The sequence below is a fragment of the Nuphar pumila genome, chromosome 15, assembly GCF_984573655.1.
Source record: "Nuphar pumila chromosome 15, dmNupPumi1.hap1.1, whole genome shotgun sequence".
Lineage (NCBI taxonomy): Eukaryota > Viridiplantae > Streptophyta > Magnoliopsida > Nymphaeales > Nymphaeaceae > Nuphar > Nuphar pumila.
This window is the reverse complement of record NC_143263.1, coordinates 67,845,649-67,917,737: the sequence shown is the minus strand read 5'-3', so window position 1 is coordinate 67,917,737 and position 72,089 is coordinate 67,845,649.

Here is a 72,089-nt window from a genome sequence, read left to right as displayed (position 1 = left end):
GAATAAACGTTCCGTACTTGGAGAATCGATCCACGATCACCAAAATAGAGGTTTTGCCATCCACCTTCGACAAACCAGTAATGAAGTCCATCAACACACTTTTCTAGGGCCGCTCAGGAATCGGCAAAGGATCAAGCAAACCCTATCAACTTTGTCTTGTTGACATACAAGACAAGTCTGAACATAATGTCGAATATCCCCCTCCATCTTTGGCCAATAAAACCCATGTTCCATAAAGGCCAACGTTGGCTAGGATGCCCAACCCATTGAGCATCATGATATTCTTTCAACAATTTCTTCCTCAAGCCACTAGTCATAGGTGCATATACTAAGTTGCTTTTGTCATAAATCACCTCGTCTTGTGTCCAAAAGCGTTGACAGATGCCCTCGTGAATAAGCTACATCAACCACACTGTCGTAGGATCCTTCCCTGTGGCTTCCTTGATTTCCTGCAGTAAGTTTCCCTACACTTGCATTGCAGCAAAGATCTGAGGCATTCAACTCAATGCATCGGCGGCCGTATTGGTCTTACCAGACCGTTGTATGATCTGAAAGTCAAATTCGGCAAGAAAGTCTTGCCACCATGCCTACTTTGGGGAAATCCTTTTCTGTGTCAAGAAATAACTGTTGGCCACGTTATCGGTGCATACAACAAAGGGTTTTCCTAACAAATAATGCCGCCAAAGCCGAAGGCAATGTACCACAATGGTCATTTCTTTCTCGTGCATTGTATACCTCCTTTTAGTGTCATTGAGTTTCTGACTTTCGTAAGCAACTAGATGTCCCTCCTGCAGTAGGACTTCTCCCAAGGCGACAACAGAAGCATCCGTTTCTACCTCAAACAGTTTTGAAAAATCATGCAATCTTAAGACAGGTTCTTCTGACAACACTCTCTTAAGTTTGCAGAATGATTGCTTACAACGTTCTGTCCACCTCCAAGGCTGATCCTTCTTCAGCAGGTCGGTTAAAGGTGCCATGGTTTGCAAGTATCCCTTCACGAACCTTATGTAATAGTTAGCTAGGCCCCCAAATGACCATAGCTTTGTGCCTTTGGCAGGGACTGACCATTCTTTAATGGCTTGTATCTTTCGAGAATTCATCTCCACGTTCCCATTCCCTACACAGTGCCCCCAAAAAGGCACTCTTGTTTGGGCAAAGACATATTTCTCAGGTTTCAAGTACAACCTGTTCTCCCTCAACTTCTCCATAACTAGTCGTAAGTGTTGGATGTGATCGTCCAAACTTTGGCTAAAGATCACTATGTCATCCAAGTATACTACAACGAAGTCATCAAGATACGGGCGAAACACGTTGGACATTAAATTGCAGAAGGTTGCCGAGGCATTGGTTAACCCAAACGACATAACACAAAACTCGTACAAGCCATACCGAGTTATACAAGCAGTCTTGTGCTCATCACCTGCAGCAATGCACACTTGGTAGTATCCCGAACACAGGTCCAGTTTGGTGAAAAACTTAGCAACTCCAAGCCGATCAAAAAGGTCCTCAATACGGGGTAATGGGTACCTATTTTTTATGGTAAGTTTATTCAATGCCCGATAGTTGACGCACAGGCGTAGCGACCCGTCTTTCTTCTTTTGAAATAACACAGGGGCTCCATACGGGGCTTTGGATGACTGAATATACCCTGCCTGCATCAACTCATCCAATTATCTCCGCAACTCAGTGAGTTCTGGAGGTGACATGCGGTAAGGAACTTGGGCCGGTGGTTGAGCACCAGGCACCAACTCAATCGCGTGGTCCACATCTCTTCGAGGCGGCAACTCCTTCGACATCTTGTGGGGAAGAATGTCAGCATATTCTTCCAATACAGTATGCAAGCTAGAAGGCAAGGAACTAGAGGAATCGTCCTCTCCAAGTTCCTTCAAAGTGGCCAAGTACGTAAGTTTGCCCCCCCTTAATCCATCCTTCAGTTGAAGTGCCGACATGAGACTCACCTTACTTTGAGTTCCTAACTCCAAGGGGACCATACTTGGGGCCAACTCATCCATGATCATGAGGGATCTAAGGTGCAGGGAAACTGCCACCTTCGCCTACGTAAGAAACTCAACCCTCAGCATGACGTCAAAGTCTTCCAACGTGCAAGCCATGAAGTTACATAGTCCGTGCCAAGATCCAACCTGAACCGACACCATGCGCGCTTCACCACTAACGCTAGACGGTGAAGCGTTAATGCCCTTCACTTGACAGTTGCTTGTGCTTAGCCTCAATCCAAGTTCACTTACGAGTCTAGATGCCACAAAATTATGAGAGGCGCCCGTGTCTACTAACGCATGGACAAAGCACTCATTGATGCTTACAACAACATACAACAACATGGGACTCAATAGGGCTTCCGTTACAGTTTTCTGTTGGAAAGTACCTATAACTCTCAAGGGGTTCAGTCGAGCCGTCTCTACAACCGACGCATCTTTCGCTCCGACAGTGTCCACCATGACAGCCGCATTCATAGATTTCTTTTGAGACTGTCTCTGGCTCTATGAGGGCCCTTGCAAATAAAACACCCAGAATAAGTAGAAGACTTAGTCATATCTACCTTTGTTTTTTCCTTCGTTCGGGCCTTTCCTAGAGCCACCCTCTTGCCAGGATTCCCCATCCTCACCCTAGACTTCGTTGATTCGCTTCCAGCGTGGGCTTTATAGTCCACCAACCTATCGGCCACAACCAATGCCGACGGTAAATCCTTCACCTCGAGACGACGCAACTCCACCTGCGAACAAGAGGCCAATCCGCTCATGAAGTTGAAAAGCTTGTCTTCCTCTGACATATTCTTCATGTCAAACAACAGAGCAGAGAAAGACTTGACGTACTCACGAACAATCCCTGTCTGCCGAAGACGCCGGAGACGCCGGAGTGCATCTCGGGCTAGCCACACTATATTTGAAGGAAGGAACTGCGCCTTGAGTTCCTTCTTCATATCTTCCCAAGTAGCAATGGTTGGCCTTTGAGCATTGGCGTCATCCTCCAACTTGGTGCACCACCACAGTTTTGCATCTCCATTGAGATACATGCTCGCCACAGTGACTTGCTCACTCTCGTTGGTGTGGGCAGCCTTAAAGAACTGCTCCATATCCCAAAGGAAGTTCTTCAAATCTTTAGAGCTTCTTGTGCCATTAAATCCTTTTGGTTCCAGCACCTTAACCCGCAACTTGTCAGTCTGCGACTGGTTTCCCATGGCCCTTCTCAAGACAGCTATCTCAGCCTACAAATCAAATGTTGCAGCGCCAAGTTCTCTTTGCAAATTTACCAAGCCTTGGTCTATATTGTCGCAAAGATCGGTAAACATTCTTTCTAAGCTGGCCAAGCATCCTTCCATCGCCTCCAACCGCAATGCTCACTCGTTCAACTGAGTGGTCTGAGTTCCCACTGTTTCCTCTAAATGGATCAGCCTTTCTCGGTTCTTTGCAGCAACCATGTCCAACCTAGCTTTGATACCAACTGTCACATGGAAAAAATTTTGTCCTCAAAAGAGACTCCCGCGAGCAGCCTAAGTGGTAGATTTGTTTGCCACTTAGCAGCCTAACATCAATCCACAAAGGGCAAGAACCTGAAGGTTTCACTCTGGGAACACTCAAGAAAGGGACATACAAGGGACTTAGCCAATTTTCCCCACTTGACCTTCTTTCATTAACTTAGAAGAATATACAAGTACATAAACAAGCACTTGCTTTCTTTCACTTTCGCAAGTCCTTTATTTATAACCATTACAAGAAAACCGAACAACCCAGGTGGCACCTATGCAGGCTGCCACCACACTCGACAGTTTGCAAAACTGTCAACTTCCTCAAACAGTGGCTGCCTTCCTAGGCTGCCACCACATTTAACAATTCACCAAACTGTTAACTCCCTTGGGCAGATGGCTATCTTCCCAGGCTGCCACCATATTGCCAGCAACTGTCTGCCATCCAACTGCAGCCGAATAGGTGGCAAGCAACACAACTGCCACACACATCCATCTTCGGTCTGCACAACCATCCTTTTGCAACCCTTATGCAAATAACTGCTTACCTTGACTTCCCGTCAATTACCCGCTCTTATGCAAGCTTTGTGCCCACTTTCATTTTTTGCACCGATGGTCTCCGCATCGTTCACCCACATGTTTGCTCTCAATGGCCACCCCGCCATTGGCTTGTCATGACCAAGCCCATCTGCATGGTCCCCAAAATTTCGGTGTTACGTCTAGCTACATTAGGAGAGCGAAGCAATCTCACCCAGCGTTTACAACCACAAACCTTACCCCTCTGTGGGTCTCACTTGTACCGAGCTACAATAAAGAGGTACTACAACCAACTAAAAACTTTATTGATGATCTAAATATGGAATACAATTGACTCAAATATGATGTTTTATACTTTTTGAAACCACCTTTATTTTCAAGAATTGTGAGTCGTTGACTTGTATCATCTCAAAAATGAAATCTTATGGTGCACTAGTGATATAGGAGTGGAGCAGAGTGACTCAAGATCCATTGAATCATTTTAGATTCATCTTTGTTTCATTTGAATTTATATAATTGTCATTGGATATTGGATCATTGTGTTTGTTTCATATAATGGATAAGTTTGTTTTGATTTAAAAAGTTATCAAAATAAGATAGTTACTTAGATGGTAAGTAAGAAACTTATCTTATTTAGAGTTTTTTCAGAATGGTAAATTTCTCATAGATAAGAAATTTAGAAATTTGATAATTTAAATTGACAGAAGAGAATTTTTTATTATTTTAAAATTTTCCTGCTTTCTTAAATAAAAATAGATAAGTTTAGATAATTATAATTTTTGCTAGCCATAGCTGGTGGTAGTTTGGTAGGTCTTCATTGATATTGGAGCAAGATTATCATTTCAATTCCATACGAGAGATGATACTATCTGTTTTGTTCATTACAAGCCATTCAACTCTGAGAGCAACTTCAGATGATAAAAACCTACTACTATCCAGAGATTTTTTTGTTGGAGTCACCCACGTAATATGGGTGTTACCCACATTAAGGACTCCCATAAAGGTGTCCCTATCGGATAAACCCCACGATTTTGGAAAGGAATAGTTAAGTAACTGTTACCTAATAAGGAGTAATGTTATAAAAGGGGGTGTTGATGAAAGACTTTTGCGCAGAAAACTAAAGGGAAATCATACGTGATTTTCATTGTTGGGATTGGATCCTGCTCACCGTCGCTGGAGGGCCTGCGCTCATCAAGGGCTGCGACTAGCTAAGGAGACGAACATCTCAGAGTCATCAATTCAGGTTCACTTATTGGCTGTTTTCAGATCGACATGGCCGCTCCAGGTATGCCATCACCATTCTCTTGCACATGCCCCAACATTGGGTTATGGGCCCATGATTATCTGTTGTATGCTGCATTTATGCCTTTTTATTGCATTTTTTCGACGGAACTGCCGTTTGAATGACGATGCCCCCCTTACCGACCTCAATTGGGTCGATATCTTAAAGAAGGGAGATACAAACACTGTATTTAGATCAGACGGGCGATCCCCTACCATTTTTTGGGAAAGCCAACCTCTTGAGCCGGTTGTTTCCCAAAAATGCCCAAATAAAAAAAATTTACCTCCTATCTTGGGCATTGATCGGGGGTGTCATCTGCCAGACCTTCCCTATTTTTTTCTTCCTTGCGGGCGTTGCAGATTTGCCGCATCGTCTTACCGACGGTGTCGCTGGCCATGGCAGTCGTCAGCACCTCTGTAGTGTGTCGAGCTGTTGAAGATGACGCCTCCTCCTTGTCGATAGTCATGGCCATCGGTTATAGTCAAGGTGGTGGAGGCTGCCACATCGTTTGCCGACAGAGTTGCCGGTGACCTTTCAGTTGCTGGACCGTCGAAGACGGTGGCGACACTCTTTGAGAAAGGGGAGAGAGAAAGTTGAAAGGGGGATTTGGGGTTTTCTGAAACCCTAACTCAAAAAAGGTTTTTTATACTCTCGAGTTGGGTCCATGTTTGGACCTGAACCGGCCCATCCGTATCAACCCATTAGAAATGGCGGATAAGGTCTAAGCTTTGGGTGTAGGATTCAATAATTCCAGAACCCGATCTAATATGTTATGGATCCAGATCAGGTCCTTATCTGGATCCAAACCCGAATTATCCAATATCGATCCATAAATTTTTTAGATGGGATTCGAGTTTCGGATAGGAGTTCCAAGGTGCTTGTGACCCATTGTGATCATCGCAAAATTTTTCCTCTCATAATGTTCTCTCTCTTCCTTCTATTTTCCTTTCCAACCTCTTATTTTCCTCCTTTTTGAAGGGAGAAAAGATAAAAGAACAGAAAGAAAGAGAGAAGAGAAAAGAAAGAGAAAGGGGGAACTGTTTTGCGCGGTCTCACTTGACCTTAATTTGAAAACATTTAGAAATTTAACTCGCCTCCGTTTTTTGAAAATATTGCGGGAAAATGGAGAGACGGGATTCGCTCGTCGGTACGAGGTTCGACCATTCCTGGCGCCTTTACCAGGGGTAATCGAACCAAGGATCGAATCTATGCCTTTTTGCTTTGCCTAAATATAATCTAAGAATTTATCCTAAAAGATCTAAATGCACAAAGAATCATGCTTGTGCAATGTAATAATGTATGCTCTTTTGAAAGATATTTTGAAAATCTCCAAGTTATTCTGAGATGAACTTAATAAGGGAGTGAAGAAATGATTGAATCTAACTTAGAACTTGAGATAGATCAGAAAATTTCTAAATCTAAGTAAATCAGAGTCGAAAGAGTAAATCTTTGACTTAGAGAAAGAATGATTTAAAGTTTTGAAAATGAAAGGAGATGAAGTTTCAGAGTCAGAAGTGAACTTTGAATTTAATCATGGATTTAAGAAAAAGAAAGTAAGATTTTGAAAGTGGAATTGAATTTGAAATCTAGAATTGGGAATGGAGATTGGGTTTCGGATCCTAAAAATAGATTCGGATCTGAAGTCTAAGATCCAAAGTGAAATTGGAGTCTGGATCCTAAAGGAGAATTGGATCTGAAATCTGAGATCCAAAGTGTGATTGAATTCTGGATCCTAAGATGGATTTTTGGGTCTAAAAGCCTGAGATCCAATATAGGGTTGGATTTTGGATCCTAAGATGGATTGGGATCTTGAAGTCTGAGATCCAATATAGAGTTGGACTTTGGATCCTAAGATGGATTGGGATCTTGAAGTCTGAGATCCAATATAGAGTTGGACTCTGGATCCTAAGATGGATTTGGATCTGAAATCTAAGATCCAAAGTGAAATTGAAGCCTGGATCCTAAAGAGGAATTGGATTTGAAGTTTGAGATCCAAAAGTGGATTTGGACTTTGGATCCTAAAGGGGAATTGGGTCTGAAATCTAAGATCCAAAGTGAAACTGAAGTCTGGATCATAAAGAGGAATTAGATTTGAAGTTTGAGATCCAAAAGTGAAATTGGACTCTGGATCCTAAAGAGGAATTGGATCTGGAATCTAAGATCCAAAAAGTGGAATTGGACTCTGGATCCTAAAGAGGAATTGGATCCGAAGTCTGAGATCCAATATGAGTGTTGAATCCTGGATCCTAAAATGTATTTGGAGTTTGTTAAATCCAGAAGATGAATCAAGAACTTTCCAAGTTTGAATTGAACTTGAAAAAAAAAATGAGATTTAGAATTTGAATCTTGAATATACAAATGAATTTCAAAGTTAAATTGGACTTGAATTTGGAGCTTGAATTCGGAATTTAGAAAATGAATCAAGAATCTCAAAGTTAAATTGAACTTTGAGTTTGATTGGAGTTGGGATTTCAAAGTCAAATTTGAACTTTGAAATCTGATTTGAATTTGAATATAAAAATGATTTTGAAATCTCAAAGTTAAATTGAACTTTGAGATTGAAAAATGAAATAGAATTTGAAAATGTGAAAGGATGAATTGGATTTTACAGGAATTAAAGATTGATTGAAGAAGATATTTACATTACTTGGAGTTTCGAAAAGAAAGGAATTTTGAAAATATGATGCAATTCTATCCTAAATGATGAATGAATTTGAAGAATTTGAATTTTGGATTTTTGAAAAGCTATTCGATTCTTTAAATGAATTAAAACAAGATTGAAGATATAATACATCCTTGACTATGGTCATTGAATGTATTATATAATAATCTATTTTTAAATTCAAGAGAAGAATAAAATACATTTGGTGCTTTTATAGAATTTAAAATGAAATTAACTCTCAATATACCCTGACTATGGCCATTGGTATATATTTTGAGTCAATTTTAAGTTAAATTCTAATAAAAGGAGAAAATATTTGAGGAAATATGATGAATTTTGAAAATGGATCCAGTGTGGATCCAGTGTTATTTCATAAAAGATAAAAATCCTAAGTTTTGTCCATACCCTGACTATGGCCATTGATATGGATCATCAACTTAGGATCCATTACCTTTTATGAAAACGGTGCACATGCCATTCGTGTTGCCATTTGTGAGAATTTAAGAAATGAAGGAAAAAATGAATGAAAACAAGCAATTCATGATGGTTACAATGCTCATTCATTCTACCTAAGCTGGAAACATAAAGTTCTCATTAGTATCTAACTATTACAGATTTTGAATGAAATTGAAATTACAAAATTTCTTAATCTCAAGGGAAAGCCATACCCTTTACATATTCCCTGCAGAAATCAAGTGTTAATATTCAATAGGAGCCACACATAAAAAAAAGAAGAAGGAAGGATAGCATTTTATACATAAGGTGAAGATGCAATGAGTTATGGATGCTAGGTAAAATATGTATGATAATGTGATAAATGGCATGAAGATGTCTATGAAGGCTTAAGATTACTTTGATCTTCCTTAGAAATATCAGAGCAATAGGTTTGCTCACTGTCAACACTTTTGCTGTTATTCAGGGATCTGAATATAGTTTGCATAACTGATGGATTCTCTAAGGAACCCTCTAATGGCAGCATCACATTTCAGGACAAAAGAAGCTTATCCCCGAAAAACTCCTCTTCAAAGCACTGACTAATGTTTAGTCAGTTCAGCAGATTATGTAAAACTTTCAGGTAATTTAGCCGCAAGGTTTGAGAAGAGGGCTGGAAAAGAAAAACTCACTCAGCCGATCCTAATCCTAGCTTTTTATTCCGATGGGATAGTCATTTGATAGATCGAGCAAGATACTACTTTCTGCAAGCAATGGAGGTTTTCTGTAAATGACAGCTATTGACAGGCTGATGACTTGTTGAAGTGGGGAATGCCTATGGGTTTTCCTAAGGCAATGTATATACTTAATGGGGGAAAGTATGTGTATGAGAATATCTAATGTCTTGGAGATGCAGTGAGCCTATGGACTGTTGGGAGGTTACAGTAACTCATTAACTGCTATGAGGGTATATGGTAATGGGTCGGAAATGGGTAACTACAATGCTGGTGGAGATGGATGCTAGATGAGCCTAAACTGGACAGGGTGCAGAGGCTCTGTTGTAGGTGGTTTACAACAGTAGGGGTCGTGGGAAGAGTAGTCCTTGCACGAGGGAAAATATCATTCAAAGTGATGATAGTTGAGATCTGTTAATATGCAAAAGTCAAAATGCAAGCATCAAGTAGAAGTGATAAAACAGAACAAGGACATAATATATCAAAGAATTACTTAAAAAGAGCTAACTACCAATGCTACCATCAATTAGTGACTTGAAACCAATGTTAATCACTGACTCATATACTAAGCAAATTAAAAAGATACTATGACAACTGCTAAGTGCTAAATAACATCAAATTCTAACATAAGCAAAACAGGCTCAAGCAACAAAATGAGTATAAATAATGAGTATCTCCAGGTTTGCGAATTGCAGGTTGCAAGTTGAAAGTATGTAGCAGTTCTACGTGTGACCCTGTGCCTATATGTGCCTGACTTGGTGCAACACTCTTTCTGTTGAATCTTCAACTGGCATTCACAACCACGTTCATGGGTCCAGGTCACAGGTCATGCTATGTAAAAATACGTATATCTGACCAGAGTTTTTCTCTTTTCTTTTTTTTTTTTCCTCCTTTCTGATTTTGAAAGGACACTGAAGAGATGTGATGCCTAATGTTACACAGACACCAAAGTTAAAACTAGAGCAACACTAACTTTTGAAACCTCTATATAGTTATACACGTTGATATATCAGGGTCAAGGGTCTAAAAGATATTCAGACATGAAGAACTACTCTGCTAAAAAGTTGTGTTGCTGGTCATGAAACAACATAGAGAGCCCAGAAATAATCGCTCCAAGTCTGTAGTTGTCTAAAACTGTTAGATCGCCAACCAAGGTCCTGGGTTATCCTCCTGCTTTGAGGACACTGAAGCATAATATCAGCTAGAAGGAACAAATAGAATAAGATGTGAAATAACCAAGTGAAAATTAAATTGCACTCAAGGACATCCAGCATAATCACAGTTAGCAGATGTCATGCACACTGTGGATACCAAACAACAGATGGTCATTTGTCAAAGAATAGGCAAAAGATATTATATGAATCAGGGTGAGAAGAATCAATGGATCAAATGCAACTTTTATTTTTCCTTTTTTTTGAGTGAGGGGGTCAGTTCTAGTGTGTCAAAGCCAACATAGGCATAAGCACCAGTTAGACGATCATATACAGATGCAACTTTGAAAGAAACAGAAAACATGCAGTGTTTTGGGTGAATTCCTTACATTACAATCAGTATCTACTTTGAGATCAACAGTAGTACTTCGGTTTTTGTACACTGTGCTGATGTCACCAGTAAAGAGATCACCCTTCTTCACACCAGTTGTTGAAATCCCCTTCAGACCAGGCGATTGTGTCAACCCGTCGATGGACCCTTTAGATCTGATAATGCCTTTATCATGGAGGTTAAATTGTCAATAATTAGGGGATTCACCTGTGTTGGTTGCCTGTAATGGCAGCAGTATATATCATGATATTCTCAGTGACAGTTTAATATCAATTATCTATTTGGTGGAAAATTGTAAAACCCTGGAACAAAAACTACCAGTCTTTACAGAAAAATAAATTGGCGCACCACCCAACCAGATACTGGACTCCCCTGCAAAAGATATGATTTAGGATGATTCAAACATGAATGTGTGAGATACATTATAAGGAATCTGAGGATTACCGAGCATGAAAAATACATGGATGAAAGCGAGAAAATTTCTACATAACGAGCATAAGAACAAAAACGAAACCAGAGAGTCTAAGAGATGCAAAAAATTTCAATTATCTATTTGGCGACAAAGCTAATATACAGTAAAAAAAAAACTCAACAAGAACATGATATTGGAGGGTGAAAACCTGTTAAACTAGAGGCAGATATCAACTAAACCCACACAGCAATCATATTTATATTCCAACTAAACTGGCAAACAAATCATATAATCCCAGCTTGGTTCTTCATATAGACGACCTGTATAAAATCAACAAAGGTTATTGTCATTTCTTGCCACATATATTCCAAAAGCCATGACAATCTAACAAAGGTCTATATATATATATATATATTTTACAATGAGAGGATTATTTGCAGATCTTAAAGGAACCCATTTGATGATTTAATGGAGATCAGGGTTAAGGCTGCTCTGTACGCTTGATGTATTTATCAGCAGAATCAAAGTTTTTTTTTTTGTTTGTAAACCCATCAGATGATACCTTATATGCATATTCTCTAGATTTCCCAATCTATCATCAAGGATGACCAGAACCCCAGGACACCCTTTGGACACAGGGTTGAGAAATTAAGGGATCAAGGTCGATTTCCCTGTCCTAACCATTATCAAAATTCAAGCGGAGAAATCACAAAATCCAATTGGGAGATGCAGAAAAGAATAGATTAATGCGAAGCATACCATAGTAGTGAAGCAGATGCTTGTTTCAAACATTTCTAGGCTTAATCCGACAGCACCTGTATTAATGATGCAGTGATTCCCATTCATATGGGTATGGATTCATGACATAATGCACGATCTGATGAATAACATGAGTAAGATATGATCAGAGGATCTTAGAGATGAATCAACACAAAAAAAAATCCTCCGTGAAACTGGAAACTGAATCATGACATATAAATAAGCAGGACCAAAGGATAGGATGCTCTGACGAATACGCAGGAATGATGGTCATATGCCGATGGTGGAGACAACATTCTAGAAGTCGCAATATGTAAATAACACCTGGGAGCTAAAATAAGGATGATATTCTAAGCGGCAATACAACCAGAGGTGAAAGCGATGAATTCGACACCCTTAAAGTAAGACATCGAATGTATCCAAATAATTACGACTAACAGAAAAAAAAAAAGGGTAAAGCATAGAATTGGAAACCCAATCCCAAACTGATTCATAGCGAAGAGATCAAGATTTCATTGTAAACCAACAATAACAAATGAAAAACCGGAGATAAATCGATTATGGATTGGAATAAAACAGCAAGACTAACAAAAGAGAGGGAGGAAAGAAATTATGTTGGAATATGGACTTCCACTTGCTGTAGCAATGGAGGGTCGATCCTGCTATATGCAGGTCGATCCCTTCCATAATGCTGCGAAAGGAAAATTAAGAAAAAAAAAAAATAGAAAATCCAAAAAAATAATTTCCACGAAAAATCCCAAAAATAAAGGAAAGAGGAGGAAGATCGGATACTTACCTGCAGTTCAACAAAGGTCTTGGATGAAAGGGGAGTCTGGATGTTGATCGATCGATGTTTCGTGGATGAAGCCGATGAATGAGAAATTAGAAGATGATAAGGGTGAAAAACTGATGGTAGTGGAGAGGTGAAAGCCGATCGTGAAGAGGAGGATGGAAGGGTCGAAGATCGATCCTCAAGGAGAAGAGGGGTGCTGGGGGTGATAACCGATGATGGATCCTTTATAAGAAACCTCGATGTTGCTGGATGATCTCCCCTCCTCCCAGTGTAAGGGATGGTTCTCTTTTTAAAGCAAGAGGAGAAGCTCCAGAAGCCTCTTCCGTTAGAGATGAAGGGTGGATCAATCGCATGGTGGAAACTGGAGGGAAGATCCGGCAATCGGGTGCACATGGGGGGTTCGGACGAGAGCGGCTGAAGGAGAGAAACAAACTCGAGAAACTTGAGAAAAACCCTAACTCGACTATTTAGCTTTGCATTTTCCAAAAGAGGTGTTCTTATAAAAAAGATTTTCAAAAACGGGTTTCTAAAAACCATTTTGCAATTTTCTTCATTTATTTTTGATTTTTTTGTTCTTTTCTGAGTATCTTTATTTTTTTGTATTTTGGGAAATACAAAATCCTAAAACGTAAGGCAAAACAAGGATTTAAACTATTTTTTTTTGTATTTTTGAGAAATATTTACATAAAGAAGGTTTTCAAGGCTATTTTGAGGAAATTTCTTTAGAAAATGGGTTTGGACCCGAATTTTGAGAAAATACTCGAGTTTTAAACCTCGAATCGAGGAATACAACTCGATGGATCCAAATGGATACCGGACGAAGTGTCTGAGCTTTTCAAAAGATTATTTTGGTAATTTTGAGATTTTAATTTAAAATTTGGATAATGAAGCTCATATTTGGATTTTGATAATGGATCCGAATCCAAAATTGAGTCAGATATGGAAAATGAATCTAATTTCAACCAAATTTTGAGAAACAAAATGGAATTTAGATTTAAAACTGACTCAATTACCTAGAAAATGGGGGAAAAGGGCAGAAAGGGGATATTTACAACATTTTGAAAAATTTGGGGTGTTCACACCCATATCCATTTTGTTTTTGGATTTGGTTTAGGTTTGTGAAACCTGATCTGATTTCTGGATCCATACTCGATCCACTATGTTCCATTGGATCAAGTTATTGTTTCGGATCTGGATCTGTCGACCCACACCAACTCATAAGGCATACTGGGTTACGGGTCTCAGAACCCGAATCCAAATACCCCTGAGTCTCTGGATCAGATCTAGGTAGCTGGATCCGGTTCTGTCTGTGACAAATCCAAAATCTGGTTAAAACTGGGTTATATGGTTCTAGATCTGACAACATGACAAAACCAGATCCACTACACTGTAACAGTGTCAGAGAACCATTTCAGATTAATTCTGAACCGATTTGGGTTTCTCTGGAACTGGTTCTCAGTCATCTGAGACCGGTTCAGTGCTACACGGACCGGTTTAGACTGTTATAGACCCGATACAATGATTTTTTTAACCGATTCAGAGGTTTAACAACCGGTTCATATGGTTTTAGGACCGGTTCAGGGGTTTAATAACCAGTTCATATGGTTTTAGGACTGGTTCAAGGGGTTTTATCACCAGTTCATGAGTTTTTAGAACTGGTTTGGGGATTTTTATAACCACTTCATAAGGATTAAGAACCGATACAGTTAATTAATGACCGGTTCAAGCTTTTATTTCACCGATTCATTATATTTTTGATATGGATTATTGTTTTTCTTCGGTTCACGGGCATAAACATTAAGTTACAACATGTTAAAAACTTTATTTTATCATGTTCATACATTTTATTTGTAATTATGTATGCATAAATGAATGTCTGATATTGGAATCAAGGATAGTTAGATAACTTAGTGAATTCATGTTACCAAAGTAACTGAATACACGTATGTTGTCAATTTTTGTTCTATCATATAGTTTTATCCAATATTAATGTTGTACTTAAATTCATGAAATGATGAGCGACCTAAAGGGAGTTTCATCGTGTTCGGAATCTAAGTTGTGTAGAACAAGGCAAGTGTAATGAGATACATCGTGCATATGTATCCAAAGGTACCATGTGTTGATGATCTAGCTTCACATGAGCCTTAGTTTTACCAACTGTGGTCGGTAGGCGTAGTGGTTATGCGTGTTGGAGTTCTTACCAAAGTAAGACTTCAATGACCCCCTGCACTCGCCCAGAAATAAGCATATCAAGGGCCTTTCATTTATTGCTTTTTTTATCATGTTTGTCTCATATAAATACTCTTTTTGATATATGTCTTTTGCCATGCAGTTACTACTGTGATTCTAGATAGCTCAAGTTCTATTCCTTTCTTTGACGGATCTAACTTTAGTGATTGTAAAAAAACTATCCTTTTCACATTAGGATATATAGATCTAAATCTGCTTTAAGAAAGAATGAACCTGCTGCCCTGACAGATCAAAGCACTACTGAACAAAAAAGTGCTTTTGAGAAGTGGGAGTGCTTGAATAGACTTAGCCTATTGCTTTTGCAATCTAAGGTGGCTAAGAATATTCGCAGTGCTATCCCACAATGTAGGACAATGAAGGAATTCTTGAGTGCCATTGAGGCACAATTTGTCAGTTCAAATAAGGTCAAAGCCAATACCCTAATATTGAAACTTATAACTAAAAAATATTCTGGAGGGGGTATTATTCGCCAGCATATTTTGGAAATGAGAAACATAGCATCTTAGTTGAATGACATGAAGCTGACCATTTCTGACTCAATCCTAGTGCATTTGATTCTGGCATCCTTACCTTTGGAGTATGTACCTTTCAAAATCTTTTACAACACATATAATGATGAATGAACATTCAATGAACTTATGTCCAAGTGTGTTGAGGAAGAAGAGAGATTGAAAAGAGAGAAGGTGCAAAGTGCACATATGGCTTCTCATAGATAATGGTAGGACCAAAGAAGAATGCATTTAAGAAAACTGCTAGGAAGAAGTCAGTAGAAGAAAAGTCATCTCAGAGCAAGCAACCCGATTCTGCTTTCATAAAGTGCTTCTTTTGCAAGAAGAAGGGACACAGAAAGGTGAATTGCATAAAGTATAAGAAATGGTTAGAAAAAAAAAAGTAATTTGTTATTTGTTTCTCATGAATGTAATTTATAGGGGTGGCAATCGTGTTGGGTTGGCGAGTCAGCATACCTCAACCCAAATCCGACCCATTTATTAAACGGGTCGGCTGTGGCAAACATGAACCTGACCCGTTTAATAAACGGGTAACCCGACATGACCCGCCAACCCATTTAATAAATGGGTTGGGTCGGGTAAACGGGTTCTCAGGTTCGCGGGTTAGGTTGGCGGGTCGTCGGGTCAGGTTGGCGGGTTGACGTGTTGGCAGATGGGTTGGCGGGTTGGCAGGTTGACCCACCCGCCTAACCTGTTTATTAAACGGGTCAACCGGTTTGGCGGGTTGACATACCCCTAACATGAACCCGACCCGTTTAATAAATGGGTTAGGCGGGTCGACCCGTTTATTAAACGAGTTCATTTTTTCCAAACCCGAACCCACCTAAGAGGCGGGTTGGTGGGTCGTGTCAGGTTTTGCCACCCCTAGTAATTTATTACATATTCTTAAAAATAGCTGGTAGATTAATTCTGGTGCTACTGTTTATATTGCCAACTATTTGCAATCATTCCTGATCAGAAGGGAACCAACAATGCATGAGAAGAGCATCTATTTGAGAAACAAGATGTGTTCACATGTGAAGGGTGTTGGGACTTGTAGGATCATTTTAGATACTAGCATAGATTTGGATCTTCATGATGTTTTTTATATTTCATCATATAGTAGAAATCTAATTTCAATTTCAAGGATGGATAAATTTGGATATTATTTTAAATTTGAAAACTCTAAGTTATTCATATACAGAAATTCAATTAAAATTGGTTCTGCATTAGTTTATGATGGTTAGTACAAATTAAACGTGAAGATCCAAACTCAGGAGTCTTTAACTTCTGAATACACATTGGTTGGTAATAAACGTAGCATGATTAATGATAAATCCTACATGCTTTGGCATCGAAGGCTGGGTCATATCTCTGAAAAGAGAATAAAGAGACTCGTAAATGAAGGAATCTTGAAATCTCTAAGTTTTACCGACAATGACCTGTGTGTTGATCGCATAAAGGCTAAGCAAACAAACATATATAAAGAGGGTGCCAAGCGTAGTAGTGAGATATTGGAGATAGTCCATGCAGATGTATGCAGATCTTGTTACACAGTCAAAAGATATTTTATCACCTTTATTGATGACTATTCTCGGTAAACGTATCTCTGCTTGATTTATAAAAAAAATGATGTTTTTCAAATGTTTAAAGAATTTAAGAAAGAAGTAGAGAAACAAATCGATAAAGTTTTTAAAATAGTCAGGTCTGATAGAGGTGGTGAATATTATGGTAGGTTTACTGGGATGGGGCAAAAGGGAGAACCATTAGCATGATTTCTTAAAAAAGAAGGCATTGTGCCTCAGTAATCATGGCTGGTAATGCCTACTAGAACGGTGCAGCTGAAAGGAGAAATCATACGCTTACAAAAATGGTCAGGGCCACGTTGAATTATTCAACACTTTTCATCAAGTTGTGGGGTGAAGCTTTAAGGACAACTATGCATATTTTAAATAATGTGCCTACAAAATCTGTGCCTAAAGCTTCCTACAAGTTGTGGACAGGAAGGAAACCATCACTATCTTATAAGCACATATAAAAATATCCTGCAGAGGCTAAATTGTATAACCCTCACATTAAAGCCTTTAATCCAAGAACAACCAGTGGATATTTTATTGGTTATCTAGTGAGATCAAAAGGATACAAGTTTTATTGCCTATCTCATTCACCACAGATTGTTGAAACGGATAAGGAAAAATTCCTTGAGGATGGTTCAGTAGGATTAAGTGCACTTCAAAACCTTGGTTTTAAGGAAATACAGGATCTAGTCTCACCACTGTTAAGAAAAACATTGAGAAATACCATATTGTTATCTCTAATGATGATGTGGTTGATCACCCAGTTGTTGATGCACAAATCCAAAATGAACCTATTGTGAATACTGCAGAAGAGCATAAACAAGATGAACATGTTTAATCTAAACCTGTAGAATGACCTGTTTAGAGATCCACAAGAATTAAAAAATTAGCATACATCCTGACTATGTGGTGTACCTTCAAGAGCCTGATGATTTCATAGATATAGATGATGACCCGTTAACTTTTATGAAAGCTGTTGAAAGCAAACAATCTTCACACTGGATAAAAGCCATGAAAGAAGAGTTGAACTCTATGGCTAAGAATCAAGTCTGGGATCTTCTCGAGTTACCAAAAGGAGTAAAACTCATAGGGTGTAAATGGGTCTTTAAGACCAAAAAGGACTCCAAAGGTGACATAGAGAGACATAAGGCAAGTTTGGTTGCTAAAGGGTTCACCCAGATAGACGACATTGACTATAATGATACATTCTCTCCTTTCTCAACTAAGTCAATGAGAATAATTTTGGCCCTTGTAGATCATTATGACTTAGAGCTACATCAGATGGATGTGAAAACAACATTCCTCAATGGGGATTTGAATGAAGAGGTATACATGGATCAACCTCTTGGTTTCTCTGAAGATGATCGTTTGGTTTGCAAGCTTAACAAATCAATATATGGACTTAAATAGGCTTCCCGATAGTGGTATATCATTTTTTCCCAAGTTATTGTGACTTTCGGGTTTACATAAAACCCTATTGATCAATGTATATACCTTAAGGAAAGTGAGAGTAAGTTCATTATGTTGATATTGTATGTAGATGATATTTTGCTTGTAACCAACGATATAAAGTTACTTGAAGAGACAAAACAGTTTCCTTCGTCATATTTGATATGAAAGTTATGGGTGAGGCTACTTATGAACTTGGCATAGAGATCCGCTGAGACAGAGCAAAAGGTTTTCTACGCCTCTCCCAAAGATCCTACATAAATAAGGTATTAAAGCGATATAGGATGAAGAATTGTTCTCCTAGTATAACACTTATATCAAAAGGTGACAAATTGAGCCTAAAGAATCATCCACAGAAAAATATTGACAAAGCACAGATGAGTGCTTATCTATATGCATCAGTTGTTGGCAGCTTGCAATACGCGCATACTTGTTCACGTCCAGATATTTCTTTCGCAGTAGGAATGCTTGCTAGATTTCAGTCTAACCCAGACATATCTCATTGAAAGGGTGCTAAGAAAGTCTTGCGATATTTATAAGGGACAAAAGACTATATGTTGATGTATCATAAGGTTAATCACCTCGAGGTTATTGACTACTCAGATGCCAACTTAGAAGGATGCCTTGATAATAAAAACTCTACTACTGGTTATGTCTTCTTACTTGTTGGGGGAGCAATCTCTTGGAAAAGTGGGAATCAGACGACCAGCTCACACCATGGAGGTAAAGTTTATAGCATTGTATGAGACTACTTCGTAGGTCATATGGTTGAAGAATTTTAAATCACAGTTAAAAGTGATTGATTCCATTGAGAAGGCACAAAAGGTCTACTGTGATAATGAAGCAGCGGTGTCCTTTTCGAATAACAATAAAAGTACTATGTCATGTAAGCATATGAAATTAAAGTACTTTGTTGTTAAAGAAAAGATAGAGAATCATTGTCGTCGTCGCAAAATTTTTCCCGTCTTCCCTTCATTGCAGAAGAGAGAGGAAAATGCTTTCGTGATTCAAACTTGACCGGATTTTGGATTTTTTTTTGAAATACTCGCCTTCGTTTTGAAAATTGCGGGAAAATCCATGGGATGGGGGCTCGACTTGTCGGTACGAGGTTCGACCGTTCCTACCACCTTTAACAGGGGTAATTGAACCAAGGACCAAAATTGTGCTTGACTTAGTAAGATTATCGAAATCATGTTCTATCCTAAATACACAGAGAATTCAGGCATGTGCTATGAGATTTGGTAAAATATAAGTTGAAAAACTATGATGTATGCTTAGAAAATATCTGGAGTTGAAAAGCATTTCTCAGAAAAAAGATGGAAATCAATCTCTCAGGAAACTCAGACGAAGAAGATTTGAAATTTCGAGAAAGTTTATGAAGCTTTGGGAAAATCATGAATGGTTGAAATTCCTGGGAAAATAGAAGTAATTCTTAGGAAAAGGGTAAACATTTGAAGGGAAAAATGCTTGTCAAGGAAAATTCCAACGTTGAAAACTTTCTTTAGAAAATGATTGAAATACATTGGAAAATCCTTAGGAGCAGGAAAAGCAAAACTCAGGAAACTGAAATCCTGAGAGTATTAGACTTGAAATATTTGAAAATTGATGTTGATTCTTGAGAAAGATGAAAAATTCCTTTTGAAAATGAATCTTAAGAAAATAACATTTTCCAGGGAGAATCACGAGAAAACTTGACTTGGAAAATCCAACTTTGAAAATTTTCAGAGTTTCTTGAGGAATCGATTTTTCAAAGAATGAAATTTTCTTGAGAAAATCATGAGAAAAGTAGATGATGCCATGATGCAGATGATTTGAATGAATGAATGCACTTTGAGAAGATTTTCTGAGAAATTTGTTGGAAAAATATGTATTAAGTCAAAGTAAATCTTTCACATATTCTGACTGTGGCCATGAATATGTTCAGAATTTATTTGGGTTAATTCACAATATTTTGAAAAATTGGAAACATGATGTGCATTTTTAAGATAGCCTAAGAGTGTCGGCTCAGTGTGACTAGTAGAAAGATGATGGATCTGGGTCTCGTCCATATTCCGACTAGAGCCGTAAATATGGACTCCACCGAGTTCATCAACTCCCTAAGAGTTGGTGTACATGCCATTCGTGTTCATCCACAGTGATTTTGAAATAAAATGCATGATTCATAAGATCAGGATATTACAAAATCAAACTACATGATATGCATCCTAATCTAAGCAGTAAAAGTAAGTATTATTCCAAATTGAATTGTTACATTTCTGACATAAAGCAACATAAATGAAATAAACAAAATATGTAATGTAAAGAATCAGCATCCTCCAGATTTTCCTGCAAATGGGAGTTGGCACAAGAAATTCCAAATACAATAGAGGAATTGAAAATTTCACATTAACCCCAATGCCCCACTACTTATGCTTAAATTACATTGAAAGGACACCTATTAATGAAATATAATGTCTGCAGCATGAACAAAATGCATAGGAAAATATCTAGATGCTATGCCCAAACGAAATGAGAAATGTACTAATGGATGCCTAAATGCTTTAAACTCCTATTAAATGAAATACATCTACTTGAATATACATGGAAGGATTTATACCTAAATGTTCATGCAAAAAAAAAAAATGTACATAAAAATATATATACATATATATATATATATAGATCTATATATTCACATAATGGAGAATATGTATAATAATCAAATCTTCACCCGTAATATGTGAATATAAGCTATGGCAATATCCGGGAACACATATAACAAGAAGCATACAACTGTGCTGTAGGATATGTGGGTGACCATATAAATGCTGGAATAAATATATCTAAGCTATGGAGAAAGGTGGAATGAACAGTTAAGGCACAAGTGTATCTACATGATTGATATTTTCATGAGTCGGCTAAATGGGAAACAAGGGCAGGTGCAAAAGGCCGCCCTACCATACAAAAAAACCGATGTTAAAACAGGTAAATATGTCAATAGACAGGTTATAGACAGAATGCACAAAAGGAAATGCCTATGGCTGGGTATTGAGATATGATGCTGACACAACTATAACCAACTTTGCAGCTTTTATGACTGCACCTAAATGCTGAGCTTTTGGAGGAGCCTCAACTCCCTTCCTCTCAAAATTGCTGGAGGGACAAAATTTTCCAAAAAAAAAATTTACTAATTCTGGAAGTGACAATTTCAGAGCCACCGATAACCATCTTCTCCTTTGTCAGCCGGCGGTTTTGCTTGCAGCACCCCATTAGATGCAACCTTAGCAGCTGCTGCAGTATCTTCTACCCAGGATTTTACTCCTTCAATTCGGCTACATGCTCATCTTAACCAAATGGCCGGCATGCACATGATAATCGGTAACCAAAATTTCAAGAAATACTACAGGACCATGATATTCTTACAACACAGCCCCTACTTGTTAGCATGCCATAATCATTGCTCAACTCAAGCTTTCATTCCTGCGTTACTCTGTTCATGACACATGAACTTTGTGAAGCTAATTTATAGGTACCCTGCTAACATACAGAATGCATAGAAGAACAAGGACTGCTAAATACAGAATACATAGAAGAACAAAGACTATATCAAAGAAATGAGATCTATACACTGCTAAATACATATATACATGCTGCGTAATGAAATGAGATATGTACACTGCTAAATACAGAATGCATAAAAAGAACTTAAAAGAACGAATATATATGCATAGATCAACGGCTGGGATGAGCAAAACTGTCATTTTAGTGGGATGACCAATTAGTCTCAGCTAATTAAGTTTAATCAATGCTTGAAATAATAGCTGAACAGAATTTAATGGAATATCAAATAGATTTAATCCAACGTGTACAGCCAACTAAGATCGTGGATTAGAATTGCTCCCAAAATCAATGCTGTGGATCGAGTATTTGAATCTGATGGTAGATAGATCTCACATGTTTCATTAGGACAAGACACCCGATTCATTTGGTCATGGCAGATTGATTCTGCTAATTGATCATACATAGCACAGTAAAAAAATTAGCAAATTTTACTAAAAAAAAAAAACTTATGACTATTCAGCACATTTTGGTTTCACAAGATCTCTCCAAGGGAATTTCACCATAACTCAGGATAACCTCCTCTTATAGCAATAGAGTAATAATATATTAACAATGGATTCCCCAACACAGAATGCCAACAGCTGGGATACAGGGGTAAGCTATCAACTTGTGATAGTGAGGAATAGCATAAAGATGATTCTCTTGCTGTAACGCAGGAGAGGATAGAATGCCGTAAAGAAAAGAAATGAGAGTAAGAAAAAAATTTTGCCAGATTTAGTGCCTGTGTCAAGGGCACACTTCGCTGTACGATGAACCCCTTTGGGTCTCGTTGGATGCCATGATATGCAAAAATTCTTTGTTCTGCATCAAAAAAAAAAAAAAAACTGTTCCAGGCCAAAACATTTTCCAGTGAAATGAGAATGAACCCACTAAAGGGATTAATATGCAGAGTAAGGTCTTGAGGTTGTGCCAATTACAGAGTTTAGGAGGAATAGTCCCTGAAGGCGATTCATTGAAATATCAAGAGACCTCAGCTCACTGCCATTTCTGTGAGTCGATGGCAGCACCCATGTGGACTACTCTAAGAAACATCTACCACTTCTGATTTGGGGCAAATCCCCAATGAAACCAGGAAAATCACCATGAAAATCTGATTTAAAAAAACACTTTTTGATGGAAAAACAAGCATCGTTTCGTAGGGGCTTAAAATCTTTTAAAATAAATCAGACCCTAAACACAGCTAGCCTACTTTTGGAGAGGTCGATGGTGCCATTGAGAGGCATCCTCGATCCTCAATGCATGACCCACCGTGAAGGTAAACCACTTCCACTCAAAGAAAATGGATTTACCACATATATCACCTGAATACCAGGCCTAATTAGCAGAGTGTAGATATAAGATGGCTTCTCACCTGCTATCTTGAACTGTTTGCCTTCCGGATGCCGCCCTTTTGAGACTGGTTTTTTGGATGGAGGAGGCGCAACGCTCGGGTCTGACTGCAGGAAAAGGGGACTTCTTATGTATACTTTGCCGATCCACTGAAGTCCTCTGGTTCTTCGTGAAAGGGGAAACCAATGAGAGAAGGGGAGCTCCTCTTGGTCTATTCGGTTGAAGGTGAATGAAGGCAAGCCTTGTGAAAAGGGGAGAGCTGGGGTTAAGGGAAATCGCCGATGGCGTCGACCTCCTGCTGATGGAGAGGGAAAGAGATGAAAGGGGGAGTGAGGGGAGAGTTGGAATCGCCGATGCCTTTTGGTGGACCCTCCTCCTCTTTTTAATAGCCACCCCTCAAATCCCCTTTTTTTTCTCTCTTTAGCCGACCTTGATAACCCTTAAAACAAACTTTTAAATTTTTTTGAAATCTTTTTGAAAAAGAGAACTCGCCGTTTTGAGGGGGGACGACTCCTCTTTTCCGGAGACATTTTGAAACTTAGGTAAAGTAAAAGTTTTGGGTTTGAAAAGTGATAAAAAAAAAACAAAACAAAAATGATAAAACGAATTTGTTTTTTTTTCTTTTTTTTAAGGTGGTGCCACCTCAACTGAATTTGAAAACCTTTTGAAAAAATTGTTTTTTTCTTGGCAAAGAGTCTTAGTGGGGTGCCACCTACGTGGGCCCACTAATTATTTTATTAAAATTGAGTTTAAAAAGTTTTATAAATCGGTGCCACTTTCGAATGGGCCCTATTTTGAAAATAAGATAAATTTTTGAGAATTTGAGTGTGACACCACCTCGGGGTGGGTCCCATGTCACTTATTTGAAATAAAAGCCAAGTGAAATTTTTGGAATTTTCATAATCGTAGGCTAGTTTTAAAAAACACGAAGCAAAATTTGGCTTTATTTCAAAACTTAGAAGAAACTGGTCCTTCAGGGCAAAATTTTGAAAGATGTAGAGAAATTCGGAGCCCTTTTGTAAAAGTTTGAAATAATGTCTTATGAATTTGAAATTGTGTCCCCCTCTTTTCAACTGACGAAATCTTGAAAATCAATGTCCAAAACTATCCAAATCGTTTTCTTGAGAAAACTTTTGTAATTTGGAGCCCTAAGGGGTAAAATAGGAAGAATTTGGCAATTTTAAAAACCCAGGAGTTTGAAATCAATTTTGAAATATTTAAAACTCGAATCTGGATTGACATTTTTGAAAATCAAGAGTTCTGGATCTCAAAATGACATGCTGTGCAGTGAAATGATATGAAATGCTCATGCGATGTTATGCAAAGACATGTTTCCTGAAATGCCATTCTGAATGCAAAATTGGAATTCTAGCTTCTTGTTGAGAATAAGATTTTGAAATTTTGCAGTTTGAAGCTATTTCTGAGTCCAAATGGAGAAATTTTGAGACTTAGGAATAAAATTTTGGACTTTCTACCAGGTTCAATCTTAGAAAATAACCATTTTGCCCTTGATTGATTTCAGAGAACTAGAATGTAATGATTGGTGGAAATGTCAAGAAGGTCATTGAAAATTTGGGGTGTTTACAGATGCCTCTCTTTGCTACTAAGCCGGCTCGTGGCCGAGCTTAGTGGCAAAGAAAAACACACCAAATTTGGGCTATATAACAATGCCCCAGTTAGAAGGATCTGACTGGGTTTGAAGAAATTGGCCCTGATGAAGATGATAGATATGAAATGGAAAATACAGAGAAAATAGATTTGCTCTGGTGAGAGTGAAGTTCAAGTTTTTGCCCTTAACCTGGATGGGACAGAAAATGCTTCGTATGGAACGAAGTTCAGGTTTTAGCCCTTGGCCTGATTGGGGAATGAAAATATCTCATGGAAATGAGACTCAGGTTTATACCCTTAACCTGATTGGGGAATGAAGATGAAATACCTCATCAAATGAGGCTCAGGTTTATATCCTTAACCTGATTGGGCGGAAAATGGAATACCTCTCTGAATAAGGCTCAGGTTTATACCCTTAACCTGATCGGGCGAAAAATGGAATACCTCATCAAAGGAAGCTCAGGTTTGTACCCTTATCCTGATCGGGCGGAAAATGGATGGAATCCTTGAAAGAAGAGACCATGATGGAACCTTTGGATTTTGCACAATAAATCCAACAGGGGTTTTGCAAAAGGAAGGAAAATGGGGTCCCTAAAGCTTGAAAATGGGTTGATCTTGGGCGTCTCATTTCTGAGACTAAATAGCTTTTGAAATTGCCTTTTTCGAGAAAATGATTGGTGGTTCGACCTCGAACCAAAATAGGACTGTCTATGGTGGGACAGTGGGAACACAGGGAAGTGTGCAAATCTGAGAGCTCACACTCTCAAAGAAGGGAAGGAATCAAGTCCTTAAGAGGGATTTAAAAATTGGTGTCAGGATGTATCATAAACGGACATCAAGCTCTCACCTCACGCCGGGATAGCTAGAAGATATTGTCAAAATGTTGAGAATTCTGTTGTTGATTCAAAGTATTTGAAAATGATGCATATTGTTACAAAATTATCCCTCCTTTTCTACCTGAAGCATTACCTCCAAACGAGCTTCACTTCGTAGAATCAAGATTGGGAATCTAAATTGCTTGCAATTGACCTTTTTCAAGGAAGCTATCAATTTCCTTGATATGAACAAGAAAGAGAGAATTTAATATTATGAAAGCAATTGATGAAAGAATATTGATAATAGAATTTCACAAAATTAAAGAAGATTCTTGATAAATGGGGCAGTCTGATATCCTGGGAGCTTCTCTCATGATAATCTTGCTGCACTCTTTTGGCTCTCTTGGGCTTCGGGAGAGTTTATTACATCGTCCTTTATTTTGGAGATGTTCTGACTTTTTCTCTCTTTCTTTTTCCTCTCTTGCTCTCTTTTGGGAAGGGTACGTCACAAACTCCTCCAACTTGGAGATGTTTCGATCCTTCTTGGACAATGTTGGCTCATGGGTTTGGAGATCTTTGGATGATAGCTGAAATTAAATATCTTTTAGGGATTGTCGGGAGGTTCATCGCATCTACCTTCATCTCGACAGTGCTTTGGACTTTCCCTGGAAGGATCCGTCACAAACTCTATCATCTTGAAGATGTTTCAAATCTTCTTTGGCCCCGGAGGTCTACTCGCTTAATTTGCCTTCATCTTGACGACAATTGAGAGATCCTTTTTGAGGATATTTAATTGCAGCTTAGGTGATTTTGAGGAGACAGGGCTTGGATGAAGTCTCTCTTTTTCTAGCGCTCAGGATATTTCCACTGCCTCGTCTTTACAAGAATGGTTTTTAAAAGTGTGCCATTGACAGCGATCCATATCAATCATCTATGGCTTTTCAATAACATTGAATCTTCTTTTCTGGCCATATCGAGGATTTATGCTTCATCCTTTTGGTTGGCCAATAAAAAAGAATTTGAGTTTTGAATCTCTTTTCTCAAAAGCTTCACTCTTTTGGAAGTAATGCTGAAGATAAACTGAGATAGAGATTTGTGCAATAAAGATTCTGAAATCAACAAATAATTTGATTTGACAAATTGACAAAGTTTTCTTGAAATCCTGGGTGAAAGAGAGCATTTGAGGTCCAGCTCAACACATCCGTGACGAAAATTCTCCTCTCTTTTTCCCCAAAAAGAGAGACTCAGGCTTAGCCCTTACCTGAATGAGAAATGAAAAATACTCCTCTCTTCCCTGAAGAGGAGGTGTTTGCAAAACGAACTTTCGAAGAGAAATTAAGCTTTCGTCAAAGTTCCCTAATATTAGGCTTCTCTTATGGAAAGGGGCTGATAATAGTAAGGTCAGAAAATTGGGTCATGAAAGGAACGACTCCATCATACTCTCCCTAAAAAGAGGGTCCTCCATGACGAAAATGGCCTAGTATGAAATTGGGGGGTCACAAGAAAAGCGAGTCTCCGTCGAGCCTCTCCCTTTAAAAGGGTTCCTTGTGTGAAATTGGAAATTGTTTCGCAAACGGTTCACGAAGACGCAAGTCCCTTCAAACTCTCCCTAAAAGGGGCTAAGTGAACGAATTGGATAGCATGCGAAAAGAACGAGCTCCCTCGAACTCTCCCTAAAAAGGGTCTCTCGCAAGAGAAAATGATTGAAATTGAATATTGAGATTGATTGACCCAAAGGTCGAAATTGTAAATTGGAAAATTGATTGTTTGGAAATTGGATGACCCGGAGGTCGAAATGGGATGACCTAACGGTCAAAATTGGGAATTGGTTGACCAAAAGGTCGAAATTGTGTGACCCGAAAGTCGAAATTGAGAATTGAGTGACCTGAAGGTTGAAAATTGGAAATTGAGTGACCCGAAGGTTGAAAATTGGAAATTGAGTGACCTAGAGGTCAAAATTGGAAATTGGGTGACCCAGAGGTCAAAATTGGAAGTTGAATGATCTGGAGGTCAAAATTGAGAATTTGGTAATTGGAATTGAGAATTGGAATTTGAATTTGGAAATTGGGTGACCCGGGGGTCAAGATTGGAGAATTGAATAATCCAAAGATTTGAATTGAAAATTGGTAGGCAAAATATCAAATTTGAGAAATCGCCTGACTCTGAGGATTGACATAACTTGGATCAATGCAGGAGAATAAATGGCTCGAGTCAGAACTCGAATAAAGTAGAGAGATCATGAGTCGGGATCCGGATCAACAAAGGATGATGAGTTAGGATCAGAGCTCGAATAAATAAAGAGATCTCGAGTCGGAACCCGGATCAACAAAAGAAAATGAAGTGCTCGAATTAGAGCTTGAATAAATAAAGAGATCTCGAGTCGGAACTCGAATAAACAAAATAAAGAGCTCGAGTCAGGGCTCGAATAAATAAAGAGATCTCGAGTCGGAACCCGGATCAACAAAGAAAAATGGAGAGCTCGAGTGAATAAAGAGATCTCGAGTCGGGACCCGGATCAACAAAAGAAAATGAAGACTCGAATCATAGCTCGAATAAGGTAAAGAGATCACGAGTCGGGACTCGGATCAACAAAGAAAATGAAGAGATCGAGTCAGGGCTCGAGTGAGGTAGAGAGATCATGAGTCGGAACTCGGATCAACAAAAGAAAATGATTTAAGGGAACACTCGAGTCGGAACCCGGATCAACAAAAGAAAAAGTAATTTTAAAGGAAAACCTGGGTCGGAACTCAGTTTTTCAAAGGAAAAATAATTTTGAGAGAAACACCCGAGTCGGGACCCGATTTTTCAAAGGAAGATAATTTGAATAAAAACCCGAGTCGGAACTCGGGTTTCAAAGACCGACTTAAAAGTTGGATTTTGAAAATGTACCAGTTTGAGCGCTAGGTTTTGGTTCAGTACTGGTGATTATCTTTCAGTTTTGAATCATTAAGAATTGTGATGGGACTGTTTGTTGAAATCCCAATACTGACCAGATTGTTATTAATGCAGTTGAATGCAAATTGATGCACATGAATGCACAAGTGCGTGAAATGAGGAATTTTGTTTATCCTGCCTGCATACAGAACAAAAAATTAAAAAATGCCCCAGTGTAGCTGGGAAAAGAAAGTTTGATCATTATTTGAAGAAAATAGAAAGATTACAAAGAAAGAATAAAGGCTTCAAGTATAGAACTTTTTCAAGTGTCGAGCATTAATGGGATCTGGTAATTCCAACCCATCGGCGTTGATGAGACGATATGAGTTGCGGGGTAATGCTTCTTTGACGACATATGGACCTTCCCAATTTGGCGACCATTTACCGCCAGGATGATGCTTGAGATAAGCTGTGGATCGAAGTACTAAATCATTGACTTTGAATCTTCTTTCGATGACAGACTTTGCGTACTGCCTGGCTACTCTCTGTCGATAGGATTGAGCATGCATGCTCTGCTGCTTTTAGCCTTCTCTCATTGAGTAAGTCTAGCTGTACCAGTCGCTGCTGCTGGTATTGGTCAAGAGGTAGTTCTAGAAGTGATGCAAATTTCAAAGCAGGCTTCTGAACATGTAGCGTCAATACTACTTCTGTTCCATAGACCAGTTCTGATGGCGTGGCATTCGTTGGAGTGCGAATGGTGGTCCGATAGGCCCATAGTGCATCATGGATCTTCTCATGCCAGTCACGGCTTGTTTCCACAGTTCGCTCCAAGATACGAATTAAAATTTTGTTGGTGGCCTCTGCCTGGCCATTTTCTTGAGGGTAATATGGAGCAGAGAAATGATGATAGATTTTGAACTTTGAGCAGAATGTCTTCATCTTTTCATTCTTGAAATGACTGCCATTATCTGACACGATGTCATGCGGGATGCCAAAACAGCAAAGGATGCTCTTGTGAATGAAAGAGACCACGTGTTGGCCTTCTACTGTGCGAAGAGTTATAGCTTCTACCTATTTGGTGAAATATTCTGTTGCGGCAAGGAAGTATTTGTGGCCATTTGAAGCAGAAGGAGTGATGGGACCTACGACATCGAAGGCCCACATAGAGAACGGCCATGGAGAAACAACAAATTGCAAATAAGTTGCCGGAGCATGAATAGAAGGTGCGTGTATCTGACATTGAACACACTTCTTCACAAAATGATAGCAGTCTTGCTGCATAGTTTTCCAATAGTAACCTGCTCTGATGATCTGCTTGACAAGGGTTTGGTAACCGACATGCCCACCACAAATGCCTTCGTGTGCTTCTCGCACGACTTCTTTGGCTTCGTCTTCATCTAAACATCTAGAATATTCTGAACTGAATCCACGACGATAGAGGACATTGGCTAGAATGAAGTATCGAGTAGACATACATTGGATTGCTCACTACTCTTTCTTCGAGAGTTCTGGGGGAAATTCTCCGGTTTCTATGAAGTTCTTGATATTGTAATACCAAGGCTTCTTCTTCTGCTCAGCTTGGTTTACTTGTTCTGTTGGAAGGAAGGCAGGTTAGTCAAGTCTGCCAATTTCGAAGGAGCGACAAGATTCTCCATTCTTGAATGTTATAATGGAGCTCAGGCTGGCTAGGCTATCAGCCACTTGATTGAAATCTCTCTTGATATGAAAGAGCTGAAATTCTTCAAACTTGCTGACAAGAGCTAAACAATTTTCTGATAGGGAAATAGCTTCTGATCTTTGACAACGAGTAATCAGTCGCCGTAGGCATGCACTCTCTTAACATTGAAGTCTAGTAGAATTTTTAGTCGTTGAATTAGAGCTTCGTACTCGGCCATATTGTGGGTACATTGAAAATCTAACTTGAGAGAAAATGGAATCATCTCTTTCTCAAGAGTGATTAATAAGATTCCAATGCCTATTCTAGCCATATTCTTGGAACCATCGAAAAATAAATTCCAGACTGGAGATTGCTAGATGTTGCAAATTTGTTCATCAAGAAAATCATCTTCGGCTTTCACTTCTTCTGCCAAAGGAAAGTCAGCCAACTGATCTGCGATTGCTTGGCCTTTAATTGATTGCTGCGAGACATATTCTAGGTCATACTGCATCAGTAAGACTTGCCATTTGGCAACCCGTCCGCTGAGGAAATGTTGCTCCAAAATATATTTGAGAGGATTGAGTTTAGACAAGATTTTGACTTCAGATGCCAACAGGTAGTGTCTTAGCTTCTGACACATCCATACCAGAGCTAGGCAAGTCTTCTCTATGTGAGAGTATTTCTTTTCATAGTCTATGAAAGTCTTACTCACATAATAAATGACATGCTCTATCAAGCTGCCTTCTTTATACTGCGCCAAGAATCCGCCGCATGCGACTTGATTGACTGAGATATATAATAAAAGGGGTTTCCCCAATTCTGGCGGCTTTAAGAATGGAGGATTAAGGAAATACTTCTTGATCCGATCGAACGATTGTTGACACTCTGGTCCCCATTCGAACTTCACTCCTTTTCTGAGTAAGTGATTGAAAGGTTCGCATCTCATTGCCAAATCGGAGATAAATCGCCAGATTGATTGCATGCGTCCCTGAAGGCTACACAGTTTTTTGAGATTTTTTGAGGGCGGCATATCAATGATAGCCTTTGCTTTGGCTGGGTCAACTTCAATTCCCTTTTTGCTGACCAGAAAACCCAACAGTTTGCCTGATTCGACTCCAAAGACACACTTTTGCGGGTTAAGCCTTAACTTGTAAAGAATGAGTCGCTTGAAAACTTGGTCAAGAGCTTCGAGGTGAGCTTCTTCCTCTTTAGATTTCACGAGGATATCATCAACATACGCATCCATGATTTTGCGCATCTGATCGTGAAAGATGATGGCCATTGTCTGTTGATATGTTGCTCCACCATTTTTGAGCCCAAAAGGCATAACTGTATAGCAGAAAGTGCCCCAAGGCGTAGTGAAAGAAGTCTTTGATTGGTCGCGGGCGGCCAACTTAATCTGATTGTAGCCAGAATATCCATCCATGAAAGAGAACATGGCGTGTCCTGCCGTGCTGTCGACTAGAAGATCGATGCTTGGAAGCGGATAATCATCTTTCAGAGTCGCTTTATTGAGGTCCCTGAAGTCTATGCAGATCCTTACTTTGCCACTTTTCTTTGGAACAACGATGATATTGACTAACCAATCTGGGTAGTCAATAGTTCGAATGAATCCTGCTTTGAGCAAATCTTCAAGTCCTTCTTTGACTTGTTCTATTTTGGGATCCATTTTTCTCAATTTCTGCTTGACTGGCTTAGCATCTGGCTTCAAAACAAGACGATGTTCGACTAGTTTTGGGTCTAAGCCCGACATATCTTCATATGTCCATGCGAACACTTCTTCATGTTGTTTGAGGAAATTCGTAAGCCTTTTCTTTTCTTCCGAACTCAGACTGGTTCCGATCTGGAGAATTTTGGGATCTTCCTCTGAACCGATATTGACATCTTCAGTCGGATCTTGTACTAGAGGAGATGGTTCGTTTTGCTTCTGAACTGAGGCAAACTCTGGTAATTCGTGAAGAGACTGATCATATTCTGCACAATCATCTGACTGCTTTGCAATCTTGCCATCTTTAGTGCTTGCTTTGACTCTGTGAATTGCTGCCGACTTCTGAAAAGCCTTGGGTTTGAGAACAAGCTTCTTGATTGTCCGAGAAGTCATTCTGAAATTTTGGATAAGAAATTTGGTTCAGATAAAATTGCCCATCGTAAGACAAGCAATCATTTGAAGAGAACTATGCATAAAATGGCATTAAAATTATAAAATGAAGAGATAAACGGAAAGAGACAGATGACATCCAGATAGACAAAGAAACTTGAAATTTTATTGATTTTGAATTGATCAAAGACATTGATAAAATGAGACATTTATTTTGGAAAGAATAGAAAGAAAACAACAAATGGTCTTCAATGTGCCCCTTTGACAAAAACAGTCTTCTTTGGTGAGCTTCCACCGGAAAACCCTAGTCCTGCTCTGTGGGGACGATGCTTCTGGATCACTGGCTCGATGCGGCTATCTTCATTTTTGCTGAGTCCTTTGAAGGGTTGATAACCGTGCTTCAGGAGTAAATCAAACCCCTTTCTTGCCTTCATAAATTGTGGGAACAACAGGTGATCTTTAATGGCACTGTAGTTGATCCGACCTCCAACCTTGAAGAATTGAGGACCTCTCTATCGGGTCATGGCTACAGTGTGCGGAGATAGTTCTGAGGATGCCTGGAGTATTTCTCAATTTTCTCTGAGATTGATTTCTTCACTCTCCCTGATGCTGGGAATATCCGCAGTGAATGACGGTCGGGGGATCATGGGCTGCAGGAGCCTTTCTTCTGGGTCTTCTCCCAGTATTGTTGTAATCATTCCACCTTTTGACCATTTCACGCATTGATGAAGGGTGGAAGACACTGCATTTGCATTGTGGATCCATATTCTTCTGAGCAGCAGGTTGTAGGTGGGTGGTACATTGACCACATGGAAAAGGACGGAGTGCACCGAATAGTTGATGAACACCTCTAGAAATATCTTGCCCTTGGCCGTTTGACCATGGTTGTCAAATCCGTAGATAGTGATAGGATCCGGAATGTATTCTTCATCCTTGATCCCTAATGTTTTTGCTGTCATCTCGGGACATATGTTGAGGCTGCTGCCTCCATCAACTAGCACATGTGGTACCGTCATTCCTCTGACTCGGACGACAATGTACAGAGCATTATTGTGAAATGAATGAGGCTTTGGAAGGTCCTCATATGAGAAAGTGATCAGCGCATTGGTCATGGCGGAGTTCACGATTTGCGCCATGTCTTCAGGTGTGGTACTGGGCTTAACTTTGTTTTTTCTGAGCAAATCATCCAGTACTTGTTGGTGCTTGCAGGAATTTTTGGCTAAGTCCAAAATTGAAACATTGGACAAAACAGTTAGATGCTTCTGAGTTGAAGTTTCTCCCTTTTTTGGGATGGATTTGAGAAAATGTTTTGGGAACCCTGGAATTTTACTGGCTGCTGTAGGAAATACTTCGGCTGGTTCCGCTGATACTTTTAGCTTATCAAAAGCTGAAATTATGTCCACCTTCTTGGTGGGTGGTGCTGCTTGTCGTAGTACTGAAATTTGGTGCTGAACTCGGAGATCTTGTGCAGAACATGGCTTGATGTGTTCGTGAGGCAGGAATGACTGTGCAGACACTACTGCTGTGGTGTGTGAAGGAAAGGGCTGCTTTAGAATATCCATTTTCTCTTCTTCATCTCCTTCTACCAAAAGATTTTTATCAATAAGATCTTGCACAATGTTTTTGAGAACAAAGCAGTTCTCAGTGTTGTGTCCCACTGTCCTGTGGAACTTGCAAAACTGATCTTTCCATTTCCCCATGGGCACAGGGGGATCGACCAATCTAGGCAACTTAACCATCTCTTTTGACAGCATATACTCGAGTACATCTTCGAGTGATTGGTCTAAAGGTGTGAACTTTCGGTCATAGCTCCACCCTTCATGTTTGGTCTTCTCACGCAGTTTCGGCCCTTGATCCTGCTGAGGAGGCTTGCTGTATTGAGGAGCAGACTTTCCTTTCTGATCTTTGTTGTTTGCATTGCCTGCACCGTAGCAATAATCTCTCTTCTGACCTTTATACTGGCTTCAACTGTTGTTGTTGTTATTGTTGGCAAAATAGGTGAAGTGAGCTTTCTTCTTCTGCTCACCTTGAGGGTTGTTTTTGGAAAAAGTGAAGCCTTCGTAGACTCCATTCTCCACGCTCAGCTCGAGCCATTCGGCTCTCTCAGTCAGCTCAATAAAGGTACGGGATGGTGCAGTAGAGATTAACCCTCTTAATGGTTGTGAGAAATTGTTGAGGATCAATGATAGGGCATGCCTTTCTGAAATAGGATCTCTCATTTTGTTGCAGGCTGACCTCCATCTGTGAATAAAATCTTGTGCCTTCTCATTCTCATTCTGCCTTAGATTGCAGAGATGGCTCAATGTAGGAAGCGCCTCTGTGTTGAACAAGAAGCGTTCAATAAACAGGTTTACTACTTTGTCGAACTCCTTGAGCTCAATGGGGTTGATATGCTCATCATACCACTTAGATGCAACTCCTTCCAAGCTGCGGGGGAAACATAGAAATAGTGCCCGGTTGTCCCTCTTGAACCTCGAACACTCAACAAAGAAAGTGGCAAGATGAGCTTTTGGGTCGCCAGAACCGTCGAACTTGATGAATTTACGGGGAAGATTCTCCAGATCATCATCCCCTTCTAAGCCGTCATAGAAGTCTCCGTTGGTGAAGATTTTCCTGCCCTTGTCGCGGGCTTGCAAATCCTTGACAACTCTAGCCATTTCTCTAAATTGTGTTTGCAGAGGCACTTCTGTGACCTGACTCTTCGATTTGCGTCTTTTTCTTTGTTCTTGGCCCCGCTTCTGAAATGCCGGAGGCACTTCATATTCTTCATCTGTATCTTCAATTGAGTCTGTTCCGTCTGAGATCTCTTCCGGCTGAACTTGCTTTTTGGAAGCCTTCTTATCCTTGTGACTATGAAACTTCTCTCTGAATGGATTTCTTTCTGAGCTGGTCCCGGGCTGCTTATTGATCATCTTATTCATCATTTTTCGGAACATGGCATACATTTGCGGGTCTATGCCATCATCGTCTTGTTGCTGCTCTTGACTCCTCTCAGATCGCGAAGAGCCCATCTCTTCTTCTGAGGCCGACGAGTACTGAGATGCCGTTGTTTTTTTGTCTGATCTTGTCCAAACCATCAAATGTTATAGATGCTCTCTGCAGGGCAAAGACCTGATTAGATTCTGAAGGAATTGGATTTTTTGGAAGAAATATTTGCTGAAAATATGGTAGACAATTTGAAAAAGATATCCCATTACTAGGGATTGAGTCGTCGCAGGAATCACGACAATTGTGTTGTCATTCTTTTTGCAAGAGAAAAAAATAACGAAAATATGCCTTGTTACCTAGGCGAGGTCGTCAAACCATAATAAAAAGAGAAAATTTTATTGGAATGAGAAAATTGAACTTTTATTGATCTTGACAAAGAGGTGGAGGACAAACAATTTGCCACCATTCATGATAGTCGGCAGACACTCTAGGACCAGGAAAGATTTTAAGAGAAACAAAGGAATCTCAGCCGTAGCGGGCAGAATGATATGCTGCGGACCATTGTGCGGAAGTGAGATCGAATTCTGCCATAGCTTCTGATAGTAGTCTGGCTTCAATATACTGCTGCCTCTGGGAAAACTGCCGAACACATCGCTCCGGTTGGTAGTAAGCACAGAAGAATGGTCCCATCAATTTGAATCGCTTGCCATAAGCATACGTATATCTGGGGAGAGATAGTTGTCGATCAAAATAGTCCCAGACTACGTCATCTTCTTGGATGTTGTCAATCATGGATCGATATTGTGCCACTGGAAGAAGTTCTTGACCATTGTATCTAAAAGAGCTTGCTCGGGCTGGAATATGCTGGAAGAACCAGGATTAAAGTGCGTAGATGCAACCTTCGACAAGAATGGACTCTCCAAGTGAGAAACGAGTCAGACCATGATATAGGAAGACGAGCGCTGCCATGGCTATGAAAAGACAGTTGGTTTGTCGACTTCCCCATCTTCTCATAAGCTGAATTATTCAGATATCCATGTAGTTTTGTCCGTCTGGGAAGAGGGATAATCCTACAGTGCATAAAATCATTGTGTTCTGAATCCTTTCTCTAGCTGTCCTTGATATTGAGTTGACTTCAACGAAGGTCCCGTACTGGCGGTACAACTCGAGCAGGTTGACATATTCATTTCCGTCCAACTGGATCAGGGGCCAGGATTGGCGACCTGTCATACGAGCTAATGAGTCTCGGGGGTTCAAACCCTTGACATTGATAAGAAATTGATGTTCTAACGGATCTCTTGGTTGACCGGCGAGTTCTGGTAATCCCATGATTTCTGAAAATTCATCCATTAACACGGTCATCTCCTCCCATGGGAACCAAAAGGTACAAATTTGTGGATTCTATCATTCTGTCATTGCATGGATCAGGTTGCCGTTGATGGTCTGCTTTCCGACTGTTGACGCCAATTCTAATCCGCACTCGCTCAAATGGTCCGAGAATATTCGAGAAAAGCTTTTGAGCCAAGAATAGTACCACTAGGGAATGAAAGTTCCGCTGCTAAGGGCTCGATGTTCAGGATGACCTTGTCGCACCTCGTAGAAGATGTGACCTTCAGGAAAGATAGGATCGACTTGACTGGATGCCATCAGACTGAAACAGAGAAAGACTCAGAATGAGACTTGGGAAAATATAGGAAAATTTGAAAAGTTTGCAGGCAGGATATAAAATGCAGTTGAAAATTCGAGATCCAATAGAAAGGTAGAATGGAAAATCACCTGGAGTTTTGAAAGAAATGGGATATTTGAGAAAATCTTCTAGGGTTTGAGAAAATAAAGGAAAAGATGAGAAATATGGGTATTTTAAAAATAAATTTGGGAAAATGTAAGAAAATAGAGGTAACATACAAACAATCACATCCTGCACAAACATTCATGCACATACAACACTTCCTAAAAGGCTGACTCTAGATGCATTATTTTGAAAACAGCTGTAGGACCCTAATCCTAACTCTAAGTTCAGATCATCTTTGTCCAATCCAGTTATGCCGATATACCCGAATCGAAATCCGAGGTACGTGGCATATAATTTCAACTTCGGTTCTAAGGTAAGGTTTTCCAACATCCTTGAGCGCCTACCGATATACTTCGGACTGTGGTTCACGGTACGTGGTAGGGGGGTGTTAACCCAAATAATTGGCCCAGTTGTGAGGCTCTGTCCTGAAATAGGGTTCTGGAAGAGAGCCCAGCAACGTGAAGACCGGGTAATAGTAGGTAATTGAGGTTTGAAAAAATGATCACATGCAAAAAATAGAGGGCTCTAAGTCCTAGAGAGATAGATTTTGAAAACTTTGAAGAAGCATACATTGTTTGTATTCAGATCCTAAATTGAAGAGAGTTGTATTTAGACCTAAGTTTATGTGAGCATGAAAATATCTTCTCCATATGGTCCTACCAAACCATGCCTAGTCTATATGCAGTCCATGTCAGCTAGGTCAGAATCTAGGCTCCTAGGTTCGCATGATATCAAAAGTAAAAGAGCTGACATTTTGGAACATAGTTTCGATAATTAAACTAAGTCAATCACACTTTTGATCAGACAAGGACAGGTCCCATCACGGTCGCCAAACCTGTCATCGTCGCAAAAATTTTCCCGTCTTCCCTTCCTTGCGGAAGAGAGAGGAAAATGCTTTCGCGATTCAAACTTGACCGGATTTTGGAAATTGTTTTGAAATACTCGTCTCCATTTTGAAAATTGCGGGAAAATCCATGGGATGGGGGCTCGACCTGTCGGTACGAGGTTCGACCGTTCCTGCCGCCTTTAACAGGGGTAATCGAACCAAGGACCAAAATTGTGCTTGACTTAGTAAGATTATCGAAATCATGTTCTATCCTAAATGCACAGAGAATTCAGGCATGTGCTATGAGATTTGGTAAAATATAAGTTGGAAAACTATGATGTATGCTTAGAAAACATCTGGAGTTGAAAAGCATTTCTCAGAAAAAAAGATGGAAATCAATCTCTCAGGAAACTCAGACAAAGAAGATTTGAAATCTTGAGAAAGTTTATGAAGCTTTGGGAAAATCATGAATGGTTGAAAATCCTGGGAAAATAGAAGTAATTCTTAGGAAAAGGGTAAACATTTGAAGGGAAAAATGCTTGTCAGGGAAAATTCCAACTTTGAAAACTTTCTTTAGAAAATGATTGAAATACATTGGAAAATCCTTAGGAGCAGGAAAAGCAAAACTCAGAAAACTGAAATCCTGAGAGTATTAGACTTGAAATATTTGAAAATTGATGTTGATTCTTGAGAAAGATGAGAAATTCCTTTTGAAAATGAATCTTAAGAAAATAACATTTTCCAGGGAGAATCACGAGAAAACTTGACTTGGAAAATCCAACTTTGAAAATTTTCAGAGTTTCTTGAGGAATCAATTTTTCAAAGAATGAATTTTTCTTGAGAAAATCATGAGAAAAGTAGATGATACCATGATGCAGATGATTTGAATGAATGAATGCACTTTAAGAAGATTTTCTGAGAAATTTGTTGGAAAAATATGTATTAAGCCAAAGTAAATCTTTCACATATTCTGACTGTGGCCATGAATATGTTCAGAATTTATTTGGGTTAATTCACAATATTTTGAAAAATTGGAAACATGATGTGCATTTTTAAGATAGCCTAAGAGTGTAGGCTCAGTGTGACTAGTAGAAAGATGATGGATCTGGGTCTCGTCCATATTCCGATTAGGGCCGTAAATATGGACTCCACCGAATTCATCAACTCCCTAAGAGTTGGTGTACGTGCCATTCGTGTTCATCCACAGTGATTTTGAAATAAAATGCATGATTCATAAGATCAGGATATTACAAAGTCAAACTACATGATATGCATCCTAATCTAAGCAGTAAAAGTAAGTATTATTCCAAATTGAATTGTTACATTTCTGACATAAAGCAACATAAATGAAATAAACAAAATATGTAATGTAAAGAATCAACATCCTCCAGATTTTCCTGCAAATGGGAGTTGGCACAAGAAATTCCAATTACAATAGAGGAATTGAAGATTTCACATTAACCCCAATGCCCCACTACTTATGCTTAAATTACATTGAAAGGACACCTATTAATGAAATATAATGTCTGCAGCATGAACAAAATGCATAGGAAAATATCTAGATGCTATGCCCAAACGAAATGAGAAATGTACTAATGGATGCCTAAATGCTTTAAACTCCTATTAAATGAAATACATCTACTTGAATGTACATGGAAGGTTTTATACCTAAATGTTCATGCAAAAAAAAAATGTACATAAAGATATATATACATACATATATATAGATCTATATATTCACATAATGGAGAATATGTATAATAATCAAATCTTCACCCGTAATATGTGAATATAAGCTATGGCAATATCCGGGAACACATATAACAAGAAGCATACAACTGTGCTGTAGGATATGTGGGTGACCATATAAATGCTGGAATGAATATATCTAAGATATGGAGGAAGGTGCAATGAACAATTAAGGCACAAGTGTATCTACATGTTTGATATTTTCATGAGTCTGCTAAATGGGAAACAAGGGCAGGTGCAAAGGGCCGCCCTACCATACAAAAAAACCGATGTTAAAACAGGTAAATATGTCAATAGACAGGTTATAGACAGAATGCACAAAAGGAAATGCCAATGGTTGGGTATTGAGATATGATGCTGGCACAACTATAACCAACTTTGCAGCTTTTATGACTGCACCTAAATGCTGAGCTTTTGGAGGAGCCTCAACTCCCTTCCTCTCAAAATTGCTGGAGGGACAAAATTTTCCAAAAAAAAAAAATTTACTAATTCTGGAAGTGACAATTTCAGAGCCACCGATAACCATCTTCTCCTTTGTCAGCCGACGGTTTTGCTTGCAGCACCCCATTAGATGCGACCTTAGCAGCTGCTGCAGTATCTTCTACCCAGGATTTTACTCCTTCAATTCGGCTACAGGCTCATCTTAACCAAATGGCCGACATGCACATGATAATCGGTAACCAAAATTTCAAGAAATACTACAGGACCATGATATTCTTACAACACAACCCCTACTTGTTAGCATGCCATAATCATTGCTCAACTCAAGCTTTCATTCCTGCGTTACTCTGTTCATGACACATGAACTTTGTGAAGCTAATTTATAGGTACCCTGCTAACATACAGAATGCATAGAAGAACAAGGACTGCTAAATACAGAATACATAGAAGAACAAAGACTATATCAAAGAAATGAGATCTATACACTGCTAAATACATATATACATGCTGCGTAATGAAATGAGATATGTACACTGCTAAATACAGAATGCATAAAAAGAACTTAAAAGAACGAATATATATGCATAGATCAACGGCTGGGATGAGCAAAACTGTCATTTTAGTGGGATGACCAATTAGTCTCAGCTAATTAAGTTTAATCAATGCTTGAGATCATAGCTGAACAGAATTTAATGGAATATCAAATAGATTTAATCCAACCTGTACAACCAACTAAGATCGTGGATTAGAATTGCTCCCAAAATCAATGTTGTGGATCGAGTATTTGAATCTGATGGTAGATAGATCTCACATGTTTCATTAGGACAAGACACCCGATTCATTTGGTCATGGCAGATTGATTCTGCTAATTGATCATACATCACACAGTAAAAAAATTAGCAAATTTAACTAAAAAAAAAACTTATGACTATTCAGCACATTTCGGTTTCACAAGATCTCTCCAAGGGGGTTTCACCATAACTCAGGATAACCTCTTCCTATAGCAACAGAGTAATAATATATTAACAATGGATTCCCCAACACAGAATGCCAACAGCTGGGATACCGAGGTAAGCTATCAGCTTGTGATAGTGAGGAATAGCATAAAGATGATTCTCTTGCTGTAACGCAGAAGGGGATAGAATGCCGTAAGGAAAAGAAATGAGAGTAAGAAAAAAATTATGCCAGATGTAGTGCCTGTGTCAAGGGCACACTTCGCTGTACGATGAACCCCTTTGGGTCTCGTTGGATGCCATGATATGCAAAAATTCATTGTTCTGCATAAAAAAAAAAACTGTTCCAGGCCAAAACATTTTCCAGTGAAATGAGAATGAACCCCCTAAGGGGATTAATATGCAGGGTAAGGTCTTGAGGTTGTGCCAATTACAAAGTTTAGGAGGAATAGACCCTGAAGGCGATTCATTGAAATATCAAGAGACCTCAGCTCGCTGCCATTTCTGTGAGTCGATGGCAGCACCCATGTGGACTACTCTAAGAAACATCTACCACTTCTGATTTGGGGCAAATCCCCAATGAAACCAGAAAAATCACCATGAAAATCTGATTAAAAAAAAACCTTTTTTATGGAAAAACAAGCATCGTTTCGTAGGGGCTTAAAATCTTTTAAAATAAATCAGACCCCAAACACAGCTAGCCTACTTTTGGAGAGGTTGATGGTGCCATTGAGAGGCGTCCTTGATCCTCAATGCATGACCCACCATGAAGGTAAACCACATCCACTCAAAGAAAATGGATTTACCACATATATCACCTGAATACCAGGCCTAATTAGCATAGTGTAGATATAAGATGGCTTCTCACCTGCTGTCTTGAACTGTTTGCCTTCCGGATGCCGCCCTTTTGAGATTGGTTTATTGGATGAAGGAGGCGCAACGCTCGGGACTGACTGCAGGAAAAGGGGACTTCTTATGTATACTTTGCCGATCCACTGAAGTCCTCTGGTTCTTCGTGAAAGGGGAAACCAATGAGAGAAGGGGAGCTCCTCTTGATCTATTCGGTTGAAGGGGAATGAAGGCAGGCCTTGTGAAAAGGGGAGAGCTGGGGTTAAGGGAAATCGCCGATGGTGTCAACCTCCTGCTGATCGAGAGGGAAAGAGATGAAAGGGGGAGTGAGGGGAGAGCTGGAATCGCGGAAGCCTTTTGCTGGACCCTCTTCCTCTCTTTAATAGCCTCCCCTCAAATCCCCTTTTTTTTCTCTCTTTAGCCGACCTTGATAACCCTTAAAACAAACTTTTAATTTTTTTTGAAATCTTTTTGAAAAAGAGAACTCACCGTTTTGAGGGGGGACGACTCCCTTTCTCCGGAGACATTTTGAAACTTAGGTAAAGTAAAAGTTTTGGGTTTGAAAAGTGATAAAAAAAAACAAAACAAAAATGATAAAACAAATTTGTTTTTTTTTTCTTTTTTTTAAGGTGGTGCCACCTCAACTGAATTTGAAAACCTTTTGAAAAAATTGTTTTTTTCTTGGCAAAGAGTCTTAGTGGGGTGCCACCTACGTGGGCCCACTAATTATTTTATTAAAATTGAGTTAAAAAAAGTTTTATAAATCGGTGCCACTTCCGAATGGGCCCTATTTTGAAAATAAGAGAAATTTTTGAGAATTTGAGTGTGACACCACCTCGGAGTGGGTCCCACATCACTTATTTGAAATAAAAGCCAAGTGAAAATTTTGGAATTTTCATAATTGTAGGCTAGTTTTGGAAAACACGAAGCAAAATTTGGATTGATTTCAAAACTTAGAAGAAACTGGTCCTTCAGGGCAAAATTTTGAAAGATGTAGAGAAATTCGGAGCCCTTTTGTAAAAGTTTGAAATAATGTCTTATGAATTTGAAATTGTGTCCCCCTCTTTTCAACTGACAAAATCTTGAAAATCAATCTCCAAAACTATCCAGATCGTTTTCTTGAGAAAACTTTTGTAATTCGGAGCCTTGGGGGTAAAATAGGAAGAATTTGGCAATTTTAAAAACCCAGGAGTTTGAAATCAATTTTGAAATATTTAAAACTCGAATCTGGATTGACATTTTTGAAAATCAGGAGTTCTGGATCTCAAAATGACATGCTGTGCAGTGAAATGATATGAAATGCTCATGCGATGTTATGCAAAGACATGTTTCCTAAAATGCCATTCTGAATTCAAAATTGGAATTCTAGCTTCTTGTTGAGAATAGGATTTTGAAATTTTGCAGTTTGAAGATATTTCTGAGTCCAAATGGAGAAATTTTGAGACTGAGGAATAAAATTTTGGACTTTCTACCATGTTCAATATCAGAAAATGACCATTTTGCCCTTCATTGATTTCGGAGAACCAGAATGTAATGATTGGTGAAAATGTCAAGAAGGTGAGTGAAAATTTGGGGTGTTTACAATCATCTAGTGCATATTGTTAATATTGGTATCAAAGAGATGACTGCTGATCCTCTTACTAAAGGGCTAGCATCGGGATTGTATTTTGAACATGTATTAAGGATAGGCTTGTTAAACTCTTTTTAACACATGCATAAGAATAAAGTGATTATATACAATTTTGATTCTTATTATAGTTGTTTATTGTTAATCTCATAAGATTAGAGATTTAACTAAGAATCTGTAGAATAGATTTTAAAGGTCAATCTATTCATCAAGCAATTCCCATAAAGTATTCGATCAAGGGTTTATCACTGGGACAAGTGGGAGAATGTTGGCTTCACCCACACAATGTGGGCATTACCCGCATTAAGGACCCCATAAAGGGTGTTCCTATCAGATAAGCCCCACGATTTTAGAAGGAAACAATTACATAATTGTTACCTAATAAAGATTAATGCTATAAAAGGGGGTGTTGATGAGAGACCTCTGTGCAAAAAACTAAAGGAAAATCATATGTGATTTCCATTGTTGGGATTGGATCCTGCTCATCGTTGCTGGAGGGCTTGTGCTTATCAAGGGCTGCGACCGACTGAGGAGACAAAGATCTCAGAGTCGCCGATTCAGGTTCACTTATTGGTTGTTTGCAGACGGACATGGCCGATCCAGGTATGCCATCGCCATTCTCTTCCATAGGCCCCAACATTTCTCAAATAAAAGACCAGCTTGGCCACCAACCAACAAAGTTATGCAACACCTACAATGACCGGTCTAACGAGCAGGACCTCCATCACCCGGTCGGATGGTCGCTCAACTCCCTTGGCTCCTACCCCCATCACCCCTACTTCTCCACCTTCGTTTGTTCCTTCACATCTTCCCTTCCAAAATCCGGTGAAAGTAGTGGACACCACCAGCCAGATGCAGTTCGGCGATCGACTGCCAACCTGGTTTGGCCGATCGGAGCCCCATTCCCAGGCCTGTGCCACCCCTACAGTGCCTCCTTCTCCCACTTTTCCTACTTCATCTTGGCTTTATTCTTCTCTATCGCCACTTCCTTATCCAACATCAACCCCATTGTCTACTTCTCCTCCTCTGTAGATGCCCACTAACCTGTGCTGAGAATGCCCTCCACTGACGGCGATGAGTGAGCACATCATGTAATGCCCTAAATATTTAACTCAAAAATTTTGGAACAAAATTTTTTTCTTAAATCACAGCGAAAATATTTGATTAATCCCTCAGTCAAATAATATGGGTGGGTTACAAGAGATAAGACAAACTCAATAACATTAGGCAAATTAAAATCTTGCCTTGAAAGATTACAAGCCGTAAATGATATAATTAATGAATTTAAAGTCAGAGTTCCACAGGATATCCACAGAAGATATGGTCTCATGACACTGTCCGCAGTGATGACCGCAATTGCCTTAATATCTTTATCTGTTTCCTGAAAAATAATAATTCAGATGGGGTCAGACTACACCCCGTCTGAGTAAGAAACATAATATCAATATGAATGTGCTCAATGTCATGTGTACAAGTATATGTGCAACACATTGATATAAGAAATGCAAACATTCAAACAAGTTCTAAATATACAGTTCATCCAATACAAACATTTCACGGTTTAATACATAAAGAAAAAATATTAACGAGCGACACATCCTATGAATGAATCACATTTATGTTATAACGATTTTCAATGTAAAGGAAAGCATTACTAAGCTATGCATTACATGAATGAACCACAATCATATTATAACAAATGCAACATCAAGCATTGCGTGTATACTTGAAGACTCTCAAATGTGTTCTAACTTTATGTTTTCCTTGTTAATTACCTTGTGGGTATGCACATGCATTCAACATCATAGCTGACCGAGACCATACAGAGGGTCTATTATGCCTTTTAAATTAATACCCCGTATGACTAGCCGTACGAATATCCAAAGGGGATGGATCACGACCGAGAGAGTACTCCCCAGTGCTATAACTAGAATTAAGATGCACCCTGGTAACTTCTGCAGAAAACTTGGATCTACCACCCAGGATGTATTGGTAGTCCTGCCCCCCTAACTCTAAGGTCTGGGGACCAGGTGAGATGCCTAGCTCTCATAAAAACATAACTGTTCCACGGAGCTTGCACCATCTACCCTCTCTAAGGTAGACCATGGGTCCAGTAACATACATCTTTTTTTAGGTGTACCCAGAACCTTAGAAAACTGGTAACATATACCATTTTTAGGTATACCTAAAATTCTGAGAAACTGGTAACATATACCGTCTATCAGGTATACCTAGAATCCCAAAGTTAAGTTATATGTGTAAATATTACATTTTGTTTGTTGCTTCGTGTGAGTCATTGCACCACAAGGGATTTCCAAAATCCCAAACCCACACTCAGGCTGATTAAGCATATGCACATACCAAATCAATGTCCAATAGGCACAAACAATATTTCTTTTGAGTCGAGTACTTATACTCGCAGTATTTTAAAACATCATTTCTGAGCTAGGGTGTACGTTTTGTACCCCACTGATCATGCACTCACATGGCATGTCTCAAGTATAACTTCTCATAAGTGCTCATATGGCACTATAAAGGTTCTGCGAAACCCCAAGTTCGGTTTTGAGCTTTCACATGATCATGGCATGGCAAATGTCTTTTATTAGGCAATTTTTTTTGGCAGAACAAACATATATCAACCAGTACAAAACATGTCATAACATTTGCATGCAATCACAATTCAATTTATATGTGAATCAATTAGCATCATAAGTGCCCCTATGGTACCATAAGAGTTTTGCGTGCTCAGTTTAAATCTCGTACCATCATGCCGCCTGTAGTTTTTTTTTTCTTAATTATACAACTGTAACAAAGATATACATTTAACAACAGGTGGTCCATACAGTGGACATGATCATGACATTCACATGCAAATTTACATGATACATACAATATTATAAATAAAATGAACACCATAAATGATTTTTCATCCTTTGCCAAGGCTCAATAACAGAATAATACTCTTTTCATAGGCATGTAACAACATTTGCATTTTTTTTTTGCAAAAACACACTTGTACACTCATTTCAAATAACATGTTGAGCAGAACAATAAAATAACCACTCTTATATCGGTTGACCAGGTTTCCAACTGTGGCAACCAACGCAGATGAGGTTAGAACTATAACTTGAGTATCAAATCTTGCAATATTCCCACATGTGATAAGCATCAATTTCAAATATATTATCCATATTTTGTTTTCAGAACCTTGTGCTTTAAACTAGTGATATATATATGTATGTATTTCACACATACATATATAAATCGACTGGGCTGCGGCGGACCACCTCCGGTCCTATCATGGACCCGTATGGATATGGGTATTATGTCGACAATAAGAAATGAATATTAACAGTTTCATCATCATTTTTTTTAAAGGCAAGCTGAGTTGCGGCGGCCAGTGGTAGACTTGCTGCAACCACGACATAGGCACACCAACAAGGTGGTGCACCCTGCTAGTTATCTGGGTACAAGAAAAAGGGAAAGTGCAATCATGTCAACCTCAGCCTACTGCACCCATGTCGTGTGCAGCTAGTGTTGCCCCTCTTCAACACATCAGCACGGGTCTGCTGTGAGCAACAGGGCACAAAAGTGGCTACGTTAAGGCACAGGTGGCCAATTGGGTGTTGACAGGCTCAACTGATTAGCCTTAAGTCTCATATATATATATATATATATATAGTTTTTCTTTGAAATTAAGCTTGGAAAGGCAAACATGGGCTGCGAAAACCCCCAATTAATACAACAATTGTAGTGCAGTTCGAACCTATAGCACCCAACCAGAATGCCTTGCGCTAGCTATGCGACCGTAGCATTGCAGCGTCCAGCCAATGCAAGGTGCACTGGCTGTGCGCCAAACTGATCCGTCCGCTACCCTGTAAAATTTAAGCCTACTATGTCCATCATCGTAGGCTTAATAAGAATTCAGGTTCAAGAGGAATAGCATGTATTCCTCAGTAAAAACCTTAGATAAACAAAAATACTTGTCATAGCATTCTTGATGAACATTTAGATATAATGAATCATACGTTGTATATTTATGTCATGATTTTTCCCAGAACAACATAACTTAGGCTGTGTATGCACATGTAAATATTTTCAAGTCTTAATGGTTTACAACCCTACTTCATATCAAGAATCAACTTACGTATTAAATGAAACGGAAAGTGCTTAAATATACACACACCAAATTTAAATGTATGATCCATACAGCCACCACATGTTCACTGATAGTCAAGCTACCAATTTTTTTTTTTAACAGTACACATGAATCTAGTTTACCATATGTTATATGAACAATTTAAGAGAATCAAAAGTCTAAGTGCTTCACTACAAACAATCCGATTTTCATGATTTCAAGTATAGGGATAGATATAAAAAAAACAGTTTTGGAAAAGCTATGGTTTTCTAAAGGATCAATGTGTCACTACCAATAGATGAGTCAATAACTAAACATATTTGATCAAGACTAAGATGTGCAGGTCTGAACCTCAAATCCTACCGGTCATGACCTATGATAAGTTTGACAATAGACATCGAGATGGTCAATACATTCAACCCTCTTCCCTATATATACATATATATATACATATATATACATATATATATATATACATATATATATATATATACATATATACATATATATATACATATATATGTATATATATATATGTATATATATATATATGTGTATATTATGTATATATTATGACGATCCCATATGGACAACAATTACATTTTATTTCATATTTGTACAAGCTCAAAATAAACTACAGAATGAAACGATAATCACCCTATAGTAAGCATGCTTGATTATAAGTTTTTCTGTATACATATAATTAGAAAAATGCAGACTATATCAGATAGTTAGTAGAGATATTTTGCAGATTAATAACCAGTGTATTGGTCTATGCAAAACCAGAAACAAAAAAAATAAATGCAAAAAATGCTAAGGTTCACATGAATACATGGTTTTAGACTTACATCTAGAGAGAAATATGCAGATTGTTTAATTTCATGGCTACTTGCTGAAATAAATGTATCATGGTATATGTATTTGCATGGCTAAATGCATATACGTGCCCCACGACACTGCACACACGCATAGAGAAGTTATGCCCTTACTTCAATTTAATGAATCGTTCCCTAACAAGATCTGCCATTGTTTGTCTCTCGGTGCTCCCTTCACTTCCGACTAGAGCTTCTCCTAACGTGAGAGAGGCTAATGGTGGTTCTTGAGAGGGATAAGAGAGAGAGAGAGAATTAGCAAAATTGTGTGTCACTATTTTGCCAATGAGAGACCCCTATTTTATCTCTTTTGGTTAGGTAAATTTCAAAATGGTTTGAAATCTAAAACTGTGTATCCCTCCCAAACATTTTCTTCAGTAGGATAACTTTTAATCTAATGTACCATTTTTGCCTTTTCCCTTTTATGCACATTTGATTTTCCTAACTACTTTTCTTCTTTTTAATCTTGCCCTTCCTATACTTGTGGTGCAAGCCTTTCAAAAAGGAAAAATCATGGGAGAGATTCTTGCTATCTCCCATTTATTTTTCTTTTTCTTTTCTCCAGCCATATAGTCATCCCCAAATTCATGGAGGTTGAGAGAAAAATCAGCATTTTAAACTTCCTAGAAGGAGCATGTGGTAACTTCTCATGTTACCACATGTTTCTAGAGTAGATAAAACACATAGGTTTGGTTTTAATAATTTTTTTTTTGTAAAAAAATGCCAAAGTGCAAAAAGTCATGTGCCAGTACTGGGGGGTTTTTGAACCAGGGTTTAGGCAACAAACCTCTCCAGTGCACTATGTTCTATTTTGTTGCAATTATTGTATCTTTTAAACTATTTATGCGCGTCTAAGCCTTTATGTGTTTTTGTCAAAAAGAGAACATGTTTTTCTCAAAAACGTGTATGTGAGAATGGTGGGATTTGATCCTGCATTAAATCTCCAAGAGGTAACGAGTTTCTCCACTACGCTACACACTATTTTGTTGTAAGTTTTGTCTGAATTAATTTAGATAAACTCTTGTTCGACATTTTTTCCTAAACAGCTTCGCCTTTCCCAAGTGGATTCTCCCAACTTTTCTTACACAACTACAAAACTTCGTTAATTGTTCTTCGGTTCTCAAATAGGGACCACAAGATATTTGGATCCATCGGGATGCAATTGCAATCAGATTGGAATTCAGATTACAAATTTGAGTTGGATCTAAAATATACTTCAGATCTTCTGAACTCTCTAACTAGATTTTTGGATCTTGATTGAGATTCGATCGTATTTGGATCCATTGAGATTCAATTGAATTCAAATTAGATTTTAGATCCATCAAGGATCCAAATCCACTCACCCTAACCGAATCCAATTACTGGATTCATTTGATCGTATTCAGATTCAAGATCCATTTGGATCAAATCCATATCATACTATCATATTCATTTTAAAGAATTTTAACATTTATTTATTTTGATAATTATCAAAATTTTGCAGGTTTTACATTCTTTTCCCCTAAAAAAGAATTTCATCCTCGAAATTCGTTACAAGGACTAAACAACTAGACTGAAATATCTTTCTTGTATTTTAAAATTTTGGTTTTTCCTCGTATGTTATCCAATGAAAATCTCTTAGGTAATTTCAAAGATCCAATCTATGTGCTTTATTCTATATTATTATTATTATTATTATTATTAATATTTTTTATCATTAGTTATAACACTATGAGAAGAGAAGTTTGTCTCTTTTTAATAAATAATGTTCTCATTCATGCCTTATGCAAAATCTTATAATGTTTGTTCATGTTGTATCCTTATCACTATACAATGGACCGTAGTATATATGTTATTCCAAAAAAAAACTTTAAAACAAATTAAAATTTGAACCTCGTGTCTCGTTTAGAGAATGTAGAGTCCTATTTAGGATATATAAAAAAATCCCTTTCTGAATCCATAGTGGCATAGCCTGTATTTAATAGGAAGTGATGTATGACCTAAAGATATCAATTGACTCAGATATGATTCAGTGTTCAATGCGTATCTAATATCGATTCTTCAGATCCTATATCCTTGATAGGATTCAATTAAAATCTGGTGTTGGATTCAGGATCCAATTTTTTTTGAGTGAAGTCTGCATCCAACAAAACTTATATATCTATGCGTAAGACTTTAAGAACTTAAATTAGTCAAACCTAAGTGCTAGGACTTATAACCATTCAAATGAAATTTAAATCCAAAATATTCATCTTTATTCCCAAAGAACATAAATAGCAAAATTTCTTGGATTATATATTTATTCTAGTTCACTATTTAAAGATTCTTCCATATTCATTCTAACTTGGCATTGTGGTAGCTTGTTGTGTCACAACCTTAGTTAGGTGTTTAGTGAATCACAGAGATCGTCACACCTAGCTCCTCAAGCCATCTACTTAAACAACAAAATAACATACATCTCTTGCTTAACTTGATCACAACGTAGATTGAATGGCGTTCCTAGCAATATATCTAGGTTCTCGATTTTTACACAACAAATCAAAATTTTCAAGCAATAAAAACTTAATTCAAATACTATATACTCACAAAGCTCTTGCAGGGTCGCTGGAAGGCCATGAACCATATATTCTTTTCCTGCTCTGATGCCATAACTGTAACGCCCCAAATATTTAACTCAAAAATTTTGAATAATTTTTTTTCTTAAATCACAACAGAAATATTTGATTAATCCCTCATTCAAATAATTTGAGCGGGTTACAGGAGATAAGACAAACTCAATAACATTAGGCAAATTAAAATCTTGCCTTGAAAGATTACAAGCCGTAAATAAAATAATTAATGAATTTAAAGTCAGAGTTCCTCAGGATATCCACAGAAGATATGGTCTCATGGCATTGTCCGCAACGATGACCTCAATTGCCTCGATATCTTTATCTATTTCATGAAAAATAATAATTCAGATGGGGTCAGACTACACCCCATCTGACTAAGGAGCATAATATCGATATGAATGTGCTCAGTGTCATGTGTACAAGTATATGTGCAACACATTGATATAAGAAATGCCAAACATTCAAACAAGTTCTGAATGTACAGTTCATCCAATACAAACATTTCATGGTTTAATACATAAAGGAAGAATATTAACGAGCGACACATCATATGAATGAATCACATTTATGTTATAACAATTTTTAATGTAAAGGTAAGCATTACTAAGTTATACATCACATGAATGAACCACAATCATATTATAACAAATGCAACATCAATCATTGTGTGTATACTTGAAGACTCTCAAATGTGTTCTGACTTTGTGTTTCTCTTGTTAATTACCTTGTGGGTACGCGCAGGCATTCGACATCGTAGCGGACCGAGACCATACAGGGGTCTATTATGCTTTTCAAATTAATACCCCATATGACTAGCCATACGGATATCCAAAGGAGACGGTTCACGATTGAGAGAGTACTCCCCAGTGGTTAGAACTAGAATTAGGATGCACCCTGGTAACTTCTACAGAAAACTTGGATCTACCACCTAGGATGTATTAGTAGTCCTGCCCCCCTAACTTCGAGGACTGGGGATCGGGTGAGACGCCTAGCTCTCACAAAACATAACTGTTTCATAGAGCTTGTACCATCTACCCACTCCAAGGTAGACCATGGGTCCGGTAACATACACCGTCTTTCAGGTGTACCCAGAACCCTGAGAAATCGGTAACAAATACCATTTTTAGGTATACCCAGAATCTTGAGAAACCGGTAACATATACCGTCTATCAAGTATACCCAGAATCCCGCAGTTAAGTTATATGTGTATATATTACATTTTGTTTGTTGCTTTGTATAAGTCATTTCACCACAAGGGATTTCCAAAATCCCAAACCCACACTCGGGGTGATTAAGTGTATGCATATAGCAAATCAATACTCAATAGGCACAAACAATATTTCTTCTGAGTCGAGTACTTATACTCGCAGTAATTTAAGACATCATTTTTGAGCTAGGGTGTACGTTTCGTACCCCACTGATCATGCACTCACCTGGCATGTCCCAATTATAACTTGCCATAAGTGCTCATATGGCACTATAAACGTTCTGTGAAACCCCAAGTTTGGTTTGAGCTTTCACATGATCATGGCATGGCAAATGTCTTTTATTAGGCAATTTTTTTTTTGGCAGAACAAACATATATCAATCAGTACAAAACTTGTCATAACATTTGCATGCAATCACAATTCAATTTATATGTGAATCAATTAGCATCATAAGTGCCCCTATGGTACCACAAGAGTTTTGCGTGCTCAGTTTAAATCTCGTACCATCATGCCGCCTGTAGTTTTTTTTTTCTTAATTATACAACTGTAACAAAGATATACATTTAACAACAAGTGGTCCATATAATGGACATGATCATGACATTCACATGCAAATTTAGATGATACATACAATATTATAAATGAAATAAACACTATAAATGATTTTTCATCTTTTGCCAAGGCTCAATAATAGTATAATACTCTTTCCATAGGCATGTAACAACATTTGCATTTTTTTTTGGCAAAAACACACACCTGTACACTCATTTCAAGTAACATGCTGGGCAGAACAATAAAATAACCACTATTATATCGGTTGACCAGATTTCCAACTGAGTATCAAATCTTGCAATATTCCCACATGTGATAAGCATCAATTTCAAATATATTATCCATATTTTTTTTCAGAACCTTGTGCTTCAAACAAGTGATATATGTATATGTATGTATTTCACACATACATATATAAATCGACTAGGTTGCGGCGGACCACCTCCTGTCCTATCATGCACCCGTATGGATATGGGTATTATGTCGACAATCGGAAATGAATATTAACAGTTTTATCATGATTTTTTTTAAAGGAAAGCTGAGTTGCGGAAGCCTGTGGTAGACTTGTTGCAACCAGGACATAGGCACACCAGCAAGGTGGTGCACCCTGCTAGTTATCTAGGTACAAGAAAAGGGGAAAGTGCGGTCATGTCAACCCCAACATACTGCACCCATGTCGTGGGCAACTAGTGTTGCCCCTGTTCAACACAGCAGCACGAGTCTGCTGTAAGCAACAGGGCGCAAAAGCGGCTACGTTATGGCATCGGTGGCCAGTTGGGTGTTGACAGGCTCAACTGGTCCGCCTTAAGTCTATATATATATATATATATATATATATATATATATATATATATATATATATATATAGTTTTCCTTTGAAATTAAGCTTGGAATGGCAAACATGGGCTGCGAAAAACCCCAATTAATACAACAATTGTAGTGCAGTTCGAACCTATAGCACCCAACCAGAATGCCTTGCGCTAGCTATGCGACCGTAGCATTGCAGCGTCCAGCCAATGCAAGGTGCACTGGCTGTGCGCCAAACTGATCCGTCCGCTACCCTGTAAAATTTAAGCCTACTATGTCCATCATCGTAGGCTTAATAAGAATTCAGGTTCAAGAGGAATAGCATGTATTCCTCAGTAAAAACCTTAGATAAACAAAAATACTTGTCATAGCATTCTTGATGAACATTTAGATATAATGAATCATACGTTGTATATTTATGTCATGATTTTTCCCAGAATATATATATATATATATATATATATATATATATATATATATATATATATATATATATATATATATATATATATATATATATATATATATATATGAACAACATAACTTAGGCTGTGTATATACATGTAAATATTTTCAAGTCTTAATGGTTTACAACCCTACTTCATATCAAGAATCAACTTATGTATTAAATGAAACAGAAAGTGCTTAAATATACACACACCGAATTTAAATGTATGATCCATACAGCCACCACATGTTCACTGACAATCCAGCTACCATTTTTTTTTAACAGTACACATGAATCCAGTTTACCATATGTTATATGAACAATTTAAGAGAATCAAACGTCTAAGTGCATCACTACAAACAATCCGATTTTCATGATTTCAAGTATAGGGATAGATATAAAAAAACAGTTTTGGAAAAGCTATGGTTTCCTAAAGGATCAATGTGTCACTACCAATAGATGAGTCAATAACTAAACGTATTTGATCAAGACTAAGATGTGCAGGTTTGAACCTCAAAGCCAGTACCTATGATAGGTTTGACAATAGACATAGAGATGGTCAATACATTCAACCCTCTTCCCAATATATATATATATATATATATATATATATATATATATATATATATATATATATATGTATAGATCTGGAATGACATTCATAATATTATGACGATCCCATGTGGACAACAATTACAATTTATTTCATATTTGTACAAGCTCAAAATAAACTACATAATGAAATGATAATCACCCTATAGTAAGCATGCTTGATTATAAGTTTTTGTTTGTGTATGTATAATTAGAAAAATACATACTGTATCAGATAGTTTGTAGAGATATTTTGCATATCAATAACCAGCGTATTGGTCTATGCAAAATCAGAAACAAAAAAATAAATGCAGAAAATGCTAAGGTTCATGTGAATACATGGTTTTAGACTTATATCTACAAAGAAATATGCAGATTTATTTAATTTTATGGCTACTTGCTGAAATAAATGTATCACGGTATGTGTATTCGCATGATTAAATGCATATACATGCCCCACGACACTGCACACACACATAGAGAAGTTATGCCCTTACTTCGATTTAACGAACCGTTCCCTAACAAGATCTGCCATTGTTCGTCTCTTGGTGCTCCCTTCACTTTCGATTGGAGCTTCTCCTAACGTGAGAGAGGCTAATGGTGGTTCTTGAGAGGGATAAGAGAGAGAGAGAATTTGCAAAAATCATGTGTCACTATTTTGCCAATAAGAGACCCCTATTTTATCTCTTTTGGTTAGGTAAATTTCAAAATGGTTTGAAATCTAAAACCGTGTATCCCTCCCTCACGTTTTTTTCATTAGGATAACTTTTAATCCAATGTACCATTTTTGCCATTTCCTTTTCATGCACATTTGCTTTCCCTAACTACTTTTCTTCTTTTTAATCTTGCCTTTCTTATATACTTGTGGTGCAAGCCTTTCAAAAAGGAAAAATTGTGGGAGAGATTCTTGCTATTCAAAAACGCCAAAGTGCAAAAATCCATGTGCCAGTACTGGGGGGTTTTGAACCAGGGTTTGTCCCCATAGAGGCAATGAACCTCTCCACTGCACTATGTTCTGTTTCGTTGCATTTATTTTATCTTTTAAACTATTTATGCATGTCTAAGCTTTCATGCATTTTTGTCAAAAAGAGAACATGTTTTTCTAAAAAACGTGTATGTGAGCGTGGTGGGATTTGAACCTGCATTAAATTTCCAATAGGTAATGAGTCTCTCCACTACACTACACTCTATTTCGTTGCAAGTTTTGTTTGAATTAATTTAAATAAACTCTTGTTCAACATTTTTCCCTAAACGGATTTGCCTTTCTCAAGTGGATTCTCCCGACTTTTCTTACACACCTACGAAACTTTGTTAATTGTTCTTCGGTTCTCAAATAGGGACCACAAGATATTTGGATCCTTCAGGATCCAATTGCAATCAGGTTGGGATTTAGATCTCAATTTTGAGTTGGACCTAAAATATATTTTAGATCTTCTGAACTCTCTAACTAGATTTTTGGATCTTGATTGAGATTCAATCGTATTTGGATCCATTGAGATTCAATTGAATTCAGATTGGATTTCAGATCCATCAAGGATCCAAATCCACTCGCCCTAACCGAATCCAATTACTGGATTCATTTGATCTTATTCGGATTCAAGATCCATTTGGATCAAATCCATATCATACTATCGTATTCATTTTAAAGAATTTTAACATTTATTTATTTTGATAATTACCGAAATTTTGCAGGTTTTACACATCAGGCGAGTTTTCGTTGGTCGGTGCCCCCCCTGGTGTACCGCCATGGACGATGGGTGAGGGGGAGGGTTTACATACCCTTGCTCTATCACTTCACCACCCTTCTCCCATCCCTTCCCACGATGGTTCAGAGAGAATCAATTCATACTAGAATCGGTTCGATCTGATAGCAGCCCATTCAAGCGGTTCTAAGGCAACAAAGACCAGTTTGATGAACACATGGACCAATTCTCAGCTGTTGCAAGGTGGTTCATAGATTGACAGTGGGTTTCTCATGGTTTTGAACCCGAGTCCAATCCAAAATTCCCCAAACCCTTATTTGAAACCCACATTGACCAATTTTAACTCTTATTTGGACCCAGATCTAAACCCATGCCACCCAAAAACCTTTAACTCCTACTCCAAGTCCCAATTCGACCTGAGATCCCCAACTCTATCTCAGACCCATAGCAATTTTTGGCTTTATCAAGGCTCAAAATCAGTGCGAGAGTACACTGTAGATTGGCACCATAGGCTCAGAGTTATAGGACTCCTGATCAACAAGTCCTTAAGTATATCGTTAGATTTCGTAATTGCATTTTCTTAAACTATATTTTAAACAAGTTTTTCAATGTGTGTCAGACCTTGAAGCATAGATAAAGCCCGCTCAAAATCCCCTCCCATAGGCTAGATCCAATTAGGTTGTGTTTGGAAGGAGGGTGTCAGAGGAAGTGAGAGGGCGTCAGACGTAGAGATGGCAGTCATTTGGATTTATATAATTGTCATTGGATATTGGATCATTGTGTTTGATCCATATCATTAGGAAAAGTTTATTTTGATTGAAAATTTATAGTTACTTGAATTGTCAATAGGAAACTTATTTAGAGTTTTTTAGGATTGTAAATTGCTCATCTATAAGTAGATGAGAAATCCAGGAGAACTTATTAGTTTCAGTTTTTTTTTTATTTCCTAGTTAAAAATAAATAATTTTAGATGTAACCATAGTTGATAGTTTGGTAGATTTTTCTTCATAAATTTGACGACAGGTTTATGTTATGTAGAAGACATGATAAAACTTTATAATATAGTAAATAAATCATGCTAAATACATCTTTATGGTTGATTTTAGCATTTGATGGCTAGATCTATATAAACAAGAGTGTGTATCACCGTATCATATATATATATATATATATATATATATATATATATATATATATATATATATATATATATATATATATATATATATATATATATATGAGCCTAAAAAGGTTCTTATTTTCAGTTTTGGTCTCCCAAGATGTTTTCTGTCTCTCTTTGACAACCTTGGTTGATTCACTATTAGTGGCTGTAATTGTATCTAATATATCATTAGAATTCAATTTTCATGAGAGAGAGAGATCAATAAATGCATATGGTAAAACTACAATGTTGCCTGTGCAAAAAGATGCAAAATTTTGAGTCTAAGTATGTAACGACCCAAATCGGGGCCTCTCAAGCCCAGGTTCATGGACGTTAGTTTCAGAGGAAAATTACTATAATAACCTAAAAACAACTTAAAGAATCATGTTAGAAATTTTTTTCATTCAATAATTGAAGGTCCATACAACCATTTACAATAACCATAACCATCTAAATACAACTATCATAAGTAGAATAAACAAAAGAGTGAAGGTGAGCCATACTTCGAATATGATAAAATCTAGTGGCAGAGTTAAAGTCCTCAACTAATTCCTGCGATTGGTAGCAGTTTCTGAACCTACAGTTGTAACAAAGAGAGGGGATGAGTCTACAACCCAGTAAGTTTTTATTTACAAATAGACATGACCGTTACAACTATAGTGAGCTCTAAGCTCCTACTCTTAGTTTAGTTTGCTAATTATGCATATATATTGTTTATGAATTTTACTTCCCTTTTACTATATCTTTATCATCATATTCAAACTCAAACTCATACTCTACTCTAATCGGCTATTCTAGACATAGTCTCGTTGGGCGTATCAACCTATGTAGACAACTCAGAGTCTACGGCGTTGGCCAAATATATAAACCAATCACAATAACATAGTCCAAACCAGCCCAGACTATAGACACAAGTGCTGCAGCTCCTCGCCGGTTGTAAGCTGGGAGCTACAAAAAGCTCAATTGGTAGCTAGCCAAAGAGCCAAAATGGCTATACATGCCCCCAAGGTACTCAATGAGCTATACCTGCCCCCAAGGTGTCTCAATGAGCTATACCTGCCCATAAGGTGTCGAGAAGCTATATCTGCTCCCAAGGTTTTGTGGTTCATGCTACATCCTACATATGTCTAGTGGGCAATGTTTTAACCCAACGTTTGAGATATTCCTAAGGTACATGCTGAGAAACTATAAATAAACAATGCATAAATTTAAAACAAATAATATACAAATCCTAACTTACTTTTATAGGAATCACAGTTGCATTTGGCATATGCAATAAGCCTTTTAAACCCTTGGGTTACCTCAATGGACGAGTAAGGTCTCGTGGGGGTTTGCAGTTGTAAACACTTCAAATTTTCCATCTTCATTCACAAACCCTTTTCTCTTGCCACTGGGGACCCACTCTCTAAATCCTTCAGGGAATCAGTTGGTCGATATCTGAGCCAGGGCCATTCAGAACCCGAATTTTGCCCCAAATTCAAATATTCCAAAGGACAATCTCCATTATGGCCCAATTTCAATCATCAATCTTTACCTCAGAACAGAAATGTTCAACTCTCTATTTCTGTCAGGGGTCTGGGACTTCAAATCCCTCATCCTGGGTTTGCCTTTTGCATCTTATTCCATATCATCTCACATCATTATATGTTATTTCATTGCATTGCATCTCATTTTTGAGATCCAACACTCTTGTTTTTCAAAATATTCAATCCAGATTCGATTTTAAAACTTTTCTTTCAAAATCAATTTCAAATACCTGAGTTTTAAATCGACATTTTGCCATTTGTTAACCCCCAGAATCTTAAATTCTTTTATTTCAAAATATTTTCTTTATAAAATGATCTGGATTCATTTTAAAAACAATTTTTAATTGATCTCAGTTCTCAGATGAGACATATCTAGGTGGTGTCGCTTTTGGATTCCTTCATTCTTCAAATTTCTCAAATTTTTAGAGTCCTAGTCGGAACAAGATTCTATCTTTTTATGTTTTAAACCTTTTTCAAAATTCTATTTTGGTTTTAAATTAGAGGTAGTCTTATCCCTTGTCCATTCCTGTCATTTTGGCCAAAATCTCAGAGTTTCAGTCGGATTAAGACTCTTTTTTAGAGTTTCAGTCGGATCAGAACTCTACTTTTCACCTTTATTTTTATCTCTTTTCGAGAAAACCTTTCAAAACCCTTCATTTTGGCCAAAATTTTAGAGTTTCAGTTGGACTAGGACTCTACCCCAGAGTCCTAATAGAATCAAGACTCTATCATGATATTATTTTTTTATTTTATTTTCACTTATTTTCAAAAGTTCTTTTTAAAATCTCATCATTTGTTTCTCAGAAAACCAAAATTTTTTGGAGTTCTAGTCGAATTAGGACTCTTCCTCAGAGTCCAAGTCAGATCAAGACTCTGAATCTGACTTTAATTTCTATCTTATTTTCACTTATTTTCTAAAACCCTCTCATTTGTTTTCTAGAAAATCCTAAATTTTAAGAGTTTTAGTCGAATTAGGACTCTGTCTCAGAGTCCCAGTTAGATCAGGACTCTAATTCTGATTTCAGTTCTCACCTTGTTTTCATCTATTTTTGAGAAAAAGCTTCTAAAACCTCCTTGTTTGTTCAAAATCCTGAGACTTTTAATCGAATTAAGACTTTGTTCCAGAGTCCCAGTTGGATTAGGACTCTAATTCTGATTTCAGTTTTCATCTTGTTCTCACCTGTTTTTGCAAAAAACTCTTAAAATCTTCTTGTCTGTTTTAAAAAAAATCAAAATTCTTAGAGTTTAGTCGAATTAGGACTCTATCTCAGAGTCCTGATCGGATCAGGACTCTGTTCTGATTTTTGTTTTAACTCCAATTTTTACTAGTTTTTAAAATCTTTTCGCCTATTTTTTTTAAAAAAATCCAATTATGTAGAGTTTTAGTCAACTTAGAACTCTATTTCAAGAGTTTCAGTTGAACTGAGACTCTGACCCTAACTTCGTTTTTCAGCCTATTTTATCAAATTCTGAGAAAACCTTTTAAAATTCTTTTATTTATCTTTCAAAAATGCCAATTTTTTAGAGTTTCACTCGAATCAGGACTCTGTCCCGGAGTCCTAGTCGGCTTAAGACTCTAAATTTTTGTGATTTTAATCTTTTATTTTCATTGTTACTCATTTTAAAAACCCTGTTTCTCAACCTTTGTTTTAATCTTTTCAAAATCCAATTTTATCAGCTTTCTTCAAGCATGGCCCACCCTCCAGGGGTGCAAAACCCTAATTTTTAATTTTATTTCATTTTATGTCTTTCATATTTCAAAAATACAAAAAAATATTAGTTAGTTTAGGTGTCCTTTTAAAGTTTTTGAGAAAAATCATTTTACCCCCTTGTTTTAAAGTTTTAAAATCGTTTTCTGAAAAACCAAGTGGGGCCCACTCAGAGTGGCATCACATTTGAAAGAGTTAGGGTTAGCTTAGAGTTAGTCAACGTCCTAATTAGGTTAGGAGTCTATAAGGATCAAAACTTGATTTTAAAATTTTTATTTCTACTTTAGATTTTAACTTAGGATTTTAAAGTTTTAAAATTAGGGTTTTAAAAAAAAAGTGGCGCCACATTTAGAAGTTTCCCAAATCCTTTAGAATTCTAATTAGTTCAATTAGGGTTAGTAATTAGAGTCCCACCTAGGTTAGAATCCCACCAAAAATCTTCCCCCCTAGTTGGTTTTAGATATAATTTTAAAAAAGTCAATAAAAGCATTAATTACACCCTAATTAAGTGGGATTTCAAATAGCTATAAATAGGGACTCAACGGGGGTCAATTTTATGAGTTTTTCCTCTCTCCTTCTCTCTAATTTTTATGCTCTCTCTCTCTCTTTCAGCTTTCTCCATTGCAGCAATCTTCAAGGTAAGTTTCATTTACTTTATTTCATTAATTTTATTATTTTTTTATGTTTTTTTTATGGTTTTCACCATTGCCTCCCCTTTATGAATTTCAAGCCTAGTTTTCATTCAAAAATCATAAAATCGATTCAAAAAAGTGATCTAACACTATTTGAGGGCATTTTCCATGATTCCAATCCATTGAAATTGTTAGAAATATCATTTTTTATATTTAAGCCAAATAAAAGATGAGATTCGCCCCTTCAATGGGTCAAATTGCTCTTTTCGAAGACTAAATCAAAATGTAATCGTGTATTCCCTAATTTTCTTTATTTTTTATCGTGTTTATGTTTATTTTAGTCATTCAAATGTCAAATCCAAATTTATGGTGTTATTTTCATATTTTCTTTATTATTTTTCATGTTTAGATTAGGGTTTTTCAAGTTTTATCGATAATATGTGATCCTTGATCCTGAGCACGCGGGAATGATGTTATGTCATGCTCGATTTCTTGTGAAAAAAATATGTTTTTTTTAGGATTAAACCGTAAACATGTCAGTGATTTCCTATAAAAGAATCGTATTATTTTGGGTTCTATAACTTTATCAAAAAAATATAAAACCGAACCTTACTTTATAAACCGTGAAATCGCTATGTGGATTTGGGAACAACTTGACGATGCGATATCTCCCTCATCAAAGATTTGATTGATAATCTGTAAGTTACAGTGTATTCGTTATCATGTCTAGTATTTCTTGTAAATGTTTCAGATTTTTATACATCTGTTTGCTATTTTTACTCTGTCAGAAAGTAGAATCGGTTTTACAGAGCTCGTTATGCATTATCTAAACCCTAGATCGTTTTGTGTCATTGTCAATTATATCACCCTCACTAGAGATCCAATCGATGATCCATAAAAAGGAAAATCTTTATATGTCTGCTTTCATCTGCTAAAATTTTATAATTTTTTAATATGATTTATTATATTTCTCTATACCCGAAATGGGATGTATTTATTTTAACTTGTTACATATAAGCCGAAATCAATCGTATATTGCCGGAGTGATATATCCCTAACCGAATATGATTTTTATGATCGATAAAAAAGGAAATCTTTATTTTTATGTCTAGTATATCTCTGTAAATTTTTATGAATTTACATGGTGATTTGATACCTGATTCGAGCTTGGCACTGTGATAGGTACGTGCCCACTAGCAAAATAATATATTTTAGAGTTTTATTCAACTTTTATATTAAAATAATGTCAAAAATATATTTTTTTGAATGCAATTTAATTTTAGAGTTACTAGAACTATCCATGTTGATTTTTACTGATTTTTGAATTTAGTTGATATATTATTTGATTAAATCATGAAAACAGGGTGCCTGCAAAGTCCTGGTTCGAGTAAAACACTGGTGAAAATCACTAATTTTATGATATTTTGATTTTTTGATATAAAGTTTTATGTTTTTAATGTTTTATTTATAATCATGCTAGGGTACTTTACACCTGATTTGGTGTTTATTTGAATCCATTTGAGCCCTAAATCTAAAGTTTTACAAAAATCTTTTCTAAAAACCCTAATTTCAAGGCCATAGTCTTATTTTCAGGGGTATTTTTATTATTTTCCTCCAAATTTCGAATTTTAAAGCTGTTTATCTTTATTAGTTATTCAATTTTATATCAGATTTTAGCTTATATCTGGATAAATCCAGTAATTTCTAGATATTATTGGATAAATTCAGAAAAGCCAAAATATTTTCACTAACATGCTTTCTAGTTTTGCATGGACATTCAATAGTGTATTTTCTTTTATTTTTTCCTCTTTTTATGTAAATTGTAATTGTAAATATTGGAATAAGAATTTTCTTTTCCTATTTAGAATAGGATTGCATTGCATATAATTTACTTTTTTTTTCTTCTTCATATAAATGCCAATGTGTGATGGATGATGATTCATGCATATTCAAACTCATTATGGTCTACACGAATGGCACGTGCACTAGCTTCTAAGGAGTTGATAAACTCGGTGGGTTTCGTATTTATGGTCATAGTCAGAATACAAATGAAACCTAGATTTATCATCTTCTTCTAAGCCACAAACGACCTACAATCTTAGGCTATCTTAAAAAACCATTGCATATTTCAAAGTTTTCTAAACATTTTTCTCCCTTTAGAATCAAATAAACTATATTCAATACATATTCGTGGCCATAGTCAGGGATATGTAAAGAATTTATTTCATCAAAGTTCTATAAGGCAAAAAAATCTCTTTTTCAAATGATTTTCATAAATTCTTAAGAAAATATTTTTGCAAATTGCATTCATTCATTCATCTAGGATAGATTGCATCATGAAAATATTTCATAGGGCCACACGCCCAGTCTTTTGATCAATCCAATATCAGAAAATCAATTTCTTAAAGTCCCCCTGAATTTTCTTCAAAAAAATTGACTTTCCCAAGACACTAAGGTTTTCCTCTTCATCAAAAATGATTTTCAAGGGATTTTCAAATGCTTTTCTAAGTTCAAAAATCGATTTTCCAAGTTTCAATAACTTCTCAATTTCAGAATTTAAAGAAATGAACTTTTCTCAAAGTTATTTGAGTTTCCTTCAGAATTCGATTTCCTCAAAACATAAAGATTTCCTCAGAAATCGATTTTCCTTTTCTTCAAAATACTTTCTCAATGTGATTCACGATTTTTCAAAGTATACTCTTTTACAAATAATTTTTAAATCTTCAAAGAAAACATCATGTTTTCAATCTGCATTTTCTGAAATCCATAGCACATGCCTGATTCTTTGTGCATTTAGGAATATAACATCAATTTAGACAAGAACAAAGCAAAACACCAGTTTGATCCTTGGTTCGATTACCCCTGGTTATAGTGCCAGGAATGGTTGAACCTCGTACCGACAGGCGAGTCCCATTCTTCGAAATTATCCTGCATTTTAAAACAGAGGCGAGTTATTTTCAAAATCTTTTTCAAAGGTCAGTTTGACTTGCAAAAGTAAAATTTTGCAATGATAATAGAAGTGATGCTACCCACAAAAATCTCTTGTCATGCATATATAAATTTTTTCAAAAAGCATTAGGCAATTAAGAAATTGGTTTAAACAAATATTTCATGCAATTATATTCACACCACATATTTAGAGTTTTAATATGCCTCCATAGTAGAAAAACTTTTCCTTTCACTTTTCTTGAATTTGCAAATATCTATGCTTTTTTCTTATAAAATCAAATACAATCATGCTATTGCTTATTTATCATCACTTGTATGTTTTCTGCACAGGTTTTTATAATTATTTTTAAGCAATAAATTTTTATTAAGCTCTTATTATTTTTTTTTTCAATTTTTCACACTTTTTCTTTTCTGTTGAGCACTATTTCAATGTTTAGGTTCTCGTGACCTGTGTAGCGAGATTTGGGTTAGTGACTCTCAGGCCAGATGACCTTAGGGCACCATATACAAATTATCCCTCAGACTTAATTGCTTAAGTCACTAGACCTTAGATTTTCATAGTTACATATAGTCCTCTTCCTGTCGTGTGTAATGCCTACATCTCTTAGGCTCTCTACTAAGTCTATGTAACAGACTTTCAGACCAGTAGCTCCCAAACCAGATGACTTTAAAGCACTAGGTGTAAAACACCCTTCGGGATCTACTTGTTCGAACCAAATAGGCCACAGATGTTGACTAGACAAGGAAGTGTGCTCCTTGGTTTCTCTTTTCAAGCAGGAAGGCAAACACTTCGACTCATGTCTCAACCCAGCTACTAGGGAACAACCAAGACATCAAACAAGCTAAACGTATGCTTTATTTCCTTTTAATCTCTTATTTCTTTATATTTTTTACTTGCTTAGTTTTCCCAAATCAGGACTGTGCATATTCATACTTATGATTCAAAACAAACTCTAACATTCATATACAATCTTTTCTTTAAAATCCACATAAATAACCACTTCTTTTAGATTAGTTTTAGCAAAAAAAAATCACATGGAGCTTAAAAATGTCTAAAATGTTAGATTATGTAAAATTATTCATAAATGCTTTAACTTGTTTCTCAAAAGCTTAATTTTTATGAGTTTTTAACAGATACATGGATAGAAAAATTTTTGAGGTGTGCATCTCATATCCTCTCATGCCTAAATAACACTATCCCTAGTGGCATATAATAATGCAAACATGCAGATGCTCATGCACACGTAAAAACATAAAAGAAATATTAAAGGAAGAAAATATACAACCTGTTTATACGCAGAGCCTCTTGAGCTGATTGTCACCTTGTCCTCGCACCACCACCATGCATATTCGAATGCATGATTTTCTACTAGTTTGGAAAATGATACACTTCTGTGAAGGTGCCCGGTAACCTGTAACTTATAACCCTAAAGCATAAAAGATTAAACCATATATCCATGACAATCTAATAAAAAAAATAAAAATGAAAAGAAAATAAGCAATCTAATTCTACTCTTACTCTATACGTATGGTACAAGATCTCTGCTCAAATCCTATTTCTCTACAAGAGATTGGGATGATTTCACCAACTCGAATTATACGTAGAAGAAAATGGATCGTTCATAGGTTTGGCAAATCCTTGAGCAGCCTGGACTTGTTCTTGAATAAATTTAGGGTACTAAGATGCCGAAAGACACTCACTAACATGTGTCGGACCGACACACAGAACACATACTGTAAGAGTATGCGATGGGCCCGCAAGAAGTTGATCAAGCATCTGAGTAATCAAATCTACTTTACTCATTAACTCAACTGCTTTAATTTTCAGAGCACCACCTTTTTTTACAATCCCTGGTGTGGTTCTCTCAACACGAGAGCTAGATGCATGATGTAATGAATTTTTGGTTAATGTATCAAACAACCGCCATGCCTCATCTTCGCTCTTTAACATGAATGTGCTCCCACAAGAAGAATCAATCATCTGATGATTCTGTTCAGTAGACCATCATAAAAGCACTGAACCAATTGCCATCTCGACACTTGTTGATGAAAACACTTTCTAAGGAGATCTTTCATCATCTCCCAGGTCTTATAAAATTGCTCGCCCTCTAGCTCTAAGAAGCTAGTAATGGCTCGCCTAAACTAGTTGGTACGACCTATGGGAAAATACTTTTTTAAGAACTCTTTTTGCATATGATTCCATGACCCTATTTCTATGGTATCTAAGGACTTTAACCAATACTTAACCTTGTCCTTCAATGAAAACGTGAAGAGGGTCAACTTTAAAGCATCATTCTTGAAATTTTGGATTTTCATGGTAGAGCATATTTCGAGGAACTCGTGTAAGTGCCTATAGAGATCTTTGTGACTAAGGCCATAAAAGGATAACATCTAAATCACACTGACATTAATCTCATATTATGATGCCCCTATAGTAGGTCTCCTGGTATAGGACACCTAGGTGTACTCTCTGGGTAATAAGTACTCCCTTAGAGGGCGGGTAGGAGCAGCGAGCTCCATCTTACCCATTTCACATCGACCTTGAGGAGAATGAATTATTCTTTTAGGGTCTTTGACAAAAAGATGCAATGGATTACCCAAAGTCCTACTCCCTTGCATACATTGGTGTTTGGACCAGGTATGCACAACGAACCTAATCTAATTACAAAATACAAAAGAAAGTAAACCTATATATACTAACTGCGTTCAAACCTATACTAACTATCTATGTATAAACTAACCAACATAGATATTAATAAAGCAAGAAGTAAACTATTGCCTTTCGTCGGTCCCCGACAATAGTGCCAAGAATTTGATGTGATTTTGAAAACAATATTTTTAAACAAAAAACTACATGCCAAATAATAATTTAAAACCAACGCTTGCACTCGTTGCAGAGTAGCAAGTCAGATCGTCTCTTCAAGGAACAAAACTTAGGTAAAACAATTCACAAAAGAGCTTACTATATTAATAACTAGAAAGGAAAAGAATAATTACATTATTCTTAATTACAATGCTAACTAAAAATAAAAAAGGGACAAAAATAATAAAAAATATATAAATATTCTAACTAAGCTTTGGGCCCTCTAGCAAAATCCAAAGAGCTTTAAGAGAATATTCTGACCACCTAAGCCTACCCTCCTCTTTATTCTGACTCGAATAAACAAACTTGTAAAACAAAAATAAAGAAAAACTACTATATCCTAAACAGTTAATATAATGACTATCACATAAAAGGAATGAATTAAATCTAACTAATTAATATAAATAATTGGAATAAAAGAACAATAAAGAATAAATGAAATTAACAAATCGAAACTAAGAACCAAACTACAATTATCAACTAAACAAAAATATCGATTATTTGAAACTAAATTTAAACTATCTATGGACTAAGAGGAAATAACTAAACTAATGAAATTAATGATTAATAACTAAAACAACTAATCTCTAACGTGAACTTAACAAGAATAAACAAGAACTAACTAACTAAATTAACTAATGCTATCAAGAATTAAAAGAAACTAATTATCAAGAAAGCAATTAACTAACAAAAATTCAAGAATTGAACTAATTAACAAACTAAATAACAAACTAAATAACAAGATTAATAACTAACTAACTAATGTCCCTAACAATTGTCGGATCTTTAACAAAATTTGAATTTAAACTAATCTAAATAACGAATTTGAAACAATAACTAACAACTAAAATATCTAATCTAACTACTTAATCGATGAATTAAAAGAATCAAGAATCGGCTAAGCTAATCAATTAACAAAATATTCTATATTAATTGCAAGATTAAAATTAAAACTAAATTGACATGAATCAATTTATAACTAAATCTAAACTACAGAATTAAAACTGAAAATACTATAATTACTCATGATTATTCTAAGAAGAAAATAACTACTACTATGCTATTTAAACAGAAAATGATAAAAGAATGAATAAGCTAAGCTATTTTAATTACGCTAACTAAATTTAATCTAATCTAATTTAATGACATTAAACTAAAATCAATACTAATCTAACTACTGTAAAAACAGGAATTTAACATGAATTGAAACTACTAATTAAAAATAATTGACAACTAGCTAATTTGGCTGAAATAAAATCATATTAAACATGCAATAATACTGAGATAAATCAATTATTTTCTAACTAAATTCTAGAATAAAAATACTAGAATTAAAATTATAGAGATTTAACTAATTAAAAATAGAAAATTAACCTATTCTAATTGATTGGCATAAAAACTAATTATTCTATTCTATTTTAATCTATTGATTATCTAACTATCAATAAAATAGCTATTAACGACAGTTAAAATTAATCAAAACTGACTAATATTCTGAAAAAGAAATAAAGAACATGAATGAATAGTAATTAAACTAATTTATTTAACAAAAATAATTTAACCTAACTAGTCTGCTAGAATAAAAGAATAACCATTCTAATTAACATGACTATTAATTTAATAACGACCAATAAAAAACTAACAACAAATTAATTTGCTGGAAAATAAACAAAACAAGTATCAACAACTAATCTAACTTATTTGAGAAAAATAAACAAGAAAAACTAGATCTAATCATACGAACTTAAAAAAATGGAAAATAATCCAAAAACCCTAATCGACTAATTAAAAATTGCTAAATAATTAAATCTAACCTTAATACCAAAAATAAAAACCTAATTAAAATTCAACTAATATAAATCTAAGCCTAAACTGAACTGAAAATAACATGAATAATAAAAAAAACTAAACTATATGCATGATTTTGATTAAAACAGAATAATATGCTTGAAAATCAATAAAAATGATAAAAGACTATTTATGCCTAATTTTTATTTTATAAAAACGTGAATCTAAAATGAAAAAGAACTTGATCTAATCTAAAACTAATCTAATCTATTAAAATATAAAAATAAACTATTCTATGGGCTAATACAGAAAGTTTTTACAAATCCAAACTTGACCGATGGGCCTTTTCGGTTAAGTTCTTCGACCTGGATGACTCAAGATTCAACTAAAACTCCAATAAAAAAGATAACCAGACATTAGAAACTGACTCTAGACAATAAATAACGTGACATATAAAAAACCCAAAGCAAAACATAAAAGAAAAATGGCCAAGACTCGATTTTTTATTTTTTATTTCTAAAAAAAGTTAAAATAAAAATAAAAAAGTAGAGAGGGGGAGAAATGCACACTTCAAGGGCTGTCCGATGAGTTTGGGGGTAGAAAAGAGCAAACTTATACCTCAGATCTCATGCCACAAATATCTTTTTGTTGCTGGAATCCGTTCTTGGCTACAACACGATTGGGAACCCAGTTAACGAAGAGGGAGATTGATGGTGAAAAAAAAGAGATTAGTTGGTTGCAGAAGGAGATTTCTCCGTCATCGAACATGGTGGTAGATGGTGGTTCACACCAAATCTAAAGTTAAAGTTTCCAACCGTGGGTACCTACAACAAAAATGAATTCAAACAATGAAAAAGAAATACAAAATACGATAAAAAAGAAGAAATCTAGAAATCGTAGGCGAGAAAGAAGAAGGGGAAGAATAAGAAATCTAGAAAGAAGAGGGAAGCAAGGGTTTGGAGAGGGTACCATGAAACCCAAGGCAAAGACAACTAAAACAAGGTTGGACATCCCCTATTTATAGACATATTTTTACAAAATTATAAAATAAGTCCCTATTAAAACTATTTCTAAAATAGTACCTAAAATATTCTAAATTTTTTAAAAACTACCCCGTGCCACTTTCAAGGAGGATATTTTTATAAATTTTCTAATCCGATCTACAGACTTTGGTTCAGATGGAATATGGATCAAATCTAAAGGTCCATTATTACAGCTTTGAATCAGGCCTGGATCCAATTCGCATCGATACAGATCCAATTTCCCAGAAAATGCTCTCATTTGTTCATTTTAACTCAAATTTTGATGAAATTCGAACCGAAGATCTTTCATACTAAAACAACATAAACACATGTACTTAAGCTATAAAATCACATATAAATGCATACTTTTATGATAATATGATATGCATTTTAAGCATTATCAGTACACATGAGTTACATACCTCAACAATGCCCTAGACCATGCCTCTTAGTAGAGTTCCTTATTATGCTATATGTGGTTATCCTATGTACATTATTTTTTCAACCTTCATTTGTTAAAGTTAATGTATTATACAATCATCAATGTATGTCTACTAACTACTTTTTGACAAGTATTCACATGTCATAAATTTAAGGATAACATCCCATCACAGACTTATTAATTCACAACACTTACAATACCCCTCCCATGATATAAACATGACATTCTCAGAATAGATCCTATCTCAAAACTCTAGAACACTACACTCAATTCTCAACATCATACATCATTCTTTTACATGCAAGAATGCCATGATTTTCTTCACACAGGATACATTCATAATTTAAATCATGTTATAATGCAAGAAACATGTAGTATATATCACCTCATTTAAGCATCATATAGAATATCATGATTATAGATTCCTAAGCATGCTAAACAATTGTTCTATTCATAATAAAATAAAACTATCATACTTAAAATACATGTAATCATATCGTAGGATACCTAAAATAATCAACATGTATTTTATTTAACTAAGGAGGAATTTTTATATGTTAACATACTTAGAACGCTTAAATTTCAATTCTAAGGAATATCCTTAGCCTCTCGCAAGTTTTGATATGAAATCAACAAATATTCTATGTTATCATTTGAAGTCTCGTCTTTTGTGAAAAATTATAAATATACTTCTAGGCTTTAATACCAAACTCTTACTCTGTTCTTTAAGAGTTTGTCATCATATCTCCTATTAATGGATCCTACTTGAAAAGGAGAATCCAAGGATCCAAAAATCACTTGAATTCGACCTCGAGGTACCAAGTTATGCCTTGTTTACTAATTGGGCACATTGAGTGCAAAATGGTCTTTTACTTTTTGACCACCCCCAGTTCCAAATAATATTTTTTGATTTATATTGTCTTTATACCATATCTAATTCGTATTAAATTTTGGATCCAGATCTACTCTGATTTCAAAATGGATCACTTAGGATTTTCAACTCTAACTCTGGCTGGATCTTGGATCCGGTACGCCCGATCCAAACCTTTTCATGTTGGTTTGGCACAAGTATGACGTCTATGTTGAAAAATCTTGGATTTGGATAAAACTCCACTAAATCCACTTAGTTTCAGATCCACTTTGGGTGTTCACGATCTGATTTGAGTTTGGATCCGATTCGTGTTAAAAAATTGAGGTCTTCAGTATCTCGATTTTTTCACTGCACCCATCCAATTCCACTTACGTGCATATATATATATATTAAGAGTCTGATATTGTCTTAGTCTAGACTGAGTCGATCTGACCTGGACTAAGTTGGTCTATAGAAACAGACCAGACTTGGTCTGCCCAGACCAAGACAGTCTACCCTAAACATAGATCGGGCTTGGTCTGTCAAGAAAATAGACCCGACTCGGTCTGTCCAGACCAAGTCGATCTGCTAAAGCCAATCGAACCTGACTCAATTTGAATAGACCGGGTCGGTCTGCCAAAAGTCAGATTTGACTCAGTCTATTCAGACCGAGTTGATCTGTCACTAATACA